This window comes from Crocuta crocuta, unplaced genomic scaffold (assembly GCF_008692635.1).
Source record: "Crocuta crocuta isolate KB4526 unplaced genomic scaffold, BGI_CrCroc_1.0 scaffold57, whole genome shotgun sequence".
NCBI lineage: Eukaryota > Metazoa > Chordata > Mammalia > Carnivora > Hyaenidae > Crocuta > Crocuta crocuta.
The window spans coordinates 386,830-458,918 of NW_027532163.1; positions in this window are offsets into that span (position 1 = coordinate 386,830).

Below are 72,089 nucleotides of genomic sequence, written 5' to 3' on the forward strand. Positions count from 1 at the left end.
CTGTTGTCCTGTAAGCTCCAGGTATTTCACATTTCTCTTCTATATGTTTCCAGTGACCTCTGGGATGATATTTAAACAATATAGCTGACCATGGCTTTTTTTCTTTTCTAGAACAACAACAACACTCTTATCCAGTATCCTTTTAGCTGGGTACCCATTTACAGAATTCCTCTCCTATGACAACGTGAGCAGAATCATTTCCTTTTTCCATTTTAATAACTATAAGTTTTCCTCTTTAATTTTAGTTTTTATTTTCCATAAAATGTTGGAAGACCAGGCATAACACTCTTAAGTATGTATTGTTCCTTGTTACTCCAACAGGCTTTTCATTAATTTCAAGAGACAAATTTTCTTTAGGTTGTACAGTATATTGGAAGTAAAAACCCAGATTTAATAATCTCAGATTTAAGTCAGATGTTCTACTGTCTTTATTCATTCATCCACGTATTTCTTTATTCACTCAGTGAATATTTATTGAGTATTTCTGTACCAGGCACCATGCCAAGTACTTGAAAACAGTCATAAACATAATGCACTCAACCCCTGTTCTCACAAGGTTTATAATTTAATACCATTATGCTTAAGAATCTCATGGTAAATATGAAAAAGGCTTTCCGTATTGGGGATGACCTTTAAAAGATATGGAAAGGCAATTTTAATATTGTCTGCAAGCTCTTAAGCATTTTCTTATGCAGATTTGCAGAGGAAGGTGTCCTCAGCTAGGAAAGCAGGTATTCTCCCTAGATAAAAACAGTAATTTGGTAACGGGTATTCCAAAACAATGTTTCCCTACCATTAACACTTTGGTTTTTCACTTGGCAAACACTGAAAAGGACTGAATCTGTACACTTGGAATACAACTGGAAATAACACGATGTTAATGCTTTTTATGAAACTTGATCACTTAATATTTCATCAAGCTCAGAACATCTTCATTTAAGCATTAGCATCGCTGTCTACTATGAGGAAATTCCAAGAGGTGCATTCAGGGGAAACTAAAATCAACCGATGGGGGAAAATCGACATGTTTAACATCAATAACTACAAATGAGAGACTTTTCCTTTATTTATGCAAATCCTGATATTGTTAATAAGCCAAACAGTTTTGCGAAAGCCATTTCAAATCATTTTGAAGCAAAAATTTCTGATAGATTTAGTACAATAATTCTGTAAGTGGAGACTGTACTCTAAGAGGTAAAGAAATAAATACATAAAATGTGAAAGCTTATTCCCTGGAGAACAAAATTATTAGAGTAGAGCACAACAAAAAGTTAGTAATAAACTATCTTAATCCATTAAAACATAAACTTGCAAATTTGGATGATGTAAAACCAAGTGACTACAAAGATACAATATAATAGTTAAATAATTTTCACAGTTTTTCAGGTTTGGATCATATTAAACTTTTGTGAAAGTTTACTTCTTGTTGCTTATTGCTGTCATAGTTCTACATGTAACTGAAGAAATAATCCTAAAAGCTACTTTATTTTACTAGAGTTGTCTGGAAATTTAGACTTTGGAAATTATAAGTCTCTGAATCAATAACTTTTCGAACTTATTCTTAGATGTATTTCTGCCTATATGCAAGTACCACTAAAATCATTTTACAGTGGTAACTTCATTATAAATATGATAGAAATGTAGAGAGAAGAATAAAGTGTGTGTGATTCCAAATTAATGTTGCAATTATAAATCTTTTCCTTTGGTCTTTATTAGTTTCCAAATAGCTGTATATTTCCTTTTAAAAATACTGAATACAGATTAATACTAAACTCTATCAAATGCACACATATGATATTAGTTCATGTAAATGCATATCTTTAGTAGATAAGAAATTAATGATTACCATCAGTTAAGAATGAGAAAGTTTTGAGTACAAAGGGGTAGCATCCTTCTATATTATTTATATCTTGACTGGAGGAGGGTGATGGGCAGTGATTGTAGGATTCTATGCATTTCTTAAAACTCCTAACACTGTATGCCCCTAAAAAGCAAATTTTGCTACTTTTGAATTTTAAAAAAGAAATAAAATGGATTTAGACAGCTTTATTCTTCAGGCCACTCAAATAATGTACAAGAACTTTCAGAGTATGCAAATTCCCTTTTCCACAATTTTCTGCTTAGATTTCATCAATACTTTTTGGTTATCCTAAATTAATGATCATATAGTCTTTATAAAATTCATTTTAAGAGTTTTATTTTGATATTTCAAATTTTCTTTAATTTGCAGGATTCTTTTTTTTTTTTAATAGTTTATTGTCAAATTAGTTTCCACATAACACTCAGTGCTCATCCCCACAAGTGTCCTCCTCCATGCCCATCCCCCCCTCCCNGCAGGATTCTTTTTATGTTTACTTACTTTTGAGAGTGAGAGAGACAGAACACAAGAGGGGGAGGGGCAGAGAGAGGGAGACACAGAATCCAAGGCAGGTTCCAGACTGAGCTGTCAGCACACAGCCAGACGCAGGGCTCCAACCCAAAGACTGCGAGATCATGACCTGAGCCAAAGTTGGACATTTAATTGACTGAGCCACCCAGGCTTCCCAATTTGCAGGAAAGTTTTAAAAACTAAGATTCTAAAATGGCTTTAAACTTTCTGAGAAGAGTAGTAACATTTTTAAAGCAACCTTTACACGAAGAACTTAAAAAGTTGCCTGATTTTCACATATCTGGTGACTCCAATAGCTTTCTATTTGTTGGTATTGATGAATAGTATTGATGAAACACTTTCCAGGGTTTTGTATTGTCTAGCACATTTTCTTCTTAAATTCTTAAGTTCTTAAATTCTCTGACTGCAATATATCCACTAGTTTCGGTAAGAATACTGACAAAGACTTCTTCATTCGAATAGTATAAGTCACATTCCAAGTTTCAACTCTCACATTTTATTCTAAGTTTTGTTTAACAATTACTCATCATTTTGATTTGCCAGTTATTTTGCTCGATTGATAAGAAAACTGGAAGATGAGAAAAAATGGTCTTCTCTCTTAAAGAACTTAAAAGTATTCTCAAAAATATTAAATTACCGAACCCTAATGCTTATGGGTCATAACAAATGCCTGAAGACAGTGGTTCACAGAGGTGGAATTAAGAATCTTAAGCTCATTTTTATAATTGGAAAAGGATCATAAAGGGGCCCCTGGGTGGCTCAGTTGGTTAAGTGCCAGCTTCAGCTCAGGTCATGATCTCACAGCTTGTGAGTTCAAGCCCCATGTTGGGCTCTGTGCTAAGAGCTCACAGCCTGGAGCCTGCTTCTGATTCTGTGTCTCCCTCTCTCTGCTCCTCCCCAGCTCATGCTCTGTCTCTCTGTCTCTAAATAAATAAATAAATAAATATTAAAAAGATAAAGAAAAAGGAGCATAAATATCAAAAGGCTTTAACCCCAATGGCATCACATTATTGTATGAAACCAAAAGTCTCAGATGTGTGTTAAGTTGAATTTCTCAAAACTATTACTCAGGTAAAGATGCTCTTGCTTCCCCAGCCCTTAGGAATAAAGTGTGGAAAGATGGCTTGGCTGTTTATCCCTCCTTCTGGAAGTGTTGCAGCCTGTGGCTACACCTTGTTAAGAAAATCTCCAACTCAACATGAACTCAAATGAGCACTAATGTTTAATTAAATAAGTAAATCCTATACTTTACTATGTCTGGTCTGTTATTACACCTATAAAAGGAATTAATTTTAAAAGTTACAATTTTTCTGTTCTAAGATGTTCATTTTATTCTTTTATGTTAACAAATTACAATCTCTATTGAATTCTTTTATGATTTTACCTTTTATTTCACTTCTGTTTCTATATTGTTTATTTTTATAATCATCGTAAGTGCTTTTGTGCTAACACCAATACCTAAATTATCAGTGTACCTCTTTCAATTTTTCTTATTCTTGACTTGATTATCATTTATCATTTAATACCAGTTTTTATGTCTTCTAATACTAGATTCTGTGCCATATATAGATCTTGCAGTTACCTCTTAGAAGGACTTTATACCTAAGCACTGTAAAGACAGATTTCACTTCCTTTCAGATGGAATGCTTCCTAGCGTTTGGTTTGTTCAAGCTTTTGATTGAGATCCTGGCAGACATTCCCTGCCCCCTTACTCTGAAAGTTTTGCTTTTCAAAGATTTTTAACTTAGCTCTTTTGTGTTTAACTGTCAAATAAGTTCAAAATCTGACAAAGGTCCTAAGAGAAAGAACTCTCCTTAGCATGACTTGTCTCCCAAGCATTGTGAGATAGGAAGAGATTTTCCTTTATCTTTCCATCTCAGTCCCATAGCCTACTGTGGTACCCAGGTAATCAGCAAATGTCATGGGAATACAAATTTGGCAGAAAATTAGAAAATATTCTGGAAATTATTATGTCATGCCAGCTCATGCAACCTCAAAAATTATGCTGATTCTTCTTTTTCCCAGTGCAGCTTTTCTGCTTATAACCAACCTGATTTTTAGCTCGGAATAAAACTTGAAAAATAGCCACTAACCACCTCAACTCAAGCTAGTACAGGTTCTTCCCTCTCTGCTAGTTTAACCTATTGTTCTGGCTTCTGCAGATTTCCAATGTGTTCACTTATGCGACCCTCAAATGCATCCCTTTATTTACAGTCTTTGTAGAAGAATTGATGATGTGCTGCTACATGCTGTGTCCTACTAAGAAATGGATTATACCAACTGTGCTCTGCATTGCTTTTGTGCTTGATTTTAACTTTTGCTGCTGGGGCATAGGTTTCTAGGATCCCAAACAGATGGATTTTTCCAGGTTAGGATGGTTTTGTTGCAAGTTAATAAACTGTACATTTCTTTGGAAGGATAGCTGTATATAGTATTTTCAACATCACTGAGTCTTTTTTTTAATTTAATTTTTTTTAAATTTTTATTTATTTCTAGAAAAGAGAGAGAGAGACAGAGTGAGCAGGGGAGGGTCAGAGAGAGAGGGAGACACAGACTCTGAAATAGGCTCCAGGCTCTGAGCTGGCAGTCAGCACAGAGCCCGTCGCGGGGCTCAAACCCACGAACCGCGAGATCATGACCTAAGCGAAAGTCGGACGCTTAACCAACTAAGCCACCCAGGTGCCCCCAACATCACTGAGTCTCAAAAAAGGTGGATGTTACAGTAGAATTAGGCAAGACTCCAAAGCCAATCTAGCCTAATAGCTGCACATAGTCTAGAGATACCTTGTCACTGAAATAGTGAAGCATAAATTATCTAATCAAACATGGTTGATAAAATTTTTTATTGGCATCTACTTTATATAAGTAAAATACATTTTTATGAACAAAATAATAATCAAAGGATGTACTTATAACAAAATTAATGTAGTACATTAAAAATGTATCTGAAAGATAATCTTAGATGTCTAAAACATTTAAAAATGGAAGCATTTCATATTTTAATATAATACATATTACCAGAAAATCACAAAACTATACAACAATGTAAAATGAGAAGCAAAAAAAACAGAAAACAAAAAACATAAAAATGTAAGTTGAAATTGAAATTAATAAAAGAGTGAAGAAACTATAGAAAAGTTTGGTAACATTAAAATTGATTATTTTATGACAGTATTGGAAGAAATAAGACCTTGAGTATCTGATGAAAGAAAATTAAAATTATATAACAAAGTTATGCAATGTTGGAAAGAGTAAATTGAGATATGCCAACTATTAAAACAAGATTAAAGGGATGCTTCACAAATTAATTTTAAGAATGTTGGATATTTAATGACTCTAAACATGTCTCAGAAAATTTCTACTGGGAAAATTTATCTAAAGAGTTACAAACCTCTAAAAAGCATTTACTCAGAGATGAATATTTAAATGAAAAAGATACTATATCCAGATTATTTTACATCTAAAATTTAATGTTTATATATACCCATGTTATTTCTGCGATTATATAGTATATACAAAGATACTAAAACTCTTTCCCAAATATTCTATACCTCTTAATTTCAAAATCTGTTTAACAAATTAATGATCAATACCATACCATTATATCAATATTTGGTTTAAAAAAAGATTTATGAAGAAACTTGCTACCAATCAGAAGCAATACATTGAAGAATTTATTTATTTTTTTAAAATGTTTTATTTATTTCTAGGAGAGAGAGAGAGACAGCGAGAGCAGGGGAGGGTCAGAGAGAGAGGGAGTCACAGACTGAAACAGGCTCCAGGCTCTGAGCTGGCAGTCAGCACAGAGCCCGATGCGGGGCTCAAACCCACGAACCGCGAGATCATGACCTAAGCGAAAGTCGGACACTTAACCGACTAAGCCACCCAGGCGCCCCAATACATTGAAGAATTTAAAATGAGGTAATGACAAACATGATGAATTATATTTACCAGTAGTTCCAACGATCAACAAATCGAAAAAATGAGTATATGAAACACTGTTTCCGTAAAGAATCCGTGGTATTCCAGTGACCAAAAATATTCAGCTTTTTTTCTGCAATTTAGATAACAAAATGAAAAAAGACCTTTGTTACATTTCTATTACATGCAAAGATATACAAATAAAGAGGAAATAGTATCTTTATTTGCAAATTATATATTCTATGTATAATCCCTAAGTATTATTGACAAGCAATCTTGACAATAAATAACTGAAATTTATAAGAAATTTGATAATTAGCAACATCCAGTTAAAATAAAATTAGAAAAATACAAGTGTTTAGGAATAAATATAACAGAAAAAAAGGGCCTATGTGAAGAAAACTCTACTTCATATAGAAAGATATAAAACTTCATGAAATATCATAATAAAACAAGATCTGACTTAATGTATAGACAATTATATTCTGGAAATAACTCACAGTTATAAAAATGTCACTTCTTCCTAAATTAATTATAAATGTAATAAAATTCCAATCATATATCAAGTGATATGTGATTTGCTTTTGTAATTCATAAATTCATTTTAGAGTTTATATGTAAGAAAAATATTTTTTTCTGAAAATTACTGTGAAAAATCACAAAAAAAAGAGAATTAGAAAACATTACAAAAGAATAGTGAGGAGTTCCTCTTTTTTCTCCAAATTAAAACTCATTTAAAAGAATGTTAAATTAGATGTTTTGAGAAATTTCTTTTTTTTTTTTTTACAAATAGTTTATTGTCAAGTTGGTTNTATGTGCTTTGAGAAATTTGTAATGCCAGTATTTACCCAAGGAGAGTTAGAAAATCTTAAGAACTTTCAATCAGATGAACACTTAAATTTAACAAACACATTTAATCCAGATTATTTTATATCTGAAGTTTAACAAACACTTCTATACAATACAATTCCTGTGTGATTTCTGTCATCACGGAACAAGGAACAGACTAAAACCTTTCTTCCAAATATTGTCTGAATCTTAATTCCAAAAGCTGTAAAACAAAGTAACAAAAATACTATATTCAATTATATTAATATGTGATAAGATGTAGAGTTGATAAAGAAGTTTGACACAAGTTATCAGCAATTGTTTTCAAGTTTTAACTTGAGAAATCTTGAAAACATTAGTAGAGTTTGAACACTACGTAGGAAGCAGAAGATAAGAGCAAGGACAGGCAACCATAGAGGGAAATATTCAGTGGATGTCTGAGGAAAATCTATGTCCTCACTCTCTCATATTGAGTTCTAGATGTCATTCCAGTAGTGAGAAAACTCCCAGAGTGTGAAAGTCATCCATCTCTTCCCCCTTGGAGGCAGCAAGTCCCATGGAGTTTCTTAGGCCCCCACGGAGTGACAGTGAAGTTCAGGAGTGCTCGGATTGATTTGCATATATCATCATAGAGGATCCATCACAGAGCTGCACACTTGCCAAAGACCCAGAACCCAATGTTTTCCCGATCCCCACCTCTTGCCATAGAAATCTAGAATTCAGAAGTGGAGAGCAGGACCAGGGGCCTGTAGCCCTGGTATGAGGAGGCTGCAAAGGCTCTGTGTGGAACTCAGAAATCTCCGAGGACAAAATTTTACTTCTCAATCTAGGTTTGATACTGAGTAAACTCAGAGCCACTTAAACTCATTAAGTTCCCCCTAGGGAACTGGATATTTGCAATTTAGGTCTCCTCAAATGTTTATGTCTCCTCACAATTCACGTGCTGAAATCCTTATGTTTAGCGTGACGGTGTTAGGAGGTGATTAGGTCATAACGGTGGGATTCTCATGAATATGATTCTCTTGTAAAAGAGACGCCATAGTACTCCGTAACCCCTTCTGCTAGTTGAGGACATGAGAAGTCTACAACTCGGAAGACAGGTCTCCCCAGAACTCGACCATGCTGGTACCCTAATGTCATACCTCTAACCTCCAAAACTGTGACAAACAAATTTGGGTTTCTTTTAAACCACCTCGTCTGTAGTATTTGTTATTACAACCCGAATGGATTAAGACAGCATCCAAAACAAACATTAAGTTCTGTGTATGAGAATAGAAAAAGTTCTATGCTGGCACTTTTGATTTTATATTTATAGATATAACTTATAAAACCAGCAAAACTAGAACAACATAAATGGCACGTGGTGTCCCTTCAATTTGTTTCCTAATTGGGACTTTTCTGCATTTTTCACAAGGTCCTGGTGTATCTATGATTTGGTATATATATATTTATTTTGCTAAATGTTTGTTTAAAAAGTAATATTTTTTAACATTTTGTGGGCCCCTAGGTGGCTCGGTAGGTTAAACGTCCAACTTCAGCTCAAGTCATGATCCCATAATCTGTGGGTCTGAGCCACACATCGGGCTCTGTGCTGACAGCTTGGAGCCTGGAACCTGCTTCTGATTCTGTATCTCCTTCTCTTTCCCTGCCGCGCCACTGCTCACACTCTGTGTGTGTCCCTCTCTCAAAAATAAATACACATTAAAAATTTTTAAATCCACTTTTATTTAGCAAAAAACTCATCGCATTTTGTACTAGGGATTGTATTTTTTCATCAAAAGTTTCCTAAGCGATGTAAATAAGTCATGGTTATTTTCACGAGCAATGTTCATTCTCACACACTAGAAAATTAAACACTAATAATAATAGTGGATCTATGAATTGATGAAAAACAGTGCTTCACAAGGTTTAATATCATCTGCAAATTGTGGTTTTGATTACCAAAAAAACATAAATTCTCTGACGATGTATAGGGTAAGATTTTAGATTTAAAAATGTTGGGGATCGAGATTTTTTTTTTTTTTTGCTTTTAATTTTTTTTACAAATAGTTTATTGTCAAGTTGGTTTCCATATAAACCCAGTGTTCATCCCCACAAGTGCCCTCCTCCATGCCCATCTCCTCCGTCCCTCCCCCCCACACACCCCCATCAGTCCTCAGGAGCATACATATTTTTAAATGAGCTATGTAAGATAGTGACATTTATTTAGAAACACATGTTTACGGGTATAGAGGGAAGGACTGTATGTCTCGTCACTTCACTGTTTCCCTTTTGATGGGCAAGTTAACCAGGGCACATGTGGAATGTGTACAAAACATACTATTATATCACTCAGCAAGATAGCTAATTTTCTCTTGCCCAACCCCAACCTCCAAACTAAAAGAGAAGTGCTGGGACGCCTGGGTAGCTCAGTCAGTTAAGTGTTCAGCTTCGGCTCAGGTCATGATCTCGTGGTTCTTGGGTTCGAGCCCCGTGTTGGGCTCTGTGCTGACAGCCAGCTCAGAGCCNGGCTCAGTCAGTTAAGTGTTCAGCTTCGGCTCAGGTCATGATCTCGCGGTTCTTGGGTTCGAGCCCCGTGCTGACAGCCAGCTCAGAGCCTGGAGCCTGCTTCAGATTCTGTGTCTCCCTCTCTCTCTGACCCTCCCCTGCTCATGCTGCCTCTCTCTCTCCCTCTCTCTCAGAAATAAATAAAACATTAAAAATTAAAAAAAGAAGTGCTGATTAATAAAATAGATATATTACCTTTTATATTCCAAACATTAATGCTTCTTATATGTTGGGGAGAAAACATCCTACACCACAAATAGGTGCTATACTTGGGTAGCTAGATATGACTTAAAATATGTGCATATAGATCAGGCCTTTTTTTATTTGACTCAGAAATATTTCTGCTTCTATTATTTATTATAAACCTTATGAATACAGCAAACAGTAAAGAAAACTGCATAACAACAATAGATACTTTGAATATTTTATTAATATTTTTCCAGATATAGGCTAAATGGAATTATTAAAAAGAAGTAGTCATGTGTGTATGTATGTATTCCAAAATTTAATCATTTATATGCATGTATTCATATATAGACTATATGTAAGGATATATAGTATATGTGTGTGTATCACAAATATTCTAAGCTCTAACTATAGTATACGTATTCTACTTTATAGCATTACTTTTCCTAATAATGCTTGTTATGTGCTAATTTTTAAATTAATGCATTTTTGTACCTACATATCTGCATCATCATCATTAGTAGAATCATCATCCTACTCTTTAACATCGTATAATGTGTCTTTTATAGGTAAAATCTGAATTTTGTAAATAATCTCTTGTTTGGGAGCACACATATGATCAATTTTTAACATTATAAATAATGCATAAGGAATATCTACCATTAAACATGTATTTCATTCAACAAAATGCACATAAAAAACTGTTGTGGCAAATGGCCACAACAGCACAATAGGAAAAAACACAGAAAATATACGTTTGAGTCATGCTCACACAAATATTTATTTCCAATTACTTCCTGGGAAAGTAATATTAAAAGTATCACTATTTGGTCAAAGAAAATAATAATTAAGGACTCTTTCCACATATTGTTAAATTATATTCCAAAAAGATGGAGCCAAAGTAGAAATCCACTTTAATGTATGAAAATCACCTATATTCCTATAGATATACCATCATTGGATATTGTCATTTAGAGACATAAATATGTCAGACATATCGTTGTCTTAATCTAAATAATTTAATTTGGATAATTTCCACTTTTACTTAGATTAAAAAAAATTTTTTAATATGCTTTTTGAAATTTGGTATTTCTTCTGAGAGGTACTGTTACCTAAAGGTTAGAAGCCTGTCAGATTGTGCTGGTTTAAATCCCAGGTCGGCAAACTCTTTGCTGTATGAGTGTATGCCTTACTTTCCCTATTTATGAGAAATAGGCTTAATAATGGTGAGAACTAAGTGTAATAATAATAATAACATTATTATTGTTATTATTATATTACATACAAACTAGAATCATCTCTGGCATTTAGGAATTATTATATAAATATTATTATTGTATGCTCATGGGCATTGCCTATATTTATTTGGGAATTTATCTGCTGTTTTTCTATTATAAGAGATATTGATTCCTTTCAGCCATACATACTCTAACCTCCCTTAATCTCCACAAGAAAGAGCAAGTCTTTCCCTTAGATGCTCCCAAACTCAATGTGTTTTCATTCAGAAAGCTATAATTTCAAGGCTCAATGCTCTAAATCAACAATGCCCTATTTTATTAACCGAGAGACTTGCTCCTGAGTGAACCTGATTGGTTAAAGGGAAGTTTTACTTGTGCTGATGACTAGCTGTTCTTATTAAATAAAACACTAGATTGTGTCTGTCTATATCTAGAGGCACCCACACTTTCTTGGGAGGTCTAGAAATAAATACATGGTGGCTGATGAAAACATAAGCTTACTTTGCCAGTGTTTTTAGATAGATGATCTGCTATAAGGAAATCCACAATAGTGGCATTAGAGGAAATTTCCAGCTGATAACGTTCACTGTGTTGTTTTTCTGTAAATAATGACAACATTTCAGAGGAGAATTGCTGCAGATTCATACTCACTGGAGGGGGAAAATCACCTCTGGCTCAGTGGCTCTCCCAGTTCTGACAACTAGCTCCATGTCCCCAGGAGGAAACAGACGTTGGAGGAGTGCTACCACTTCCAAACTCAGACGGCAGAAAGGACAAGTGGTAAGGCCAAATCCAAGCAAAGAATTTGACATAAAAAGTAATTTAGCAAAGTCCGAATCGCTCTGTATCCCTTGGCTTTTTGATGATGGGCGCAGAAGCTCTGTCTCCACGTGGCCTCATCTCGCAGCAAACTTCTGAATTTAGAGAAATTATCCTAAAAGTTTCTGAAAGACCTAGACCTGACCTCGTCCTCACCATGTGAATAGGAAATCATGCCAGCTTTGTGTCCTCTTGTTAGAGATCCGGCCGTGTAATTAAAAATGAGTCACACTTTGGGAACCACAGAAAGACACCTTTCCTTGAGATTCAGATATAGTGCTATTTCTGGTAGATTCCAGGGGTCTAATTTATTCAAATGTTCAATAATAACCCAGCAGGGACAGTGCCTGGGGTCCTATCAAAAAGTTTCTGTCTCTCAAACCTCTTGTTTGAAATAAAAGAGGCTATGGAAATTATCTTCCTGTGGCCTTCTTAGTCCTTCAAGACAACAGAGGGGGAAAAGCTTTCTTCCAGCAGTCTATGTATGGTGATATTGCTATTTCTTCACTGTAAAAATGTTACCTCCTCGTCAAGCACCAGTCTCTGTTTAATTTAAACTGGAAGTTGAGCATGGAAAAGCAAAAAAAGGTAAAATCAAACCTGTAGAAAAAAGAAGACTCTTCCTCAATCGGTGCATTTCATACCCATGCCTCTGTCCCATTTGTAAGTAATAAATACATAATTGTAATGCATTAGAGGCACATATTTTATCTTTTGCAAATGCGTCTCCCAAAATGTGTACCACTGATTCCTCTCTGAAAGGACTCAGCAAATAGTTAATACTGAGACTAATGGGCACTCCTTAAAATATAACGTGCTGACAAAACAAAACCCCAACATAAAGAGATTCTCAAGAACAAAAAGGAAGCAAGTGTATTGATGCTTGCATTCAATTACTCTACTATAAAGCATTCATTCCTTTGGAAGAACCTATTATTTTTCAAAATAATGCGAAGTCTCAGCAGGTGCCATTGTAGTTGGCTGTGCAAACTGTATCTCCGCCAAATTCCAGTAATTATTTAGACCAGTCACACTCTGTGTGCGCTCTGCAACAGTCAGCATTCACTACGTCACTTCAAATTGTTTGCTGGATCTTATTGTGAGGATCGTGACATTCATTACTGGGGACTAAACCCTTCATTACACAGTTTGTCAAAGTCTTTAAGCAATACAGTATTTGAAAAAGAACAAGCAGAATTAGTTTCCTGTTGGGAGCTCTTAGGAGCAAAAACATTAAATAAATTTAAAAAAAGAGAGAGAAAGAAAAGGATTTCCAACATGCATGTTACTTTGTCACCAAATAGTGACAGCTCTTTTTTCACTTACATGTCACTCAGATCAGCAAAAGTACATAATATTTGAGAACACCCAATAACTTCTTTTTAACGGGAGTGTAATTTTGGAAGTTCACTTTTTCAAAATACTATCTTTCCTATAAGTAAATAATACCTATTGCTTGCAGTGGTTTGTTTGTTTACAACAGATACATCGTTTGAGGAAGTATGTGGTGATATTGGAATGAGACATTGATTACCTTGTAAAGCCCCTGTATTAACTCATTTCAGTGTGTCTTTCAGCAAATACAATTTTATAATAACTCCACTGAAGTTCTGAGAGTAGAAAAAAATCAGATGTAATATGTTCTATTAAATTTTATTCATCGTATAATTTAACAGCTCCTCCCAATTTCATTTTTTGGTAATGATTATCAAAAAGCAAAATGGGAGGGGCCTAGGTGGCTCAGTTGGTTAAGCATCTCACTCTTAATTTGGGCTTAGCTCATGATCTTGGGAAGGTGAGGCCAGTCCCTACATTGGGCTCCACACTGAGCCACTGAACACAGAACTTGCTTAAGATTCTCTCTCTCCTTCTCCCACTTGCTCTCTTTTTCAACCAATCAATCAAATTAAGGAAAATAAAAATGTTCTTCCTGTTCACCAGTGGACAAATTAAATGTTTGAATTAGAGTAACTCAAATATAGAGTGATATTGAATACTGCAAACTACAGCACTCTCTTCCTCTTCTGCCTTTCTAATCCTTGGATCTTATCTATAATAGTTCCAAGGTGGAATTGTTCAGGTAAGAAATGATTATTTCCAATGTTGCATATTGTTTTTCCCCAGTGATATACAGTAACACCACGTGACCTGTTATCTCAAGGGAAGAGTAAGAAGGTGTGGTTGGGAAACAATGCTGCATATATTTCACATGGAGTATTTTATCACAAAGCATACAAATAAACAAACAAAAACTCTCTGTGGGCAGTCAGCTCTTTCATCACAAAAAGATGACCACCATTCAGTCAAATAACACTTGGAATTCTTTTTTGGTCTCTTCCCACCATTGCTCCCTCTTCCTGACTATTTCACTGCCAGGACACTACCAGAGGATATTTCTGGTTAGTATTTATATTATTTCCTCATGGAGTTCCTTTATTTTCTTTCATAGGCACTTAAGGGGAAGTTAATGCAACATTGTGTTTTCCAGCAATCTTTTTCATTCAGCTTAACATATAAGATCTATGTTATGGCAACTAGCTTTGCTTCTTAGGTAACTCCTTTGAAGATAAATACGTGGTAATGTCTTCACTGTTATTTCATGGATTACCATCTACAAGACTAGAAAAGGGATAAAGCTCCTACGTAGTGGTGTAAGATAGATGCTCCAACACTTACTGAAAACCAGAGTGACTAGATAAGATATTGTCCAAGATAAATAAATCAACATGATGAGTTAAAAAGAAAACAGGTCCATCCACATATGAAAGAATTCTCAAGAAACTGAGAAAAGACAAGGGGATTAAGAAAGATATTGGCACCAATTGGTGCCATGTTAGGCAGACAACATTCTAATAGGATTTTCTGACCTGAGGAAGTAGAGGAAAGGGTCAAAGATACAAAGACTAAGGGACAAATCTGAAAAGAAGAGAGCCAGAGACTAGGAATCTAAAAAACTATGTGTAAATTCTGCCCAAATCCTGACTGGCATCCAAACCAGGTAAGCATGAGAAAGACAGCATGCCTCCTAGTTAAGACTTAAAAGAACGGAACTGAGATTTGAGCCACCACCTGAGAGTGAGCCCAATCAACTTAATTTCCTTCCAAAACCAGTAATGAAAGAAACACACTCAAAAACAAAAACAAAACTACTCTTCAGAAGAATAGAACTTAGAGTCTCCACACAATAGCAATCACAATGTCTAGTAAATGCTAATAAAAATATAGTGAACATAAAAGAAATTGTTAAATTTTCCAAGAGAAAAGATATTCAAGGAGACCAACCTTGGAATGACCTAGACAAGAAAATATCAGACAAAGACTTTACTTAGCTATTAAAGAGATACTTGGTGACATAAAAAGGAATTAGGTATAGAGTGGATAAAAAGTATGTCTGAGTTATTCAACTGAGAGTAAGAACTAAGGAAACAATTTCAAAGTGACCATCAAAGGAGAATATGAAGCTAGTGTGGGAAATGGAGGGACTGGATAATGGGAAATGATTAGGTAGATAGATAGATAGAAAAATAGATAGATATGAATATTTAATATTCATGTGATATGACATTGATACATGACTTGAATAGGGAAAAATCAAGTAAGCTTTTGACAGGAGAGCTTATCATTCCTGAAAGTACAAATTAAAATTGGACTGTAAGACCACATAAATTAATATCCCAATGTTTCATAAAGCTATATGTGCAAACAGACAACCATAGCTAACTGCATAGGGATCTGTATATTTTGGGGTGAAGGAAACTAAAAGAAATATGGGGAACATTTATATAATTTCTTCCTAACTTTGTATCCTAGGTCTAGAATACGGGTGGCAGTAAGGAACTGTTCTATTGTTAGTTGAGAGACTTATGTAAAGTACCATAAAAATAGAATACCTATCTCAGGTACATCTAAGACTTTTAAATCCCTTAGCAGGCTGCCATATTTCTTCGTCTGAAGCAACGGTTTTTGTTGGAATTGTTTTCTAATTCTTGAAGATTAGAAAAGACCGGGACTATGATAGCCTCTCCAGAAACAATAACTCTTTTAATCAAAATGAATTCAAAAATATTTTTAGTCAGTGTGTATGTGTTAACTTATGAAACAAAATTATGAACAAATACATCGCTTTATACATTGACTTTTCAAAATATCGATAGATTGTCTTAACCGGTATTTCCTGGCAAGGCAGAGTCCACTATGGAAACTTACCATCATAACTTTATTAGGGCTATAATTCCAGAAGCAGGAGTAGGGGCGAAGGGCAGTGTGGTAGGAATAACAGCAAAAACATACAAATGTATGTTACTGAGGTAGCCACCCTATGGTATCAAACAAAAATAACTGCCCAAATTAACAGTCTCACCTTCCAAATGAAATTCGTTGACTTTTGTGTAAATAGGGTGTTTAAAAAATTATTTTAATAATAAAAATAATTTAATATATCTGAAAATATCTATTCTCCACAATATATAGTTTCTCTACTTAATGTCCGCAGGTCCTTAGGGAAGGATAGGGTGATAATTATGACATGCAATTGGCTGTAGAGTCATTCCCAGAATGAACTGGTCTATTCTTGAAAAAATTAGTTCTGGGTTTATGAGCTGTCTAAAGCCAGAAATTTGGGTTAGGGACAATAGTTTTCCATTGTATAATGTATTTTTCTTTTCATTGTTTAAATTGAGCTGCATCCTAACATACTTTCTATCCATCTCACTCTTAGGATTTTTACCATTTATTAGCCATAGATCCCTGCAGATCATTGCACACTGATAGCATCTCCAAGGTTTTTTTTTTCCCCTGATGCTTAAAGGCTGTCATCTGTTCTCTTCTGTTCTGTAACCCCCGAGTCCTCAATGATGTCCACAGGATTATCCCCTAGTATTAGCCTACACAAGACAAGTACCACCAAGCTTGTCACAGCTTCCAGTGTCACCATGAGAGCATGGTTTATGTTTTTAGTGCAGGGATTGCCTTTGGACCTCCCCATAAATATTTATCAGGTGCTGAGCTCTCAGATCTTACATAAGATCATAAGGCATTCCCACATCCTCAATGCTGTTTGATCATTTTCTCAATACTATGGCCACTAAAGATTTGGTATCTCAAACTAATTTGCTATAGATCACTCCAAGTCTAAGATTCAAAGATTCATTGTAGGAAATACTTGGAAGACTCCTCCCCAATCTTCATCAGTTCCCTTTAAAAAAGAGAAGTGAAGGGAAAAGGGATTGAGGCAAAAAAAAAAAAAAAAAAAAAAAAAAAAAAAGAAAAAAAAAAAAAAAAAAAAAGAAAAGAAAAGTAGGTGGGGAAAGCAAACACAAAGAGCAATACACAATTGAGCACCACTTGGTGTGAGGCATCAAATGATCATTCAAGATTACAGAACTTTCTTATAAATGGTTGTATGGTATACTGCATTCTAGGACATTCATTAGGAGAAGAGAAAGGAAAAATTTATTTTCTATATCCCATTAACTGCTGTCTAAATTTCCTTCCCATTGGCTTTTAATCCCTAATATTTCCTGGGGATTTTTCCTAAGTGAGTCCGAGGGCAAAGCACAGCTTAGTTAGCATCAGGAGTGAGTGAGACAGACACAGAATGGGAATTAAGTGAGCGAGGCACTGTTAGTTCATGACCTTCTGAAGTAAAGTCACAGCCCATACACAGTGGTCATGAATGTACTAGCTGAGGTAGAGTAAGTGGCCAAGAGCTATGAAGTGAATTGAAGAGAATGTACAGTGAAGCATCAGAAATATCTTGATTGACTGTACCCAAATTGACATCAAAATGCACATGAAAGCACAGAGAAGGATGCCAGGTTTCTACAATACTGGCCCTACCATTGTTAGCCTCCAAGTGATGTGAGTTATCTAAATCCCAGAAAGTCCAGGTAAGTGGTTCTATATCCAAGATGCTAATGAAAAAGACAAGCTTTACTGTGAGAAAGCTATCTTCCTATGTGCCCAGAGCATAACCGTTCCCATTAGTGATTTGAAAGGCAAACTGGGCAGAATCAAATGGAATAAAGAGAAAAATGAAAAAGAAAAAAAAAGAAGAATATCAGAGTAGTCAAATATATAATTCTTGCTGAGTTAAATTCCAGAATTGAAGATGTTCTCTAAATTGTAAACTAATTAGATGAAAAAAAAAACTGATATATTTCAATTTGTCTCTAAAAAGTTAAACTAACTTTAAAAATTCTATAAGATTCAGATTCAAAAGAGCAATATGTGACCTAAGGATAAACAGAAGTCTGATTGTCTGGATTTCTTAAATAGAATATCCAGAAGACAATGGATTGCACTCTAAAGAAAATGAATATGTAGGCAACAATCTCCATCACACACGCCAAGTGACTAGAGCAATGTCCGATGCATATCATATACCCAATAAGCACTTTTTCAAAGAATAAATAAATTTGTCTTAAAGAAAGAAACAAATAATATAAAATTATTGACTAAATACATGATGACAGTTTTAAAATTACTCTGGTATTTCTATAACATTGGGTATAAATTTTGAAGGGAGCTCACTGATTTTGCTTTAAAATATTCAGATTTGTAATAAAACAGATGTTATATTCTATATAATTATTACATGCTACTAAATAGCATTCCTTTGTGTTACATAGCTTAGGCAGTACTTTAAAGAGGATATGATCAAAAATATTGAGCCACTGCTAGTTAGAAAATACTAATCTTCAAAATGCAATAGAGTCTATCAAATTAATTCTTCGTTCAATCAGTACTGAGCCTTCCTTTTGAGTAGACAATGTGATAGGCATTGCTTTTGTGATGATGGACATATTAGACTTGGCCTCTTTCTGAAAGTTTCTGGTTTAGTAATAAATGTTAAGAATACTTAAAAAATAGTAAAAGTGTGATACATAACAAATTACTGTATTGAAATTTTCTATTAAACTCAAATAAATACCTATTGCATTGAATGAAAAAATATAAATCCTTATGCATCCTTTATAGAACTACCATTTTGTTACAATACCACTTTATAAAATCTCTTAATTTCATTTATAGAAACTTCAGTCAAATATATAACGCATATAAGTGAATATATATAATTTTTATATGATAAGGTAAATAGAAACTCCTTTGGCGTTTGAAACTCAAAATGGATAAAGCAATTAAAAAATGAATTTTTTATATAGTGTCTCAAGCTTCTATTAAAACTCACTGCCTTCATTAGTCAATTACAATAAATAGAATTTATCTAACATTAAAACACTGTTAATGGGATATTCCAGTCAAATTGCTCTATTTTATCCTTCATATTTCTCCATGTCATTTTCAGATTGTTCATGACATTTGGAACACCTGAACTTTCTGTTTATTAAAATGTAACTCTTATTTAAAAACTAGCTTAAAAATCACCCATCTTCGTTAAGTCTTTACTACCTACAAATATAAAAGTATCTAAGTTATTTTTAGTTTTAAAGAATCTAGTGCTAGAGGTTCCTAGGGGGCTCATTCAGTTAAGATTTCTACTCTTAATTTCAGCTCAGGTCATGATCTCATAGTTCATGAGATCGAGCGCTGCATCAGACTCTGTACTGCCTGAGCTGGGTCTGATTGGGATCCTTTCTCTCTGCCCCTCCCCTGCTTGTTCTTTCTTTCTCTTTCTCTTGAAATAAATAAACATGTGAAAAAAGTATAAATAATTTAATGCCATTTATTTTATAAGACATATTCTTCATCATCATCATCATAATCATTACCATTATCCTTATTTTCCATACTTATATCTTATATTCCAATTAATTATCTTTTTTATCTATTATTTATCAGAGACTTGCATATCCAGCGGTTTATGTTGCTAAAATTACAACCTTTGTGATCAAAATATGTCTTATATAATTAGCCCGCAAACCTGTGAGGATCTTCATTCACATAATATCCCAATATTTCATTTGAATTATAATAATTTGATCATGGTTGATAGACTCTATTTTCATTATCACTGTCATGTTTACTTGTCTTTATTCTGAAAGTGAAAATAACCAGATGAACTTTATATGGCATATTTTAAAAATAAATTTTCCTCTCTCTAGATTAGATTCACAATCATCCTGCAAAATTGAATACTATAAATAGATCTAACAATCATTCTGTTAGGCATCATTTATGTTATTTCATAAAATAAGTATGACTTCAAACAAAAATATGAAGAGTTTTCATTTTGAAAATATTTTCTTTTGATCTAACGTGAGGGCAATATCTAAGGACAAAATAACAAAGCAACATGCTAAGTCTACTGCAAAATATAATTTAAATGTGTTTATTGATTTACATGGTATTATAATAAAACTGTGGCTTGGTTTGAACATTTCTTGCTTTCAAATAAAAGTGATATTTCTCTTCTGTACACTTCTGATTATGTTTATTTAATATTTATTAGAAACCCATAACATTCCTGGAAAGATAAAGTCAATGACTGATATGATTGCAGTGTCTAAAGTGTTTACCAAATAAGGAGGAAAATGTCACAGAGAACAAGCATAGAGTAAAACCAGGTACATATAGTTGGATACTTTTTCTACATCCAGATTTATTTTTTTAATGTTTATTTATTTTTGAGAGATACAGAGCATGAGAGGGGAGGGACAGAGAGAGAGGGAGACAGAGAATCCAAAGCAGGCTCCAGGCTCTGAGCTGTCAGCACAGAGCCCGATGTAGGGCTCCAACTCACAGACCACGAAATCATGACCTGAGCCAAAGTCGGTGGGCTAACCAACTGAGTCACCCAGCACCCCTCTACATGGAGATTTCTACACTTCACATTCCATGGCAAGTAATGAACTGTGTTGATTTTGCACATTGTAGAATTATAGTTGTGCTGATGCCAGCTGAAGGACGCCTATTACCTGATAGCTAAGTTCTCTCCAGAGGGAATAAAAATCTTCTTTCAAGAGTCCCTTTCTTATTTCCTACACACACAAAAGGTTAAGTTGAGAGTCCGNTTGGGAAAGCTGTTTTTTGTTTTGTTTTTTTTTTTCTGGACCTAGGAACTGCATTTCACTTGCAAGAGACATTATAGTTCTCTATTCTAAAGGGTCTTGCAGAAGGGTTAAAAAAAAAAAGGATTGGGGAACTTGCCTTTTATAAGATACCAGCATTTCCATGTATTTGTGCGTTTTGTTCTTGAAATCTGATTGAGTTCCATGAGAGATTTGGCACCCTTTCAGAAAGTAATAAAAATCATTAATGAGCTAGACTATTGAGAAATGTATTTATTGAAAAACCAGTTTCCTGCTGAGCTGCTGAAGTGCACAAGACTTGTCTGAAAGATGTGTCTGCTGTGTGGTAGTTCAGCAAACAAAGGAATTCATCACACTTCTGATTTAAAAGTATACACAGGAGGGGCGCCTGGGTGGCTTAGTCGGTTAAGCGTCCGACTTTCGCTTAGGTCATGATCTCACGGTTCGTGGGTTCGAGCCCCGCGTCGGGCTCTGTGCTGACTGCCAGCTCAGAGCCTGGAGCCTGCTTCAGTCTGTGACTCCCTCTCTCTCTGACCCTCCCCTGCTCACGCTGTCTCTCTCTCTCCTAGAAATAAATAAAACATTATAAACTTAAAAAAATAATAAAAAAAATAAAAGTATACACAGGAATACAATAGGGCACACTTAAGCATACAGAGTGGAACAGAATGAGATTGCATTGTTTCTAGTAAGTATTAGTATTCCACATATTATTGCCAACTTATAATGGTTTTCCACAATCTGGGGGTTCTGTTAAATGAATTGTTATTACATCGATCATTGTGAGCCTCACATTTATTGAGAAATATTGGTCATGTAGTCTGGTTCTCGTCTTTTCAAACGACAACTCTAAGAAATGAGGACCATAAAACATTGAACATAAATGTCATATATTCAAGTGTGTAGAGTCATTAGGTGAGTTTCCATCGGATTTGTCTACTCTTCCAGGAAGATGGTTCATTGGTTGTATGGAACCTCTCTTGATGTTTTTGCTGACGTCCTTCCCAAACCATTTTATTGTGTCTCACTATTAGAGGACACCGGTTAAGTTGAGCAGATGGAGTTAGGCACACCTAGAGCCAGTAATAGCTGCAAACATTTGATTTTGTATGCATACAGCAGTGTTTTAATGCTGTCTTTTAGGCAAACCAGTGTTTGCCTTGACTGTTGAGCCTCCATAGCATGGGGTTTACATTTCTGGGTCCAGAGCAGCTGCTCTATATCACAGGAAAAAGAATTCAAAGTAGATGGCAATCTACAAATGGCATGTTTCATTTCTGCTCATGTTGTTTAAGCCAAAATATGGCTTTTTGAGGTTGCAAAAGAATGTGGAATATGTTTTTCTAGCTGAGTAGCCATGTGACCAACTAAATCTCAGGGGGAATCCGAAACTAAATGAAAGAGGGGGTGATGGATATTTATGAACATTTTTTTCTGCCACATTTTATGTTTCTTCTGTAAACTTTTCATTTTCTGCTCACCACAAATCATTGAAGCACTTTCCATTTACTTCTAAACTTGGTTATGGTCTCAAATCACTTTTGTTAGAACTCAAAATCTTCTGTATAATCCATGTGGAATATATTAACAAAGGTGATGCTCGTTTTCATATTTTATCCTTGTTAACCTAAATATTTGACACTGCATTATAAATTTCACATCCTAAATCACTTCTTATTTTGTTCTGAATTTATGTCATAATCTTCTACCCGAGACAAGAAAGTGTCACCAGTTCTCAGTCTTTACATTTGATCATGATTAACTTAAGACTATATTCAGCCTCTCAATCTTCACCATAAATGACTTTTCCTAAATAGTGATATTAGGTGAAATATCACCTTAGTATAATAACTTAAAATAATGCAACTTGTAAGCATTGAGAAAAACAGGTATCCATGTTAGACTACTTTTCTTGAAAGTCCAAAAATCCTGAAGGTTAATTATTGAAGTTGATAATTCAAATGTTTAACTCAAGGGTAACTTGGATGTGTAAATCCTGACTATGAGAACTCAGGCAGGACGTACACCTTATGCTTTGGAACTGCTTGCAGAGCTTAGCCAGTTGTTTAAGCCTTCTTTTTATTCTTTTCCAACTTATCAATAGTGATAGCCTCCCCACGACTATTCTCAACAAAGGAATCCAGCCCACTTCGTCCTTCACGATTGACTGGGCTGCAGATGGTGACCTAGTTCACATACTCAGGTATTTTAAAATGAAGAATTGTGAGTGGCGCCTGGTTGGCTCAGTCGGTTAAGCATCCAACTTCAGCTCAGGTCATAATCTCACGGTTCATGGGTTCAAGCCCCGTGTCCAGCTCTGTGCTGACAGCTAGCTCAGAGCCTGGAGCCTGTTTCAGATTCTGTATCTCCCTCTCTCTCTGACCCTCCCCTGTTCATGCTGTCTCTTTCTCTCTCAGAAATAATTTTTTTAAAAAACATAAAAAAATTTAAATGAAACATTGTGGAGAAAAATGTCAAAAGGAGTTGGGGAATGCGAGGGGTAGAGAGTCAGTGTGCAACAAAGGTGAGGGGGACTGTTCACAGAAACACAGAATGACCACACGGCAAGAAACACAGACAGAGAGAGAAAATAACATGTACTCCTTACCTGTTCAGGTCTTCTCTTAATCCTGACTAGACTTTCAGAACTCTGCATCTTTTAATAGCAAATTCTCATATTTATTTATTTATTTTATTTACTTATTTATTTATTTAGCTAAAGTTCATTTCTGTAGCCTGCAAGTAGAGATCCATATGAATCACCTAAAATCTGTTTAAAATTATTGCCATACATCTCTACAAATGAGCTAAACATAAAACAGACCTTTAAGTGGAAACTTCAATGTGCTGTCCTGGGTTGATTTCAGCACAAAAGATAAAGAAACTTTTCAAATTTTTCTGCAAAATGGGAGCAATTATTTTTTTCAAATTAGATAATTTATAGCAACCGAATATGTTAACAATGGAGGAAATTTATAGTTTTTTAGAGAGCTGATATTTTGAGGATGTAATTAAATATTATGTCATAGACAGATTATAATGTGTTAAAAACTACACTTCAAACTTACGACATAGATTTGTTCAATTCTGATTAAGAAGAAATACAGTGACCTTTTTTTCTTCTTTTTTGACACTTGTTTGGGGAACTTAAAACATAGATTCTGCCTTTTCACTTTATTACGTAAAAATATCTCTTTAACCGGGGTTTTACATTAGATTAGCCTTATTTCACCCTGGTGATCACCTCAGCTTTCCCCATGTACAGCCACAGGTACAGTCATATAATTTTATGTCTACCATAATTATACTGCATTTTTTGCATCAAAGATGACAAAGGAAAGAAATCATATTAAGATACAATAAACACATTACTTTTTCTTTTCTACTATTGCTTTTCAACAATAGACTTCTGTAATATCAGATACATGGTAAAATACCCAAGCTACAAAGGAATGGCAGAGACATGGTGAGAGCAGTAAAGTCTGTGTGTGTGTATTTCTGTGTGTGTGTGCTCACACGCACACGTATGTGTGTCAGAGACAGAGAGAGAGAGAGAGAGAGACATACAACAGTTAGAACTAAGAAAGGATACCAACCAAGAGGATAAGACCTTATATCGGAGGATGTAAATATTCTATGGCACCCTATGTAAAGATTTAGAAGACAGGCAACTAGCCTTGAATGGCAAGATATTCAAATAAATCTGTGCTGCTGAAAATGTAAGTTTTCTAAAAACACGAGTGAGATAAATACATTTAGCTAAGTTTAACCAGACATAAAGTTGAGACATTAGTATACTTTCAAATGATTAATGGAATCATTTATGTGAAATTGGAAATACAGTAATTGTAAAAACTGAAGTATGTAATTTAAAGGTTTGCACTGAATATGGACCCTTTGAGATAAAAAGAAGTCATTTTCTCCCCCTTTTAATATGCTAAATAAAAAGTAAACCACATATCTATTGCTCCTTGTAATTACATTATGGGGCTTTTATTGGTCATGTCAAATTCACCCTTTTACACTGATACTGTGTAATCATAGCTTCATCCTCATGCAACCCTTGACCTGTGACATTGATCTGAACTTTGGATAGCATATACAGTAAGTGTATATTTAAGAGTGCTTTTGCACTTACTGGGAATAATACGGTTAATAAACCACAAAGTCTAGAAATTAGTACCTGCATTGACCAGAAATGTAGTCTAAAGTTCATAAAGTTCAAATGTATAAAATTTACTGTTTAAATATAATAGTGTCTTTCAACTGAAGGCAAAATGATGAAGGTGTATTACTTAAAAATAACAAATGACATAAAATAAATTACGTTGTACTCTTAGCATGTTAAGCAAGTGGCAAAACGCCAACTGCCTAACCTCTGGTCTAGCAAAATATGGTATGCCTTCCAGTGGGGGTGCTGATTACACTTGCTAGAAAATTTAAAGGCACTCTGGAGCCCATAATCCCACAAATTACTCCCTTGACGACACTGTGGTAGAGTAAAAGCATGGAAAGTGAGGATCTTTCCTCCTCCTTAGATAAGAATGATGAATCTAGTGGGAAAAAGTAGGGAAATTAAAATGATGTGGGGGATGATCTCACACCCTCAAAGCTCTTTACTGTACCTATAAGGAGCTTTGGGGGCTATACTGGTGGAAGTGCCAAATCACTTTCCTGTTGTAATTCTATAGGGGGAAATGTCAGGTGATTCTAAGGGCTACAAATAAAAAGAAACTTTTCTCTCTTTGTTGCATTTAAGAAAAAGTTTGGAATCTCATCTTCCATTTTTTGAAGGAGACCATTGGTGTGGTTGCTACCTGAGATTTCAGAAACATGGGTGGTTTAATAAGAATCTGCCAAAAGTATATTAAAGAGGTAGGCAATAAAAAGGATCTATTAGAAGACAGACATTGAAAGATGTTGGAAGAAGAAAATATATAAACTTGATCTTTAGAAAAACAGTTGCTGAAAAAAATGTAGAATAAGTCAAGATATGAGAGAATTGGAAAAAAAGGAAGTGGGAGAGAAAAGAGGAGAAAAATGTTTTAAATGGTAGCAATACAGACTGTTAATTTTCTCCCTAAAATATCTTCAAAAAATTTTATACTGTCTATTAAATTTGTTTATATCTGTCAGATTTTATTGATGTATTAATGTAACTATTTTAGTTAAAATAGATTTTAAAAAGTCAATTATTTTCCAGTATTCAACAATCAATTTGGATAAAATTAAAATAACCATGATAAGTGGAAGTGTCTGAAAATGCAAAGTAGAAAAGTGAAGAAACTGGTTTGTGGGCCTGGAGGCAACTTATGGTAGAGTCACATAACCAAGGTCGTGTCCAATAGATGCATCAACACATGATCTAGAAAAGAACAATAGTGATGATTTCAACAATAATCCACTAGCATGTAGCCTAAATTGTCTTCCAATTATTTCAGTATATTTAAGTTTAGGTTCTTATAATATGGAAGAGATAGAATTAGGTAATGGAAATGCATTGTTTTACTTCTGTGCATTTGTTTATTCAGTTAATATTATTGACATCTTACCATGCAGCACACACTCTCCACAACAATGAGAGAGATCAGGATAAATAGAATAGGCAGAGTTCTTGCCTTTAAGAATTTATAGTCCAGGGAGAAAGGCACTCTTCTACTAATTACAAGTGTGATAATTGTTTAAAATGGGAAAATATAAAGGTATCTTTTAATGTATGACTTTCTGATTGAACTTGCAATTTTATAATAACATGTTTATTTGCTTGTGATTGATCAATTATCCACTATTTTATTTTTCCCCCATCTTGCTTTTTCTTTCTTCTTCATTTTCTCCTCCTCCTCCTCCTCTTCCCTCTCCTTCTTCTTCTCCTTCTTCTTTTTCTTCCTCTTCTTCATCGTCTTCATCTTCGTCTTCGTCTTCGTCTTCGTCTTCTTCATCTTCTTTTCTTTTCTTTTTTGTTTTGTTTTAAGTACTCTTTGCCTCTGAGGTGGGGCTAGAACTCACGATCCCAACATCAAAAATTGTGTACTCTACCAAAGGAGCCAGCTAGGTGCTCCAATTATTTGCTATTTTTATTGCGTTTCCCCACTGTCATATTGCAACAGCATTGTATCAGGTAAGGAGACCCTACAGTTTTCATTATATAGATGAGGTCAACAACCACAAGTTGCTAATAAGACCCATGTGAAATAATCTAAGGAAAGTCAGAGAACTACAGTTCCTGGAGCAAATCCAACCTGCTGTCTATTTTTGTACAGCTCACAACCTAGAAATGATTTTGACATTTTTAAATGGTTGAAACATATCAGTAGAAGAATAATGTTTGGTGACACATGAAGTTATATAAAACTCACATTTCTGTGTTCATAAGTAAAGTTTTATTTAAAACACTTATCTTTCACTTCAACATTTTCTATGGCTGTTTTCATGCTGCAATGGCAGAGTTGAACAGTTGGAAGAGAAATTACATGGCCTGAAAAGCTTGCAATATTGGAAATCTGGTCCTTTACAGAAAGAAAAAATTGGCCTTCCCTGACTATAAAGAAGACACTGTTTATAATTTTCATACTATCCCAATCTTATTGTGTGATCAGTGTATGTGAGTCAATGTTGTTTACTGTTTGCATGTATTAAATCAAGCAATAAAAATACATTTAAAAAGAGGGGACTTCCTCCATTTCACAAACGTACAAGTGAAAAATGAAGTGCTTTTTCAAGGTCAAAGAGTAAGGGTTTGAGCAAACATTTCGCTCTCATCAGATTGGGCTTGCAAAGCCCGCTTGTGTCCACTATTCTGTACTAATACCAGGAGTAGGCAGTGTTCTCAAAATTTTCAAGATCGTTTCAAAATAGAAGTTGCTACAATTCTTTGTTCTGAACCCCAAATAATTTTATGTCAGTGAGTCATTTCTGATACCTGGTTGGTATTTTATGCTAACAGTGAAAGAGCTCCTCTGTTTTTAATTATTACTCCGCTGTTTGCAACTAAAAATCAATATAGTATCATAAAAAGTCTGCTTTTTGGATCACTTATTTTTGCACCATGGTAATTATCTACAATGACTATGTCTATTCATTCTTCACTGACCATGGAACTGATTAAATTTAAGGATGTGTAGTAAACCCTTACCTTCTAAGAAGGCCAGATATATTATTTGTTGTTTTACTCTTTGTTATCTATGAAAGAGTTTGGAACAAAATGGGAACTTAATCCATATTTATGTTGGAATTTCAGTGGCACTATTCAAGATATTAGCTGTCATGTGCAAGACCCACACCCAAATTAAAGGTAAATGATTAAATACTGATAAGTTGGATTCATTATGATGCATAATTTATACTCTATATCAGCTCTCTTGTCAGGAAAATGAACTTTAAATAATCTCAGTGACTTTCACCCTGCATGAGGTTAAGCAAGTGTACCAAGATGGTAGATTCAGCTGGCTTACTTTCAGGTTTAAGTATGAGCTGGAAAGGGCTGTTCCACACTGCCCTCTATAACCTTTCAATAAGATGGACCAAAACTAATAGAAAAACGCTTCATCTAACCCCCACAGAAACTAATATAGATTTTCAGGTGAAAATCTTTAATCATGTACCCAATAATAAAGGACATTGAATGAACAAAGTTTAGCAACTCTCTGTTGAAAATATGTTTTATGTCAATTTCTAAGTGTTTCTCTTTGTATGACTAGAAACTTAGAGTGAGCATCAAGTCTCTAGTTGACAGAAGTATTGAAATTCACCTCAAAAGCCCCCTCTTTTAACTATTTCCTTGTTACTCAGTACCTTTTACTGGTTTCAAAAATGATTATTACTATTAACTGGCTTGTATTTCTAATGTTATTTGGTTGTGTGTGTGTGTGTGTGTATGTGTGTGTGTTCATGCATAAAATCCATTCATCACTAAATTACAACTTGTTGAAAGGCAAGAGTCAGTATTTATTTTTCAGTCATTTGACACTTCTTTTACTAGTATTGATTCTATAATTTTTATATAAGTTTTAAAATAATGAAGTCATAAAATAAACATTGATTTTTAAAATTTAATTTCATATTGAAATTTTAATAAAAGCATAATAAGTGAGGTATTTATGACCTTCATGAAGGAACTCAATACTAATATGTAATTGCTATCAGTAATAACTATAAACTATGTCCATAATCTTTCTATAATACTTACCCTAGGCGCAGCCGGGTGGCTCAGTCTGTTAAGAGTCCGACTTCTGCTCAGGTCATGATCTTGCAGTTTGTGGGTTTGAGTTCCAAGTTGGGCTCTGTGCTGATAGCTCAGAACATGGAGCCTACTTCGGAATCTGTCTCCCTCTCTCTCTCTGCTCCTCCTCCACTCTTTTTAAAAATAAACACTAGGGGCGCCTGGGTGGCTTAGTCGGTTAAGCGTCCGACTTTCGCTTAGGTCATGATCTCGCGGTTCCTGGGTTCGAGCCTCGCGTCGGGCTCTGTGCTGACTGCCAGCTCAGAGCCTGGAGCCTGTTTCAGTCTGTGACTCCCTCTCTCTCTGACCCTCCCCTGCTCACTCTGTCTCTCTCTCTCTCTCTCTCTCTCCTAGAAATAAAAAAATAAAATAAAATAAAATAAACACTAAAAATAAAATAGAGAATACTTATCCTAAAAGGAAATCAAACGTTGCTGAACATGTACTATTTTATTTACTCGTCAGAGGATCCTGGTGAGGCAGGTACTATTTTAATTATTGTTTTAAAGGAAACTGAAACTTCCAAAGTCAAAGATAGGAACCCAGGATTGCATTAAGATATCAGTGAATAAGAGACCCAATTTGTTACCTAAGGACTATACTGACTGTGTACACACACACACACACACACACACACACACAGAGGATTATTTTACACTGAAGGCATATATGAAATATTAAAATTTAAATTTAAACGCAGGTAATGAAGGTAGATATGCATTGATCATGCTATTTTTTACTTTTCTCATTTTCAAGCTGGATGAATAAAAGAGGGGCAATCTGGAAAGATTTTCTTGCAATCGAATTGCAGATTGCTGGGAAAGTAAAGGAAAAACGGGAAATGATGAATGGAAATAAGCAAAGGCCCATATTTTGGGCAAATTTATCAGTGTAGGTCCTTGTATCACCAACAGTGTTAATATACCACCACTACTTGGAGAAATATGTACAGAGAAGTTACATTTCAGACTGGGAAAGTTCTGCGGCTCTTTCTTTTACCCAGGTGGGTATCTCTACAATCCTCAATGGCAATCATATCCACAGGAGGAAACAGATAATCAAAAGAAGGTGCTGAAACTCATAGGAATTGGGAACTGATTCATCTTTCTCCTTTCACTGACCCCTGGTGTCACTCTCCTCATTTAATGTATCGGAATTTGAGTGCTTGTTACAATGAGTTTACCAAAGCGTTAGTGATAACTTACAAGTTATCTGTATGAAAACAGAACAAATGGTACATGAATTGGTAGTAAGATTTAAGTTCTGGTTCTAACAGGGATGGTTAAGTCTCGTATGGAGTAATTTTTAACATATTACACATAATTTAGCCAAAGAGGGAACACTGGCATTAGTATACTTTATTTTTCTGTTTTTATTTGAAACTTTACATTTTCATGCAAAGCAAGATGCATTTTGCAGAACTGCTTATGCTCTGTTACTGTGAAAGTAAACAAACTATGCATCAAGGTAAGGCTGTAACGCGTTGAACCTTCAACTGTTGGGCTCAGAAACAAGTGTGATTCCATGTGACAAAGGGGATTATCAGTATTAGCTGAGCTCCTCACAAATCTAATTAGCTCACAGATTGTTCAGTTGTTACTTCCTATTCTATCAGGCAGCCATTAGATAGATTCAGGTACGGATAGTCCAGCACGCCGCTGGTGAAGTTGTAAAACAGAAGTCAGAAGAAAAGGTTACTATTTCTTACGAGAATGGCAATAATGACTTGGGAATTCACTGTTTAGAGAGTCTTCTTGCTATCATTATACAAACAGCAAAAATAAATTGACAGGCTTATTTGTAGTTCTACAGTGAGGTATGAAATGACAGACAACCAATTATAAAGTTTGAATTGTTTATTCTGAGTTGAAATCTCAGTTTGTACTTAATAAAATGTCTTCTTGTGTCCACTCTTGTTAAATGGTACATGCTCTATAGATAAAAAGAGTCTCAGACAACAGGTTTTGTTACTGCCATGGTCATCATAAATATGTCTGTAACTCTCCAGTCACTTCCATTTGACTAGTTAATCCCTGGCTACACAGAAGAAAACCAAGATGAATTAGGTTAACACAGTCTTCTTAAATTCAATAGCTAATGGATAAAAACAGTAAAAAAAAAAAAAAAAAAAAAAAAAAANAAAAAAAAAAAAAAACTGGACAAGTTGATGAGATATAATACTATTCAAATAAAATCACTTTGGAGACATAAGGAAAAAGAATGTAATGTTCTAGTCTGGATCTTCTCCAGGAAACTGGGTTTAGCTTCGCTAATCCCAATACAAATTGTCACCATATTTTCAAAATCATGCAATTTGCTTCTGGTGAAGGGCAGATATCAACATTAACTCACTTCCTTTATAGTCTTAATAGTACATTTAATCTGCCTTCCTGGCTTTACTTAATGGTTCTGAATAACTTCATTGCCGTTAAAAAACTGCAAAGTTAAGTAAGTATTTTATAACATGTGCAGTCTTTGGAGTATGTTTTTACAAATCCTACAGTGAAGAAATAGACTGACTTTAGTTCTTAGCATCATCATAGCATAGGAATTATTCCTTACCTGTATAGAGAAGATGATTTTCATTTATTTTTAATGTTTATTTATTTATTTAATTAGAGAGGGAGAGAGCATGAGCAGGGAAGAGAGAGAGACAGTCTCAAGCAGGCTTTGCACTGTCAGCACAGAGCCCCATGTGGGGGTCACAAATCATGAAATCATGACCTGAGCTGAAGTCAAGAATTGGACACTTAACTAACTGAGCCACCCAGGAGCCCCAAGAAGATAATTTTGAAGAAGATTCTTCAATATTCAATTTTAGAGAATATTTTTTTAGTTTATTAGGTTTAGAAGCTTAAGAATAGTATATTATAATCACATTTTAAATTAAAGAATATATATTTTCCTGTAGGTTTTACTGTTAAAAGTAAACCTTAGTATCACATTCTTATTTCATTATTATGATAATATAAATATGTGTAAGATACAAGACATTCTTTGGTACAATTAAATCAGAATGTTAGGTACAAACCGTAACAAATAACATAACAATTTGGAGTCATCCAACAGGTTGTCAAAGTAATTGATGTTGCTGGAGCTCCAGTAGAATAATCAAAACCCATGACCCACAGAACTTATGTTCTCAGAACTCTGATTCTTTCTCCATTATATTTTCTTTTCCCTTATCACCCCAAAAGATGCTCACAATGTCCTTTCCTGGCCCCAACTCTATCCTGAATGTCCAAGTTCATCAGAAAATGTTTAGACTAGAATTGCCTATTAGTGACTATATCACTAATCTGTCTTAATAGTTTTTAGGAACAATAAATAATATTAAGAGAAGTGATTATGAGTTGCATTTAAAAGCTGACCTAGAGGGCCTGGGTGGCTCAGTTGGTTAACCATCTGATTCTTGATTTCCGCTCAGGTCATGATCTCACAGTTTGTGAGATGGGGCTTGGCATCAGGCTTTGTGCAGACACAGCGAGCCTGCCTGGGACCCTCTTTCTCCCTCTCTCTTTGCCCTTCCTTAGCTTGTGCCTTCTCTTTCCTTCACTCTCTCTCTTGAAATAATAAAGACAAACTTAAAAAAATAAAATAAAAGCTGATTTGGTACTTTTAAGACCTTGGAGATACAAGTAAGATCTGGGCAAAATTAAAGGGACGGTGATTTTGAGTAATGTTTCTAGATCCAGTGACTCAACAAGATGAGGATTTTATTTTACTTAACTTTGTCTTATTTTATTGTATTTATTTTTAATTTAGAGAACCAGTATGTGAATAGGGGAGATGGGCAGAGGGAAAGAGAGAGAGAGACAGAGAGGGAGAATCTTAAGCAGGCTCCCCCACTCAGTGCAGAGCTGGACACAGGGCTCAATCCCACAACCCTGAGACCATGACCTGATCTAAAATCAAGAGTGGCATGCTCAACCGCCTAAGCTCCCCAGGCACCCCAAGATGAGGATTTTGATGACATTGTGCAAAGAAGGATCTCAGAATACAAAAAAATTTTCCTGTGGCTTCCAGTCCATTCTCCACTGGGTAGGGAGTGATTGTGTGTCTTCTGGATACAGAGCACCCGGGCCTCTGGGAAGCTCAGGACCCAGAGTTGCCTGGGCACGTGGCCCTTTAGACGTGAATGACTCTCACATTGGTTATCGGGGAAGCCCGAAGCTCTCCCGATGTGTGCTACAGTTCTTCGGAGCTACACTTCAGAGACGGAGGCAAAAACAGGTCTCTGTAGTTTCAGTTGAAACAAACAAACACAAATCTTAGCTATTAAAATGCATAATTTATGACAGCTTGGAGGAGACAGATGTCAGTAACAAGTTTAGGCAAGAAGTAAATGTGGTTTCTCAACAAGTGTCCAAAACTACCGATTTGTTTTTCATTTATTTATTTAATGAACATAAAAATGACTTTCTATCATCAAAAACTTTCATAAGTACTTGATACATATGAACTTACTTAATAAGGAACACAAGAAATAAAGATGTTAAGCAAAAGACACACCTCCAGTGGGTGGCAAAGCTGGGGAACCCAGAGAGCCCAACTTTGGAATGAGTCTGTAATTCACTGTGCTATGCTGTCTCTATCCTAAATAGAATAAGAACTCCAACAAATATTTTTTAACATTTCATTTTCTTATAAGTAAGCAAAAATTAAAAAATATAAAAAAGCTCTACCTCTCTCTCTAAGTTGAAATAATGCATGTAAAAGCATATCTTAACATCTTAAAGTACATGCAATTACTCATAATAGCAATTAATTATAATGGTAAACATGAACTAATCTCTCATGGTATACCAGGTACACTGAAAATTATTATATAGTAATTTCATTCAATAAAACAACACTACTGGGGCACTGGGTGGCTCAGTCTGTTAAGTGTCCATTTCGGCCAAGGTCATGATCTCATGGTTTGTGGGTTCAAGCCCTGCATCAGTCTCTGTGCTGACAGCTCAGAGCCTGGAGCCTGCTTCAGATTCTGTGTCTCCCTCTCTCTCTGCCCTTCCCCTGCTTGTACTCTGTCTCTGTCTCTCAAAACTAAACATTAAAAAATAAAAACAAAACATTATGACATTGAAATAATCTGTTAAATCACCTTTTTTAGATATAACATTTTTCTCTAATTACAATTAGTGTGTATAAGACTCATAGTTCTTCCAGAGTTAAACAGAAATTGCACTAACAGAGTTTTTCAAAAATGGTGTTATTTACTTGTGTGTCACTATTAGTGTTACAATGTTGTAATTAATTTGTTACTACTAATTATTAAAGGTCTAAATTTCTCTAGTGATTTGATGTTAACAATATAAATTAGAACAGAAATAGCTTTATTCCTGTAATAACCTCAAACTTTCTTACTTGCATTCTGATATGCTGTTTTCAAAGGAAGAAAAATAATGAAGTCACAGCTGGAATGCCAGAAATTACATATATTTCTATATCAGATCAGAGAAATATTTGCTGATGGACACACCCATGCACAAATCTGCATAAAATATACAGACATCTTTCTTACATTTTTCTTTTAGATGTTAATACCTATAGAGGGTATTGCATAGTTACTTCAGTCCTGTTTCTGATATTTATGTGCCAATCACCTACCTGGTACTTTTATCAATTCTATATATATTTTTATGTTTGTTTATTTTTGAGAGCAAGAGAGACAGAGCATGAACAGGGAAGGGGCAGAGAGAGAAAGACACAGAATCCGAGGCAGGCTCCAGGCTCTGAGCTGTCAGCACAGAACCGGATGCAGCGCTCAAACTCACAGACCATGAGATCATGTACTGAGCTGAAGTCGGATGCCTAACTGACTGAGCCACCCAGGCGCCCCTTTTATCAATTCTTAATAAACTTCAGTATATTTAATCAAGTTAAATGTCAGACACCTTGTAATCAAACAAAAACTATAATTAAATATCAAAAAGCCTTCCTGGANATATATATATAAATGATATAACTTAAATATTTATAAGACATAATTATAATTTCCAACTATATTTTAAGGGTCAACTTTTTTAACGTGTTATGAGAGGGTCTGAAACTGTGCTCACATTTTCATATTCTAATTGGGAAGATAGTTTCTATTTAAGTACACTGTAAAAGGTAGAATAGAAGGAAACCTGTAAATAGAGGTAACCCAGCAAAGAGAATGATTAACCCCGTTTGGAGAGATCACAACAATGAATTTGGGATGCATTTTCATGAGGAAACAGTAATTTCATATACAGTTATAAACTATAATAGCAGCAGTACTAAACAGATTTATGGTTTGTTGTATTTTGTAATGAAAGTACTATTATGTGATGACTTTTACTAATTATCCTGTAGGTCACTAAATCTTTGGGTAATCTTAAAAGCTAAGAATTTTCCCCCTGAAAATTCCACAAACAGACATGAATTTGAAATTGCACACTCATGTTGAAGGAGTTTATGGACTGGACGATGCCCACCCAGGACACCCTCCCCAATTCTAGAAATATTGGCATATAAAGTGGGGTTGGGGTGAGTGGATGCCTTGGTTGGTTGAATGACTAACTTTGGCTCAGGTCATGATCTCACCATTAGTGAGTTTAAGCCCCACATCTGGCTTTGCTCTGACAACACAGAGCCTGATTTGGATTCTCTGTACCCCTCTCTCTCTCTGTTCCTCCCCTGCTCATGCTCTCTCTCTGTCTCTTTGAAAAATAAACAAACATTTAAAAAATTAAAGTGGGGTTATGGGAAGAGAGTAAATGAAATAAAAAACAGTAAGTACCTCTGTATACATCTTTCATACATGTTGATCCCTCCTCCTCCCCAAGGAACTAAATGAAATTCATTTTAAAAAATTATGTTCAGATTATTCTATTTTATACCATAGGTCAGCTGCTTTCAAAGTTTATTTCAAAACAGCCTCTCCATTTATGTTGCTTCTCTGCATTAAGACCAGTACTAACTCCATAATACCTCCGGAGTTAAGTCTAAACTTAAGAACATGAGGTAGGAACTATTTACAACAAGAATCTTATTATCATTTTCTGCTCTTTCCAAGTGTCTTGTTATGGTCACATTAAACTTTCAGCTCCTCCACATGTGTGTCAGACCTTCTAATGCCTAATCCCAGCCCTAATTCCATACTTTATTGCATGTATGCTGATCACTCTGTCTAGAACGTTTCATTTTTCCCCTGCCTGGTACGTTCTGACCACATTATTTTTTGTATATTACTTTACTAATTTTATTTTAAGGACCAGTTCAAAGTTGCATTTAACACATTTTCATAATGCTGCACAATAGTTGCATGTTCTGTTCTTCTCCATTTCTTTCTTCTTTTTTTCTTCTTTTCCTTTTTTTTAAAAACTTCTGTTTTGGATATTACTATTGACCCATCGTCAAGTTAACTGATGCTTTCCCTGGACCTGCTGCACCTATTGCTGCATCCATTAAGGGATCCTTTATTTTTCTTATTACAGTTTTGATTTCTAGCATTTCCTTTTGACTCTTGGAATTTCCATCTCTCTGCTTTGGCATGTTGTCTACTTTTTCCGTTTGAGAATTTAACGTAGTAACCATAGTTATTGCACAATCCCTGTCTGATCACCCACACCTTATCTGAGTCTGGTTTTGACTACTGCTTTGTCTCTTCTGACTGTATTTGTCTTGCCTTTTGTGATACCTTATAAACATTTGTTGAAAGCTACCTATGTCATGTCAGAAAATAGGAACTGAGATAAGCAGATCTTTAGCATGAGAATCACTGTTGATCTGGCTACATGCCTCGGCTAGATTAAGAGATTTAGCTACAAGAACCACAGGCTTTATGTTTCCCTAGCGTCCTTAATTGCGTCTACCTGCCTGCCTCTGGGCCTTCCTATGCAATGCCATCTAGATAGTTTATGTCTTGCATCTCTTTTTTGCTATAATCCAGTTATGACCTAGGAGCCATTTTGTTGTAGTGTTAAGGTGTGGTGTAATGAATGGTTCTATAATATTCTGATTCTCAGTGTTTAGGACTCCTTTGTCTTGAGATGGTGACCTTCACAAGTGTCACTGCCTCTCCCTGTGTCTTGTAGCTGTTTCTCCATGTCCCTACACTGTTTCTTTGCTACAGCATTTCTGTTTCTTGAAAGTCTTATTCTTGGTTGACTATGTTTCTTTTTTTCTCTCTCTTTTCCTTTGGTGAGACAGGAAGCCTGGGGGGAGAGGAGGTGAGGAGAAATGCCCTTTCCGCTATCTAGGATAAAGTTCTCCTGTCCTTTTGCTCTGTGGTAAAACCCTTTCATTGGAGAGTAGACAATACGAAGACTCTGAGCATGTTTTATAATGATCATTTTTCCTTCCCCTTCCTCGATCACAGGGTATTCTTCAAATCCCAACCAGATCAGATTCTGAGACCATGGGTCTCCAAGAGTTTCTGTCTCTAAAGTAGGCCCACACACAGTCCCAGTAACTTACCAAAATGGCCATTCAAGTCTTCCTTCCACCTAGAGTATCCAGTGGCTTATGGTCCTGGTAAGTTGATTTTGGATGCCAAATCTTTCTCCATGTATCAGACTCTCCAGATTTGGGGTTGCTAGTTTTGCTGCAACATCAGTTCTCTGATGGGTCCAAGAAGAGTTATTAATTTTTAATTTCTCCAGTTCTTTTTCACATTTTAATGATAAGAGTGATGACTAGTAAGCTCTTTATACGTTTGGTTTTAAACTAGAAGTCCACATTACCTTTAAGCTTCCTCAGTTCCCTAGTAAACGTCACTATCCAGTATGGGCTCCCTTGCCATTAATATACGCAAATTCCTCCTTAACAGAATACATTGCACTTCTAGTTTATTGATAATAATATGTGCCTTTTTATGCAATATGGTAACAGACAAAGACCTCACACATGAGAATAAGCAGCAGCTATGTATTCAGAACTCACAAGGGAGTTAAGTCCCATCACTTCCATTTGCCAGCCTCAGAAGCAGGGAGGGGGTGTGAAATCTGCATGATGAAAATGAAAAGCTTTCAGCTGAGCCCCTATTAGAGGTGGTTAGTATGAGGAAGCTGGAGACAGGATAATACGTGGGGCATCCTACGTGACTAGTTTGAGAAACAGAAACATATCTGTTTGCTCTTGGATTAGAAGTGGGGTCAAAAATGGGCCAAATCATTAGTTTGGCTTCCTAAGCTGGTTGCTGCAAAGGTTATAGGGCAGAGTTCCATTTATACAAATATTCTAGTCTCTGTCCATTTGTATATTTTATATCTTATTAAACATCACCCACCCCTTTGGTGGCAAGGTTTTATTATTTCCTTAATAACTAGTTTATAATCATAACAAAGTTCATACATGTCCAATACAAATTAGGTGAAGGTATGCATTTAGTAATAAGTTAATTCTTAACTTTATTGTTACAATAACTTTGAAAGGTTGCCAAGGTTTATACTAACATCCCAGCTTCTTTTAGATTAAGAAACTAGGACCCAGAAAATTGTGTGCTTTGTATTGTTATACAAGTTATTAATGGAAAAACAGAACTGTAAGCAATTTCTTTCCTGGTTCGTATTGAACATTGTTTCCTTTTTCATATCTTATCTTTAATTTTTATTCCTGAAGTGTTCACTTCACAATTATTGCATACCTACTGTGTGCCAGTACCAGTGCTATGTATATTTACTTTCCTGATTTAACTTAATGTCTTAAAATCTTAATGATGTTTATATTTAAACATTATTTATATGTTAACCAAAGACCTTTTAGTTTCAACAGATATTATGTCAATTTTAATTATGAAAAGTAATCGATTATTTGCATTTAAATATTTTAAACATTAATACAAAGCAGCATTATATATTATTCTTGACCACATTTTTAGGTCAAATTTTTCTTTAGACTTTTATTATGAGAAATGCTGTGTGCTACATAGTGAAATTCCATAAGGTAATCTACTTCTTATCTGAAATGTATCTTTCTTTTTTTAGTATATGTATCACACCTTCTCTTCCTCCATTTTTCTTTCTTCTTGTCGTTTTATATCCCCTCAAATGCATCCTCCCAGATTACTCCACTAATGCAAAGATGTGACAGATTGAGAAAATTTTCTGACCATGACAAACTTAGCAACATTAGTAACAATCACACACACACACACACACACACACACACATCACACTACACACTGGTTAAGACTATGTGACTTTACTATGAGCTCTTTAGGTTCCACTGTTCATTCCTACGCTTTATTAAAACAAGACTGATGTAAGGTTGTTGAGTATATTTATTTGTCTGTAGTATAGCCATGACTTAAAATACTGCAAGGCCTTCTCTTTTATTAACTGGATTTGTAGAAGATGTCCCAGGAGAGAAGAGATTGTAATACTAATAGCAAATACAAACCAACAAATTCTCATATCGATTGATTTATTTTTCAGATCTGTAAAAATCACCTATTCTGCAGAGCCCCTGGGACAAGCAAGTGATATAAAACTCAAACATTTTGAGCCAAAACAAATAAAAACCAGCCTTGCAGCTCCATCTCATTCAAAAGGCTTCCTTTATGAATTAGAGACACCCTATCTAGAAGAAAGCTTCTGTTCCGCTCCCAGAGGTTAAATGACATTAAATTTCAACAAATAGAAGAAACTATAAAGCCTGAGGACTGTCCTTGATCAAATACCCAGTATCCATTCCATTTACTGTAAATAGGTAAATTCTGGTTAACCCTAGATGGATCGAACTCAGCAGGAAACTTGAATATGCAGCTCATGCTGAAAAGACCACTCCCGCAGGCACACTCAGAAAAAAACAAATCTATTTCTTTTCAGTTAGGTTCAATATGGGTTAGTGGAAAGAAGAAAAATATACATGTGGATGAGTAGCAGAATATCTGAGAATACCTTTCTTTCCCCAAAAGTTTGAAATTTTAAAAGTAACAAATTCTCATAGTGATTTAGGGGGGTTTTAAGGAAGTATTTGTACCTAGATAATCATAAAACCCAGTAGTGATTAAGTTCATTATCCCTGACAGAAGAATCTGATTACCTTCCCCCCATTTGCCTTCCTTTCAGATTGAACCAAGGGGAAGATGTGACACTTGCAATCTTATAACAAATCTTAGGAGCTGTTAAAAAAAAGTTCATAAAATAAAGAGCAGAAATCAAAAATAGATGAGAGATTTCAAACTCAAAATAATAAATTTGGGGCACCGGAGTGGCTCAGTTGATTAAGCATCCAACTCTTCATTTCAGCTCAGGTCATGATTTCAAGGTTTGTGGGCTCAAGACCCGCTTTGGGCTTTGAACTGACAGCCCAAAGCCTGCTTGAGATTCTCTCTCTCTCTCTCTCTCTCTTTCAAAACAAACTAAAAAATAAAAACAAATACAAAATAACAAATCTAAGACTCCACATAGTAACAAAAATGATACAAACTATTTGAAAATTATTATTTTCAATAATATCTTCAAATATAGAAATATCTTCAAAAAAGATATTATTTCAAATAATCAAGCATTATTCTGAGCATATAAATTATTATCATTCTCTCCATTTTATAGATGAAGAAATGGAAATTACTGAGGCTCACTCGTGTTATGTTATAATGATGCAAGAGACCAAGACTGAGCAATATTAAAGAGAGAAAAGAGTTCTCAAGTGAGGCAATTATATAATGGAAGCAGAGGAACATGAGATGAGATTGCAGCAACTCTGGAAATAGAAGGTATAAACTTAGAAGGCTATTAGCAACTAGAGAAAGAAAACAATAGTAAAAAAATATATTGTTCAATAACAGGTTTTTTTCTCTGCCATCATTTTGCATATATCATCATCTGAAGATATTTTTTTCTATATATGATGAATCAGGGTCACAGATGAAACAGTCTATTCCATTTGTAGGAGTTTCTTAAATATATAAAAATAATTACACTGGCATGTGGAAGTCAGAATACCTGTCCTTTTTTATTTTCATGGGCACAACAATAAAATATTTTGGCTAATTTAATCTAGTAGTGGAATGGTCCTAAGATCAGCAGACATTCTAAATTTCCTTTTCTCCAGTGTGAAATGATTCCAAGTACTTGTTACATAGCCTACTTGAATTTATCAATATTTGAATCCAAGGAGACTAGATGAAGATGTCATGTAAGTTTTCAAATAATCATTTCTAAGGGGCATTTGAAAAGATAGTGTTTTATAGTTCCTGTTCCATGCCTAGACTTATTAGCTCTTTGAATTTGAGCAAGATATGTGATCTGTTGGAGACTCGTTTTCTTTATTTATATATGGGAGATGAGGATGCTTCCTATTATATGAGGTTGCTGTTAGTATTAAGTGATGTAAAGCAAGTCAAAGACATGTATATATTTTAAATAATAGATGTATAGAAGTTAGTATCATATTGGAAATCCTCACTGATTTTATTAGCCAGACTTCAGTGGCTTCTAGAAGCCTCTAAAAAACAATGTCATCATTTAAAGAAAGAAAGAATGGAAAAAAAAAAAGAAGACACTTAAAAGAAGAAAGCCCTGTTGATATTCTTATATAGCCAAAGATTCTATACATAAAATAACCCAATTATCTGCTTTATCTGAACTGAAATACAGGTGGTCATGTGCAGATTTTTCAAGACTGTACAGTTATGAAGTCCTCTGACAGGTGTGCTGAACCACAAGTGAAAAATTCTTTCTGGAGAACAAAACTGACTAAATAAGAGGCTGGAAATTTACCAAGAGAAAGCATGAAAAAATTGGTAACCAGTAAGGTAAATATTGACACAGTATTTATATAGAAAGAAAGAGAAATGCAGGAGTTCATCCAAAGTCTCATAATGATTATCGCTCTAATTCTGAAAGACATTTTATTCTATTAAAGGCCATAAGTAGGATGAATTTGAAATATTAGGCAGCTGATTCTCTGGAACTAAAATCCAATTTTAGCTCAAGGTCTAGTCTTCTATTCAGTCACTGGTGAATAGAGAAGCAGAAATTGTTCCTTCAGTTACAAAGAAGCAAACATCCTTCTCCACCTCATAGATTTTTTTAGTTACATTTGATGCTCAATGATTATGATTTGTAGAAGAGTTAGCTAGAAGTTGAAAAAGTTATTGAAGAAGTTAGGGATTTTTCCCCCCTTCTGGAAACTGTAATCAGCCAGAAAAAAATTAAAATGTTGACTTAGAATTAGAGCAAAAGTCGATGTTGATATTAAATTAGTGTTTTCAAGATGAGTGAATTTTTTTTGGCTAAAACTTGAGCAATGAAATTATGTTGACCTTCATTGAGAAGAAATATTGAGTCCAAACTCTCTAAATGTTAACTTTTGAACCAAATTAGTGTTTGGAATGATTATAATAATTTGATGTTTCTGCTAATAGTTTTTGTATAACAGCAGCATATTTGACCTTTTTAAAATGTCAGAAATAATATTTAATATTAATATGCTCCTCAGCCACTTTAAACACTCAGGTAATATTTAATTTTAAAAATAATAATCTTGATATTTGTGCTCAAAATGTCATCATATATTGCTTGAAGGATGATTCAATATCTCTCTAAAATTGATGAATTCAAATATTTCTTCCACAGACTAGTTTAGGAATTGGCATGAATAAAAGTAACTTATTTTGCAGAAATCAAGTAGACTTTACTCAACATAACATGAAGTCCAATGAAGCCTAGTTACATTAAGGCCATTTTTACTGTGGGGCTAACAACTGTTTAGATAATGAATGCTTCCAAAGAGAAATCTATATCTTCATGTTGGCATCAGAACTTCTGAGTAAAATTACAGGGGGACATTGTAATAATGAAACTCAGAGAACACTAATAGGCTGAAATGTCATGATGTTTTTTAATGTTAATTTTTGAGAGGGGTGGCAGGGTCAGAGAGGAGGGAGACTCAGAATCCAAAACATGTTTCTGTCTCTGAACTGTCAGCACAGGGCCCAACATGGGACTCGAACCCACAAACTGTGAGATCATGACCTGAGCTGAAGTCGGCCGCATCATGGACTGGGCCACCCAGGTGTTCCTGATGTCATGATTTTGTCTTTGTATAAACAATATATTTTCTTAGCCTGATTTCCTAGGTTAGGGTCTCTTCTTTACTAGTTATTATTGGAAATTGAAGTTATACATCTATATCTGAAATAGATGAGAATATTTCTTACAATAAGGGACATTTGAACATCCAGCTTGATTTTTAAATTTTATTATGTATGTATGTATGTATGTATGTACTGGTGATAGTAATTCTAAAGATTTACTGTTTTAACAATTTTCTGTATACATAGAGTAATTTTAACTATAACCATCATGTTGTACATTATATCCTAATATTTATGTGTATCTTATAACTGAAAGCCTTTACTTTTGACCACCTTCCTTCAATTTTCCCTCTCAACACCTCTGGTAATAATCACATAAATTTGTTCTCTTTTCCTTCTAGTGTTTTGTTTTGGTTTTGGTTTTGGTTTTAGATCTTACATATAAATAACATCATATAGCATTTATCTTTCTCTGACTTATTTCACATAGCATAATGCCTTCAATTTGTATCCTTGTTGTCACAAATGGTAGAATTTCCTGATTATTTTGTGGCTGAATAATATTCTATATATACATATGGTGCCAGACTCTAACGGTTTGACTTATAATATGTTACTTCATGATGGTGTGAAAGTGACATACATACAGGAAAAACCATAGTTCAAATTTTGAATTGTGATCTTTTCTCTGGCTGGTGACATGAGGTATAATACTCTCGATAATCTTTCATAATGCTGAGCAGTGGCAGTCTACCACAGTGACCACAAAAGCAAACGATCAGGGCACCTGATTGGCTCAGTTGGTTAGGCGTCCAAACCTAGATCTTGGTTCGGGGTCATGATCTCACTGTTCATGAGTTTGAGCCCCACATCAGGCTCTTTGCTGATGGCATGGAGTCTGCTTAGGATTCTGTCTTTCCTTCTCTCTGCCTCTCCTTCACTTGTGCACTCTCTCCAGATAGATAGATAGATAGATAGATAGATGATAGATAAAATTAAAAAAATAAAATAAACAACCAATACGTTTAACAACCATTCTGTTCACCTTCATGCAGTATTCAATACATGACATATTCAATACTTTAGTATAAAATGGGTTCTGTGTTAGACGATTTTGCCCACAGTAGGCTGATGTAAGTATTCTGAGTATGTTTAAGGTAGGCTAGTCTAACTATGATGTATGGTAGGTTAGATGTATTAAATAAATATTCTACTGGTGATATTTTTGACTTACTATGAGTTCATCATGACATAAGCTTATTGTAATTTGAGAAAAAAATTGTACCTGTTTTTACAACAACTTTATGCATTCACCCATCATAAAAATTTTAGGTTGTTTCCATGTCTTGTCTATTGTAAGTGATGCTGCTATGAGCATGGGGATGCAGATATCTTTTCCAGCTCAGATTTTCATTACCTTAGGATCTATTCCTAGAGGTGAAATTGCTGGAATGTGAGGTATTTCTACTTTTAATTTGTTGAGGATCCTTCACCTGTTTTCCATAGTGGCTGTACCAATTTTCAATCGTGTCAGTGGTGCACACATGTTCCCTTTCCTCCACATCCATGCCAGCATTTGTTAGCCCTTATTGTTTTGATGATGGTTATTCTAATACACCATATCTTTGTGCATCTCCTTTGAAAAAAATGTCCATTCAGGCTCTTTGCAACCTTTCAAAGTGTGTGTGTGTGTGCGTGTGTGTATGTGTGTGTGCGTGTGTGTTTTGCTGCTTTTCTGTTTGATTTGGTTTGGTTTGATTTGGTTTGGTTTTTTTGTTTTGTTTTGTTTTGTTTGTTTTTGTTTTTGTTTTTGCTATTGTGTTGTAGTTCCTTATAGGTTTGGGTATGACTTGCAAATATTTTTTTCCATTTCATATTCTGTCCTTTTATTCTCTCTCTCTCTCTCTCTTTGGTATGCAGATGCTTTTTAGTTTGATGTAGTCTCACTTGTGTATAATTTTGTTGGCTTGTGCCTTAGGTGTCATATCCAAAAATTAGTACAGGAGCCCTGTCAAGAAGCTTTGTTTCTCTGTTTTCTAGGGGTTTTATGGTTTCATGTCTTACATTTAACTCTTTAATTCACTATGAGTTAATTTTTGCAAGTGGTGTAGGATATGGGTTTCATTTCATTCTTGTATATATAAAAATTCAATTATCCCAGCATCATTTGCTCAAGGGATGGTCTTTTCTGCATTGAGTATTCTTGGATCCCTTGTTAAATATTAGTTGACAATATGTGTTTGGGTTTATTTTGCAGATTTCCCTGCAATCCCCATGGTATGAGATCAGAATACGGGTTACAAAATGACCCACTCATTGTCTTTCTTGGCTTGTCTTTCTCCTCTAGAGAAACCAGAGGCAATGGTGCATGGGTGGCTCAGTTGCTTAAGCCTCCAACTTTGGCTCACCCATGGGTTTGAGCCCAGGTTTGGGGTCTGCGCTGACAGCTCAGAGCCTGGAGCCTGCTTCAGATTCTGTGTCTCCGTCGCTCTCTGCGCTTCCCCTTCTTACACTGTTTCTGTCTCTTATTTATTCAAAAATAAATAAACATTTTTTTTTAAAAAATGAGAAATCAGAGACTGGTGGGGTGCACGGAGGGGTCTTCATGGAGTGCTGCCCTGGCCTTGTGGGAGGGGCAATTCAGTCAATATGTAGCCACTGTTTTTCCTTCTAATGCTGCCTGTCTTGTATTCTGAGGTGCCCAGTGGAGACGGTGGTGGTGGTGATTCAACCTCACCTCCATGTTCTATTTTCTCAGTAGTGTGTTGTACCTGACTAGCTGTTAATTGTTTTTCTCATGAGGGAAGGCAAAGTAGGAACTCTCTATATCACTATCTTGGTGGCATCTCTTCCTGATCTCATTTGAAGACAAGCTTGGGAATCAAGCAGAAACATACAACATTTTTCAGCAAAGGCTACAGGAAAGCTGTGGGTCTAACTAAGATGTAGGATTACCTGAAATAAGGTAACTTGTTGGACATGGGGAGCAAAAGAATGGAATCAAATGTAATATCTATATTTATGGTTGAGGAATGGGGTGAATGTTGAAATTGTCTATAGAGAAAAAGTGACATAGGAGACCCAAGACATGATGAGGCAGTGGGGAGAAATAAGAGATTTATATATGTGTAAACTTAGCCATGAAGGAGAAATACAGAGTAGTGTGAAAAACACCCATATTTAAATAATAGCTAGAATAAAAAGGCACTCACAAAAATGCTGTAGAGCAGACTGAGTGGTAGAGAAAAATATATAAGATTTTGTTCTACAGAACTTAAAGAAGAGAGTATTTGAGAAAAACAGGGGAGGCCAACAGAATCAGGTGTTTCCAGAGGTTAAGCAATGTAAGATTAAACGGACCTAGGGACGTCTGGGTGGCTCAGTCGGTTAAGCGTCTGACTTCAGCTCAGGTCATGATCTCATGGTTTGTGGGTTCTGGCCCCATATCAGGCTCTGTGCTGACAGCTAGCTCAGAGCCTGGAGCCTGCTTCAAATTCTATGTCTCCCTCTCTCTATGACCCTCCCCTGCTCACACTGTCTCTTTCTCTCTCAGCAAAAAAAACCACAACACATTAAACAGACCTTGGATTTAACCTTACAGAGATCATGAGTGTTCTGTATAGAGTGATATTAATAGAGTGATATTGGTGACCATCATCTTGAACTTGGCTAAAGAGAAAAAGTGAGATGACAAACTAGCAACAATAGGTGTAGACAACCCTTTTGAACAGTGTGAGCATTAAAACAGGCCAGGGGTGGCATTAGGTAGAATGAGAAACAGATGGGAGGGTGAGATTTTTGTTTGTATTTATTTTTATCCTATATAGAAAGATAGTCTTAAACACATTTAAATGACGAGATGAAGAGATTGAATGGAAGATAGAAGGAATGGAAGACAAATTCTGGAAGAGAGAAGACTCAGAGCCCTGGTAAAATGGTATTTCTGCAATAGTAGGAAGATTCTATCTTTCCTCCATATAAATGGGGAAGAAAAAAAGATGAGCACAGATGTTATTCTATGCCTGGGTCAGGAGAAAATAAGTTCAGAGATTATTTTCAGGTAGTTTCTATTTTCTCTGTGAAGTAAAAGGCAAGGCCATTGGCTCAGATTGAGTGGGCATGTTTGGATTGAAGTACAATTGGTTTTAAATAAGGAGTAGGGAATAGAAAAGATGCCCAAGCTGTAGTGGGGGTTAGGTAGCAGGAGGACATATCATGATATTGGGCCAAGACTGCATGATTTGAGATTTTCCCTCAAAGTACTCAGATTCCTGAGTGTTAATGAAAAGAATGCAGACAGTTCAATTGTGCTAAAATTGTGGCTGTGCTAGACAGGATAGAAGGCCAACAGGACAGGAGACTCAATTATGTCAGAAAGTGATGAATCAAGGTACAGGTAGCTAAAGTGGGTTCTTTATGTTTAAGATTTTTAGATATACAATTGTGTGTAGATTATGATTGTGTGTAGATTCAGAACATTTTATTTAGAATTTTAAATGAAATACAATGGAAGAAGATTTAGAAACAGAAACTGAAGAAATTAGCAAAAGATGTTTGTGATTTGCCAGTAAAGAAACTGGATTTGGAGTGAAGACTAGGATTTTAATCCACTATTTGCCACTTTCTACCTGTAAGTTTATGTAGGTTCGGGTGAAGAACTGTTCCCAATAATATATTTATGAAATAATGGCAAGGTGTACTGGAGAAGAAGCAAGTATACATATAAAAAAGTTTACCAATATAAATCATAGGAAATAAACTGGAATTTTGAAGGATGGTTTTAACCTTAGAAAGAAGACAGCAGTGGGCACCTGAGTGGTTTGGTCGGCTGAGTATCAGACTCTTGATTTTGGTTCAGGTCATGATCCCACGGTCATGAGATTGAGCCTCATGTTGGCTCCAGGCTGAGGGTAGAGCCCTGCTAGTGATTCTCTCTCCTCTCTCTCTCTCTCTGCTCCTCTCCTGTGCTTATGTGCTCTCTCTCTAAAACAAGCAAACAAATAAATAGAATAGAATGGAATGGAATGGAACGGAACGGAACAGGACAGGATAGAATAGAATAGACTAGAATAGAATAGAATAGGATAGAAAGAATAGAATAGAATAGAATAGAATAGAATAGAATAGAAATGAAAGAAAACAAAACGAAACACAGGTGCTTAGGGAATTGTAAGCAATTAACATAGTTTGAGAACCTATCTTCTTAGTTACTTTAATACGTGTATCTTTTTATTAATTCTTACTTTATTTTTTTCCCAAATTTGTTTGGCTTCATTTATGTTTTTCCTTCAGATTATGGATACACTTCTTCCTTATTCCCTGGGGAAAACATCAGAATCTGTATAGAGATGGAATTGAAAGATTGGCATTTTATTTATTTTTTAAGACATTATTTTTTTATATTTTTTAATGTGTATTTATTTTTGAAAGAGAGAGAGACAGACAGACTGTGAGTGGGGGAGGGGCAGAGACAGAAGGAGACACAGAATCTGAAGCAGTCTCCAGGCTCTGACCTATCAACACAGAGCCCAAAGTAGGGCTTGAATTCATGAACTGTGAGATCATGAGCTGAGCTGAAGTCAGATGCCTAACCGACTGAGCCACCCAGGTGCCGCAAGACATTAATTTGGGGGGAGGGGGGGCAGTTTCAAAGTCACAGTAAAACTGAGAGGAATATACATGGATTTCCCATCTGACCCCTGCCCCAAACATGCATGGCCTTCCCATGCCCATGGTCATCACCCCCCCCCACCCCCGCCATCAGAGTGGTACATTTGTTACAATTGATTAACAACCTACATTGTTACATCATTATCACCCATGGTCTATAGTTTCCTTTAGAATTCACTCTTTGTATTGTACGTTGTATGAGTTTAGACAAATGTATAATGACATGTCTCTATCACACAGTGGCATTTTATTTTTCATTTTAAGTAAATTTGAGCTTTGATAAGTTTTAAAAATCACTCAGAATATTGCCTAGTTTTGAATAGCACATATATTAGCAATGACCACTTTTACCAGAACACATGAATCATGCACTTGTCTATGTAAAATAAAACATTAGAGTTTAAGGACAGACATGAATAATAGTTTGGGCACGTGGGTGGCTCAGTCAGTTGAGGGTTTGACATCAGCTCAGGCCATGATCTCACAGTTTGTGGGTGCAAGCCCCACATCGGGCTCTGTGCTGACAGCTCATAGGCTGGATCCTGCTTTGGATTTTGTCTCCCTCTCTCTCTGCCCTTCCACCACTTACACTCATTCTCTTTCTGTCTCTCAAAAATAAATAAAAATGTTAAAAAATATTTTAGTATAGTTCAAACCTAAAGTGTTTTGCAATACCCCTGTATCAATATTAGACTAGCAATGATCTAATGTTTCATGTTCTTGCTAGTATATGAATAGTTAATATGAAAAGAATCAAGCTTTTTCTTTCCACTCTGTGAATCCAATCCACTCTGTGAATTACTAAAAAAAAATTAGAGAAATTCATATTTTCTACAATGTTTTGCATCCTCTTGATAGTCACGAATAAAAGTTTTTAGTCAGGGTTAATAACGCAATGAGAAAAAGTACCCATGATCCCCTTAAAATACATTGTATTACCTGGATAGCTAATTTGGTACAAAAATAGTCCATCATAGATATTATTCAAGGTTTTATTTTGTAAGCCATTATAAATTTATTGCTATCACCTTGCATCCTTTTGGAACATTTTAGCTGAGCTGTGGGGTATGTTTTCAACTTTATAAATGCAAGGTGATTATCAACAGTGCACAAACACAATCCCAGTGCATTCTAGACCATAAGTCATACCACTTCTTATTACATAAATACATAAAAATCATAGGTTTTCACTTCTAATTATTGCCAATGAAAAGGAATTTATTCTCCTGTCACACAACTAGAGATTTCATTCAATTTATTTTCATCAAAAAGATTTAAAAGGACAGATGACGGTGAACATTAGGGGGCAAATTGCATAAAATTATTAGATGTGAAGTGTCAGAAAAGGTAGAGTGCAAATACAGAGAGACCTATCTATTTAGCCTAGTGAGCCTAGGGCAAGAAGACTTCTGTCCAAACTTAAAAAGGCACACTGTGAAGAGAACACTCACCCGGAAATTTCCTGACAGCAAAGGTTGTGCATAAACTTCACAATGCAAACAACTTGCAGAAACTAAACTTTGTTAAATAGTGTGCTACTTGAAAACTTAGAAGACATTGGGGTGCCTGGGTGGCTCAGTCTGTTAAGTATCTAACTTCAGCTTGGGTCATGATCTTACAGTTCATGGGTTCAAGCCCAGCAACTTCTGTATCTCCCTCTCTGTTCCTCTCCTGCTCACACTGTATCTCTCTGTCTCAAAACACATAAATTTAAAAAAAGAAAAAAAACTTAGAAGACATAACCCAAATCATGGCCAAAGATGAACGTGTTTGATGCTCTCAGCAAGCACATAGTAGCGTATTATAGAAAGTGTTGTCATATTTACTGAATGGTGTCTTTCTTGGAGACTACTCGTTCCATGTGCATAGGGATGTATCTTCTTCTGAAGCCTTATTTCATATCGTCTTTGCCCCACTGTATCCAAGTTCCTTGGGACTTGATCCAGTGCCAACTGCAACCTATTCTGTGTGGCCGCCACCCAACTTCCTTTGCCTACAACCGGATAGTGATGCACTTTGTCCATCCTATACTCTTGTTAGGTTCTCCCCCAGCTACATTTCCAAAATGGTTGGTTGCCTGTAAGTGTAGGACTGTACAGGGTGGTACAGTGAAATGAGGGGCAGGGGAGGGAATCTGGTTCTAAAGGTAGAAGGGGTCTTCCTTTCTAATGCAGCAGGAAAGTACTGGGAAACAGTTGTTTGCATAGTGCTCAGATGCTTGATACAACATGAGGATCATTTTCACATTGGCTCCTTTGCTTCTCTGTCCTGTTTTTCCTAAGATTACATTTTTAAGTGTTTATTTATTTTGAGAGAATGTGTGCAAGTGGGGGGAAGAGGCAGAGAGAAAGGGAAGAAAGGAATCTCAAGCAAGCACTGTGCTGGTCAGCCCAGAGTCCAATGTGCATCACAGACTCTCAAACTGTGCAATCATGACCTGAGTCGAGACCGAGAGTCGGACTCTTAACCGACTGAGCCAGCCCGGCGCCCCTGAGATTACATTCTTCAAAAGACTTGACATTTCTTCTGGCTCTGCTCTCCGGAAAACCAGGCTAAAATATTTAATGATGTTTAAAGCCTACAAGAGTGCAAAGAACATAGTAGGCACTCATTAAACATTTGCTGAGTGACCCCGTGAGATCTTAAATGATACTACAGTGGGTGGTGCTAGTGTTGGTACTTAACATCCATTTCAATACCTTCTCATACGTTCCAGAGGGTCTAAGCAGGAACATGCCTTCCAGTCTTTCAGGGAAAGAGCTTTGAGTGGGGCTATCCTCACATATGGTCAGTGAAGAATTAACTACTTAGTCCAAACCAATGAATATACCTCTTGACCTCCAGGAATATCATATTTTCTCTTAACATTTATAAGTGTGGGGCACAATGTTTAAATGTTATTACATTTGTTAGGGTGATTTCTCATCAGTGATCATGACGGTGAAAGTTCAGAGGACAGTTATTATTTTTTAGCAGTAAAGTCTTTTTTAATAAAGGCATGCATATTGTGTTTTTTAGACATAATGTTATTGCACACTTAATAGACTGCTGCTTATACATCCATTGAAAATCCACAATTAAAAAAGTCATTTGACTCATTTTATTGCAGTATTTGCTTCCTTTTGGTGGTCTGGAATGGATCCCACAATATCTCCAAAGTATGCCTGTATTTCTCTTTCACTGTCTCACAGTTAGTTTTCTGTATCGGTCTAGCTAGCTATCTGTCTAATTTATCCTATTTTTAATATGCTTTATACAAACAGAATACATAAGTATTTTCAGGATTTTGTAGATTATTTGCAAATAAAAAATTACAAAGAAATAATGCATCTAAAATAGAACATTAAAGGCAATAAGTATGTACCATAATAAAGGCATAAATTATGTACCAATACACATAATGCTTGAAAAATGTTATTAAAATGTCTCTAGGGGCACCAGCGTGGCTCAGTCAGCTGAGCATCAGACTCTTGACTTGGCTCAGGTCATGATCTCATGGTCATGGACCCAGCCTCACCTCGAGCAAGGAACCTGCTTGGAATTCTCTCTTCCTCTTTCCCCTTCTCTACCCATTGCTTACTCATGTGTTTGCATGCATTCTCTCTCTCTCTTTCAAAAATCAATAAATAAGCCTCAAGTCTCTAAGTAAAATCTGCTTCAGAAAACAGGGCTTGTAAAGTATGATAAAACAAATTGTAATTTAAAAGAAATAATATCTGGCCATGTGTAGCAACATGGATGGACCTTGAGGGTGTTATGCTTAGTGAAATAAGTCAGGCAGAGAAGGACAGATACCATATGTTTGCATGTATAGGAGGATTAGGAGGAACTTAACGGAGGACCGTGGGGGAGAAGAAGGGGGGAAATGGTGGGGGAAAGGGAGAAAGGCAAGCCATGAGAGACTCTTGAATGCTGAGAACAAACTGAGGACTGATGGGTGTGGGGGGGAGGGGGGAGATGGGCATGAAGGAGGACACTTGTGGGGATGAGCACTGGGTGTTATATGGAAACCAACTTGACAATAAACTATTTGTAAAAAAGTAAAAATTAAAAAAAGGCTATATCAAAAAAATTTTTTTAATTAAAAAAATAAAAGAAATAAACAAACATGGGTTTGGAATGAGACAAAAGGGTCTGAAATCTATTGTTCCACTTTGTATCTCTGTGTGCTCTGTCACGTTACACCTACCTCAAAGGGTATTCAGGACTTCATAAGTCAATGAATGTAAAGTATATCTTATTAATATATTTTTGGTTCTTAGCCATTAAAACTAGGGTGGGATTATGAAAATTATGCTTTAGTGCTGTGTCTGCACTATTAAAGGATACCTCCATCTAGCATCACTTTGATGTGTTTTGTCCTTAATTTTCTTATCTGTGGTTATGAAAATTCAGCTATTCTCAAAATTATTTTAGAATTTTAAAACCACTGCCTCTCCTTTCTACAGTATATCATAAGAGTAAGGAATGTTGCCCATGTGACCCTGCATGAACTTGATACTATTGGTGATATTGTAACAACACAAAATGTTTCTCATATTACTTGTATCAAGTTATTTGTTTGCATGTTCAAGGGCAAAGGAAGGAACTGATAATTGCCTCCATGAAATGTCCTATATGTGGGACACTGAAAGGATATTTTGTCTTACTTATTTCTCTGCTTGGTTTCTCAGTAAATAGGTAACTAGTTTCTTCTCATGCCAATTTCCTATGTATTTCTTTAATGACCTCTGATTTGGAAATTGTATTCTTTACAGAAAAAGTGGCTCGTGAATAGTGCCTAAGATGATAGTCATTTGTCAGTTGAATCAAGAAATATTTAAAAAATCATTAAAAATATATGTCAATATTCAGGAAAAGGGCTTATAGCTACAGGAAATTAGCAGCTTCTAGACGTAGAGTGAAAGAAATATGTTAGATGCTGAAGATGATTGAATCAAAGTTCACATCAATAAAATGTGGGCAACACAACAAACATGTGGCAATAGTTTCAGAATACAAAGTAAAAATTGTATTGAAAAAACAGACTAAAGAATGCTACATTAAACATACTGAATCTATTTTCACAGTTTGCATGTTTTTATTCTCATATTTGTAAAACAAAGTTTTGAAAAGCTTTAGTTTGAATATCATCTATGGAGGTTTTTTTATGTTGCTGAAAATAAAGGTTGAATAACAGCCATAACTTTCCATATTCTCTACATTAAATTTAGGAAAAAATTTTGCATTTTTAACAGCAGATAAGAAAATGTTCCATTCCTAATTAATGACTCTTATCAGTGAACAGTCTTCCCCCAAGAATATTTTATGGAAATGGAAGGGCAACTTAGAGACACCAATATAATTACATATTACTTAAAAATATAAGTAAATAAAAGAAGAAAGAGAGAAAGAGAAAAAGAAAGAACGAAAGAAAGAGAGAGAGAGAGCAAGAGATTAGGAATCAAACGGCCCAAATTAAAGATTGAAAATTAGAAAGCATTTTATATCAATCTAATAAAAATAATATATAATCATTATTAATTTAATATACACACTCTAAGCATAATTTATTGTGGAAGGCAATATCTTACTGATTTATTCATTTTTTCCCAAAGATACCAATATCTTCTTAAGGAAACTACTCTTATATACTAAAAAGATAAATTGCCAATTAAATATCAAAAAGAGACAATTATTGTATTTCAAATGAGTACTTCCTCTCATAAATTCATTTTTAAGGTGGAAAGTCACTTAACAGAACATAATGTAGCTCATTATGGAGAAACACTATTTAATTATAGTGATTCAGTATCTGGAAAAAGTGAAGATTTTCCTTAGAGAAAAGGCATGTATAATGAGTTATCTGAACAATCACTCTGGGTCTATCAGGATGAGAATTTCAGATGGTCCACAGGATTAATAAAACTTTGAACAAATCGAGTAATTTGGTGAAAATGAATACATTAGTCTATTTTCTGTACTGCAGAGGAATTTTTAATAACTCTATCATTAAATATAATGCATTGCATTGTCAATGTTATATTCACAGCCTTATCTCCTATTAAACTTCAAGGGCAGAGACAACATTCTCTGGCCTTCCCTAATTCGTACCAGATGTGATTCTCAAATTATTGCATGTGTATCTCTTTGCTGGAGTCCCTGCTAGTAAAAGCAGCTTCTTCTTTAGTGGTCAACTGAAACCCGAAATCATTTCTTTTGTTACCCAGGATCTGGGAGGTCTGGCAGTGAGCACAGCCAGGAGTTTCCACTTGAGTTAAAGCCCCTTCTTACCCTTTTTTTTTTGCTGCCCAGACTAATTATTCAAATTAGCCTCTAATCCTCATCCCTATTACCTTCTGGCTTTTTATCATCTAGGAGAGGGTCCTGCTTCAGGAATCTTTGCCTGTAAGACTGAATCTCTAAGCAACTTTGAAGCATACGATACAGCGTTCTCGCTGCAAAAAAAGCATAATGAAGATGTTAGCTAACACTACCGGGGTAATGACATTGAAACACATAAATGTATTAACCAATCTAAACTTACACAATATCACAATGTATACACTGTCAATTATTTTTCAATGACAAATAGGCCAAAGAAGGGACAAAAGTCCTTCCTTTGATACTGCTGATCTTTTCTGGTTTAGATCATTTTAACTACCACAATCTTTTTCTCATCATACGTATTCCCTGGAAAGCCCTAGATGAGGTCTGTTCTTTGAACATTTTAGTTTAATCTGCTGGCCTTTCCTTTTGGGGATAACTAGCCAGTTGTTTCTCCAACCAGCTTCTAAAATGTTTCTGCCTTAGTTATTTTCCTTTCCTAAATGTCTTGGCATGCTCTGGGTAATACCAGTCTTTGTGAATAAATGAGCTAAAATAGTAAATGAATAGTCTTTACTAATATGTTTCAGAAATTAACTGGTTATATCTACTCTTGATTTCTCAAAAGGGCCTTCTCTAGGAAATCAACGTAATATATACCCTGAGTTCCTATTAATATATAATATTAATTTCCACCATATAAATGAAGATTGGTGATAGTAAAAGTACACAAAGCATGCAAATATGAAATTGTGTCAATTCTGACTGCATGTCTACATGAGAAAAGTATAGAATTATAAAGTTGTAAAATTTAATAAAAATATATAAGTACAAAACATCCTTCCTGAAATCAGTGAATGTGATGTGGTTGACAACAGTGTTATAAAATAAATACAATATTTCACATATTATGATGGTAATGGATGGTGGATGAAAGACACTAAACTCTGGGTGGAGGGGACCATGTCATCTGATATAATAGCATAAAATATAATGATATATGTTGATATAATGGCATATAACAAATATTCCTAAAGGGTATTCTTACCTACTTAGGTTTCTCTCAGTCCTCCTCAGCAGACTGCATCACCACAAAGCCCTCAAACACCTGGTTTTCTGGTTGTTCCTTAAACTATTGAATGGATGTCAGATTTGAGTGACAAAAACCACTCTGAAAGTCATGCAATCAAGGTAGTGGGTAAAAATGAAAACAGTGTGTGAACTAAATAGCTAATATAATGATCTAAGAATGGATGTTTCAAGAAAAACCATAGCAGTAGATATAGAGACTACATAAGACATATAAGTGGGCATATTTGATGTGATGCAGTGGCGGAGTGTAGAGAATGAGAAAGAAAGAATATAGGCTGTCTCATTGGTTCTGAATTGGCCAACTTCATGGCTCTGATACCATCTACAGTACAGTTGTTGTTATTGAGGATATGGACATTTGGAAGCCTTTTTAACTCATAAAACACAATCTTTTTAAAAAAGAATTTATTTGAGAGAGAGAGAGCACACAAGCAGTGGAGAGGGGAAGAAGGAGAGAGAAAGAGAGAGAAAGAGAGAGAGAATCTTAAGCAGGCTCTATGTTCAGTGTGGAGCCCAGCGTGGGGCTTGACCTCTTGATCCTGAGATAATGGCATAGTCAAAATCAAGAATCCGACGCTCACCTGACTGAGCCCCCCATGTGCCCCAGGTGCCGTCATAAAAGCACATTCTTAATGATGTTATTTTTCTTAAGAGTCAATTTCAGGGTTAACCATGATGGTGGATTACTGAGCCTATAGCTTCATATGCTTATGTTAACCGCAAAATCTAGTATTTCATTTAAACTAACCATTTAAACTAACCGATTGCCTTACTTAAACAAAAGATTACGTTATGTAAACCCTCAGCATAGGAAGCAATATATAGCATTTGGTTAAAATTACTATTCCTTCCTCTCTGACTGTTGTTCTATTTTTCAACTTCTTATTCTGTTCCACTGACCTATTTGCTTATCTTGAAGCTAACACTACAGTGTAATGATTTCTGTTGATTTTTTTCCCAATTTTAAGTCTTAAAATAAGGTAGTTCAAATAGTCCTCAAACTATGTTTCTTTCTCAAAGTTGATTAAGCTATTCTAGGTCATTGGCCATTTCCATATAAATTTTAGAATTCATTTAGAATAAATTTCAAATAGTGTATGTAGATATGATGCCATTAAAAAAGGGGTAGATAAGTCTCCACACTTTGAGTGCGAGCTGTGCATAGGGACTTCCAAAGTGGATAGGTTGGAAAGGGGAAAAAGAGTCACTCTGCATTGCAGAAATTTGGCAAACAATACTTCGGCCAGTGACTAAGATAAACATCAAGGGAGATAAGTCACGTTGATAGGATGTGCTAGTTCAAAAATTTCTACAAAGGTGAAAAATCTGCTGACGTTTTGATTGGAAGTTTGTTGGCTCTGTAGATCAATTTGTAAAGAACTAATACCACAACAATGGTTAGGTGTTCTCAGAAATGGCCTGTAGATTTTAGTGTATGTATCTTTCATAACTATTGTCCGAACAATCCCAAAGTATTTCATATTTATAAGATGTTGTAATGGTACTCTAAGTATTAACGAGCATTTCATTTTAGAAGAATTTTACATTCACAGAATAATTAGGAAAATAACACAGAGTTACCAAACACCTCACAAGCAGTTTCGCTATTATTCACATTTTACATTAGCATATCTGCCACAGTAAGGAGGTCAGTACTGAAACTTTATTATTAACTAAAGTTCATACTTAACACCATATTCCTGAGTGCTCATTAAATGCACTTCTATTCTAGAATCTCACCCAAGAAACCACATTATATTTGGTTGTCTTGTCTACTTAGCCCACTCCTACTCTTGACTGAAATCATTTATCAGACTTCCATATATATGTATATATATATATATATATAAATGTAAAAATAGTGCTTATTAGATGTTTATTCTCAGGATTAATTCACACTTATGGGTTTTTACCAAGAAGATCATAGTGGTAAAGTATGATTCCTATGAACATATTACACGTACATGCTATCAACATGACTTACCTTTTTTGATGTTTATTAGTCACCAACTGAAGCAATGTTTGTCAAACTTCTGCACTGCAGTTACTCTTTTTCCCCTTTTTCCAAGCGATCCCCTTTGGAAGTCCCTATGCACAACTCAGAACTAAAGTATGGGGACTTATCTCCCCCTTTCTTAATAGCAAAATATCTCGATACACCATTTAAAATTCTTTCACATAGGAGACTTCTCTTTTCTGTCATATTTATTTGTTAGTTTGTCTATTTATTCAATTATTTATATGTCTATGGACATTTATTTTATGTTTTGAGTTAATATCCAATATTATTTGCTTTATTTATCTGTTCAAACTGTTCCAGCTTTGAGCATTGGGAATTATTTGGCATATATACATCATCATGGGGTTTTTTTTCTAATTTTTAAATTTTCAGGATATAATCGGTTCCAGGCTTATCTTATATATTCTCTGTCTCATTACTAGACTTAGCCATTACTCTAAGGATTCCCAGTTTCTTTTATTGGTGAGTAGAATTTTATTGTCACTGAGATGTCATTGCTACTAGAGCAAAGAAATATTTCTTTGTATTCTATAAATAGGTACACTAACCTACTTATATAGATGTGTCTATAAATATTTCTACAAGTAATGTATGTATACTATATGTATATTAAGTATGTACACTAAGCTACATGTGTTTATACTGATGTTGCCAACTGTATTAGCACTTGGCTCATTGTCATCTTCTCCCCTGGCTTATTTCTTCCAGCTCAACACAGAAAGCCTGACTCCTGCCCTTTGCTATCCTCTTATTTAATTGTTCACTTCTAGTAACATCCTAATATGGTTGGGTCCCACATGGGAAATGACAATCAACAATTACAGATGTTAGGCACAATGTCCTTTGCTCTTAGCTTTAAAAACACCAGTTTTTCCCCCCAAAATTTTCTTTGGTCAGTACGTTTTGCTTCACTTCTTTCAGTAAATGGTTTCATATGTGTCATAGTGTTAGCTTTTTTGTCATAGTCTGAGTCATTCTCTCCTGGAATTCTTCAACCTTTCTCTCTTGTTTTTAATTTTCAATTTGCTTATGTTGTTTCATCCCTTAAGCTTGAAAGTCTAATGATTTCAATAAATACATAGCATCAGGGCATCACCATTACATTATTCTACAGAACAGATTTACTGACCTTAAAAATACTGTTGTTCATCCTTTCAAGCTGCCCATCCTCAAATCCCTAGAAACCACTGATTTTATTTTTTACTGTCTCTAGTTCTTTTTTCCTGACAGACGCTCTATACATGGAATCACATACTTTGTACCTTTTTTGAACGGTATCTTTCATATGCCATTTCAATCTATCTAATGTATTAAAGATTCATTCATGTCTTTGTATGCCCTTATAGCTCATTCCTTCTAGTAGCAGAATAATGTTCCATTATATGAAAGTAACATCATCTGTTCAAATATTCACTTTTTTAAGGATTTTCTATTTGCTTCCAATTTTTGGTAATTATGAATAATCTACAGTAAGTATTCTTTTAAAAAGTTTTAAATGTTTATTTACTTTTGAGAGGGAGAGAGTGACAGAGCATGAATGTGGGAGGGACAGAGAGAAAGACAGAAGAAGACACAGAATCCAAAGCAAGTTCCAGGCTGTGAGCTGTCAGCACAGATCTGGACGCAGGGCTTGAGCTAATGAACCATGAGATCACGACCTGAGCTGAGGTTGGATGCTGAGCTGACTGAGCCACCCAGATGTTCTCTACTATAAATATTCTTAAACAGATATGAGTCTTATTGGAGTAAGACCCTCACCCTTAATTATTTAATTAAAACCTTTTAATGATTTTATCTCCAAGTCTACACATAAAAACATACCCTAAGATACTGGGGGTTTGTCTTCAACATATGAATTTTGTGGAGGGACACATTTATTTCTATAACAAGTATTTTTTAAGCTGATATTAGGATTTTTGAAGATATTTCAGAATTCAAAAAGTTGTTCCAAATCCATTTTTAAAATTTTCCCTTGCTGCTTCTCCTCAGCTATTAAAACAAGCAAACAAACCAACAAACAAAAAAACCCTTTAATGTTGGAAATAGCATTTACTGTTTAACATAATTCTCTTGTTGTTGGGTATTTTATTATGAGACTTCTAATTATTTCTCAGATTATATGAGTCATGAAACCTAACCTGAGGAAAATCATGAAGAGAAACTCAGGAGATTAGGTCTGTCTGTGATCACAACTATTTATCCTGATTTATCCTGTGTGTCTAAAATACATACCAGATGACAAAGGCATTATATTTTATTATTTTGTTCCTCTTATCGTTCTGTATATTAGCCACCATGAGCTACTCTGAGGTGGTAGCAATAAGGCTTTCCTGGCGGTCTAAAAACTTTTGCCTGAGCTTAAAAAAGCAAACAAAACATTGATCCCCATTTGAAAAAATAAATTTTGGCAATGTAGTTATTAACAGACAATGAAAAATCCTCTTTTGCATGCTCTTGGTGAACAGTGGAATAGAATATTTAATAGAACAGTCAATAGAATATTGACTGCGTTTTGTTATACAGACACAGAAGGATATTAGTTAAGTGTATTTCTTAGAAGCAAATATGGAATATTTTCATGCTCACTTTAATCCCAAAAATAAAGGAACTTGGATAGAATTATAATGTATCACAAGTCAATTATAAGTTCTAAAGCTTTTCCATAATAATGTTATCAGTACCAGTATTTTGCCTAATACTTACATATGCTTTTTGTGGAATTGTTAAATATCTTATTGCCAGGAGAAGAACAGGCTTTGTGGGTTTTTGTGTTGTTGTTTGTTTAATTTTAATCCTTAAGTTTAATAATTAGAATCATTTTCCTACAGAGGAAAAGGTCTTATAGTATAGAACTCCTCTGTCTCTCTTGGGTCCTGGGTAGGAAAAATAATTGACCCATTGACAGTAATAGTTATTTACATTCGTTTTTCTAGGGCTCTCTGACAATCATTCACACCAACTGTCATAGTCGGTTCTGACTTTGGGCCAAGAAAATATATTTCCTTTGGCTTCTTAAGACACAGCCTGACTATCTGAGACTTCAGGGGAAATCCAAGGATGGGCAAGCATTTTAAAGTCATAGTCACATGAAAATAAGAAAGAATCCAGGTCATAAAGAGGAATATCAGGTGGGTATAGATTGCATTAACATTATGAATTCCACTGATGAAAAAAAAATTTTAAACAGCAAGCAACAATAATAACAACACATATTTCATAAAGGAGTGCAAATTGGCAACCACAAATCCAAACATAGTCAGTCTTTAAAGATCCACCCAAACAGATTGGTAGCATGAACCAAGTAAGTTTGCTTACAGATATAATGGCTTCTCTCACCTGACTATAGTTTGGCAGTAAGACCTAATTGTTGTAGGAGGATAACTAGGCCAAATGAGGCAAATCCTAGGATGTAGAAACCCAGTGTTTGTTTTAACGAAAAGTCCCTAAATGAGACGCTATCCGCCAAAAGGTGATAAGAACTGTATTTGCATAATTTAGCAATATAAAGAGTATTATGCTAAGTCATAAATCATTTGGTTACATATTTTAGTGGCTCAAGACTGAGCATTGAACTAGAAAGAGTGTAGATAGAGAATTGGAGAGGTCGGACTTGGGCAGGTATGAAGGGAAAAAAAGAAATGGTGAGGAAAATATAAGAATTTTCCGAATCTTAACATTGCATATGCCATTGGGGAGTTTTCCAACTTGCATCATAACATTTTCTTGTAGAATACCCTCCCAATCTCATCTCCTGATGAAAGCAAGCATTATACTGATAGGCGTTTAGTTCAAGTAGAAGCTCTTTTGTGAAAACATCTGTCTTTCATCATGAAAATAAAGATATGTTCTAATGGGAATGCTGTTCATATTGTTTTGGCTGAGAATTGTTTTTTTTCCCAATGGGACCAGGAGAATGGAGAAAATACCAGATTACTGCAGAGTTTTTCATTCATAGAACTTCTGCCCCTAGCATGGTTTATATAGGTCTCTGACTACACGGACATGGGGCACAAATGTTTCAAAGGGAAGTATGGCCTTGAGAGCACACACTGTTCAAAGGACTTCAATGAGCAGTTCAGAGATGCTTTTAACAGTTTACATCATAGGACTTGAGACTATGAAGATTACAAAAATCCTAGTGAAGCTGAACTGTGGTATTCAGAAGTTGGGAGCAAGCCATGCCAGAGGGAGTCTTTGAATGTACAATAGATCTTCCCCAGCTTGGTGAGACTAAGATGAAATTCAACCATGAATGCAGCAAACAAACATTATCACAAAAAGTCTCTTTCATACTTTGTTCCATTGTGACTGCAACCTACAGAGCCTGAGCATTCCTACCTCTTCGTAAAGTTACTCGGACTTTTTCTAATTTTTATTCTCTTTGATTGTAGAAACCTGACAATTCATTTCTACCTGGAACCTAGAATAACTATTAGAAAGAAAATTAGATTGTGTAATTCTACAGTGAGAAACAATTTAATTCTTCCCATTGGGTTAAGAATAAATGCCTACTTCATACAATGGCCTAGGTAATAGAGTGAGAGCCCTTTATAGGAGGGAGGGCATGGCCTACAAACCTTATATTATGATTGATCTTTATTAGTCATGGTAATTTCTTTTCCTTGGCCACATGACCAAGTTCTGACCAGTACCATTGTTTCAAAAAGAGAAAGTCCTTCACCTTTATGTCCCTTACAACTGACCAAAATGTGGCAGCCATCTTCATCATGGGGAGAAAGGCCAACTTTCCAAGAGTGACAGAACACAAAGATGGAAGATCATGGTTTATTAATGACACTGTTGAGCTGCTGAGCCAATGTTGGACATATTTTCTCTGAATACATTTGAAATGTATATGACAATTGTACACTTCATTGTGTTTTCTGTGGCAGCCCGGTTAACTGATTCCAAACTGCCATTTATCTTCTGGTGTAATTGTGAGGATAAAACATGTTATTATTTCACCCACTGCTTTCCACATGGCATCAAGCTCAGCCACACATGATCGATTAAAATCTGTGGAATGGATGTAAATGAGTAACATAGGCTTAATTACAAATGATATACTACTTTATGGTTTTATATGATTTTTGTCAGTCATTACTTTTTACAAATTACAGATTCTTCCACCTTTCCAGAGGTTATTTCAGAAAGAATGTCAAAGACCTCAGGTCTCCTCGTGGTTTCTTCATTTCTACCTCTGAAGAACATTATTGGTCCTTGTATGCAATTATAACTAACTGATAAAAGAGCTATTCTGAAGATAGTTCACCGCAGAGGACATATTTTAATATTTCATATGTTTATTAACTTCAGTATATATTAATACATGACAAGAAGCATCAACCATTTTTTACTTCACAGTTAATGATTAATTGCATTATGTAAGTATCATGTTTAGATGCATTGTGGCAAATAATTCTGATGATTCAATTAAGTGATATTGGATGATACCATAGTCTGGTGAACATAATTTTACATGAGTTGATGATGATACATTATTACCAATTGAAAACTTTCACAATTACTTCTGCAATCACGCTCTCACACTTTCAATTTCTGTCTTCTGTTTAGAGATTCTCTGCATCCTCATCTGTAAGCTTGGGAAAGCAAATTTATGAGCTTATTCCTCTAGCTGTCTATTACTATAGTGTCCAGGTTTTGTTTTGCCATCTATGTCAGTAAACTTACTAAATTGTGATGCATGCATTTTGCTCATGAAAGAGGAAAATGCATTAGAAAATAGCCTGATTATTATGTGTGAGCATTTTCCCAAATAAATTATTAAAAGGGGGGATGGTACAATGCTTACAGGAATTCTTAAAACCCTCGTCAATCTATTTCACACATTTTTTTTTCTATTTTTTACACTGTTCATGCTGTGTGCATCCTCAATGAAGGAGAATATTCTGTAATGACGAGAACAAAGTCAAATGACAGACAGATAATAGCATAAGTTAAATCTATGCAGAAGTGGATGTAAGTGTCATCTGAAATCAAGTCCTTTCTGATTTGGTTTCAGATTCTGCCTTTTGTTTCTGGATTATTCCTGCCGACTCTAACTATTATTCATTCCTTTCTTCCTTGACTTACTGTGGCAGTACATTTATATCATATTATCATACCTCCAGTTTCATATGTACCGCATTTGTGTTTTCAAATACCATATTAAATTTGAAACACACAGTTAGGCCCTGATTTCTCTACTTCCATCACTATCTCAGTCATCATCAGTAATTAATAAATGTTCAGTAAAAACAATTGTATTCAGTTATACACTTTGTAAATTAATAATGATTTCATTATTTATGTCTTCCTAAATTTTCTGTTTCTCCTTTACAATGCTGTAAAGTGTTTTTTTGTTTCTAAAGCTTTAGAAGCAGTAGCTTTTTCTGCTAGCTATTGAGACAGGTAGACACAAATTTTTTTCATGTCCTTGCTGGAAATTGAGTTTAGATTCATTTCTAAAATGTTTTTTATTTCTCTGTACCACAGAAATGCTTTTTTATGTGGATAAGGTCCCATTTTTCCTAGTGTAGAAAAAGATAAAGATATCCTAAAAACTTATAATGCTTTCAATATCTATGGGCATAAGAAAGATATTTCACCAAATAATTCAGTTACTGGATCAAAAACTTGAAATTACTGAATATCTAAAGAAAAAAGGGGCATCTGGGTGGCTCAGTCAGTTAAGCCTCCAACTCTTGACTTCAGCTCAGATCATGCTCTCACGGTTTGTGAGTTTGAGCCCCGAGTTAGGCTCTGCTCTGACAGCATGGAGCCTGCTTGAGATTCTGTCTCCCTCTCTCTCTGCCCCTCCCCTGCTCACTTGCTCTCTCACTCACAAAATAAATGAAAATAAAAATGTAAAATTTTAAATAAAAAAATAAACTGATTTAATGAGTGACTTAAAATCTATGTAAAACAGCCATTTGATATATTGTTTCAGAAAAACATTTACTAGCTAAAAAGTTGTATTCCACTATTTATTATGTAAAAAATCAGTGACACAAAGAGACTGTCATGCACAGTCATATTTTTTTTCTAGAAATACATATGTAAGTATGTATAAGACTAGAAAAACGATGATAATTACATGTAGTAAAATTATCAACATTGGTGAACCGACTGGAAGCTATCTGATTTTTTCTATTCATTTCCATTTTTATTATTTTCATTTTCTAAACTTTTTTGCAATAAACATTAATTGTTTTTATAATAAGAAAATAGAGGGTTTTTATTTTCCCTCCTGGGTTTCTCAGTCGGTTGGAAGACCAACTCTTGATTTCAGCTCAGATCATAATCCCTGGGTATTTGGAATGAGCCCAGTATTGGGTTCCGTGCTATGAATGGAGCCTGCTTAAGATTCTCTCTCTTCCTCTGCCCCTCTCCCTAGCTGGTGCATGCTCTCTTTCTCTAAAATAAACATTAAAAAAAAGAAGAAAAAAATAGAAAAGAACAGCTTTACTATCAAATATGAGAGAGGTCAAAATGAAACAATCCAGAAACAATTCCATTGAGATGCAATTGTGAAGATTACATATACTTGTTGACAATCGACTTTGTTCCCTAAAATAGCAGGTTTTATTGTATTTTAACTTATGCCCCTGTCTTTGTCTTCAGCACTATGTCTTTGTAATATCATATTATGTAACATAATTTTGAACTGTGCTCTTCAGGGAACATATGTTAGAGGAAGATAATTTTTCGGCACTAAGACAATATTTGAGAAATTCAAGGGTTTTCTGCCTTTGCCGTGAATAGAAAATTTTCTTGAGTGTACTCATGTTGAATTAAAATTCACCTCAGGCTGCTTCAGTCTATGGCTGCAATTTGATACAGTTGTATAGGACTCTCCTTATTGATTTATCTTGCTTGAAGCTACTAAAAACTATAGGTTGCCAAGTGTTTAGGGAGAAATCATTTCGGAGAGGTGGAGTCTTAGTTCAGAAGGTAAAAAGCAGTTTTGACTAGTAACTTTTGTTTCCTTTTTTTTTCCCTGAAAACAAACACTGTCAAATCTGCTAATGGATGTCATCTATTGACAGGAGGGATAGAAATAGTCATTTAGTGGTTTATTTGTAGGTTTTGGTAGTGATTTCTTTTAACTTCAGTTTTCATCAGTTTCCTTTCAAAATATCAGCTACCAGGGCTGATGTTAGCTCTTTGATTCTTCTTTTACTTCAATATTTATTTATTTGGGGGATAGCACAAGTCGGAGAGGGGCAGAGAGAGGAGGAGAGAGGATCCATATTAGGCTCTCCACCGACAGGCTGATTGCAAGGAGCCCAATGTGGGGGCTCAAACTCATGAACTGTGCAACCGTGACCTGTGCTGAAGTCTGACTTTCAGCCAAGTGTGCTACCCAGATGCACCCAGCTGTTCAGTTCTTCTAACTAGCAGTGGAACAGAATTGTTCTAACAGAAATTAGGCTGGTTTCTAGTGCAAAGAATTATTGACTAAGATACTGTATCAGCTGGATATACCACACACGCTTTTGCATATCTTTTTTTTATTTTTCTGAGAGAGAGAGGGAGAGACAGCATGAGGAGGGGAGGGTCAGAGAGAGAGGGAGACATAGAATCTGAAACAGGCTCCAGGCTCTGAGCTAACTGTCAGCACAGAGCCCGGCACAGGGCTCGAACCCACCACAAACCGTGAGATCATGACCTAAGCCTAAGTCAGACACTGAAATGCCTGAGCCACCCAGGCGCCCCGCATATCTTATTTCATGAAGTATCATTATTTTTGCCAGAAATCTCTCTCTCTCTATCTATCATCTATTTAGTGGTTGAGTTTTCCTGTAATAAGAAAATAATGTACACCTTATTTTCAAAAAGAATCTAGAAGAATTTTAGGTAAAGTATGTATTAGGCATAATCTGTTATATTACAGTGTGTTAATGTAATGTTTTGTCTACATAACTGAACTTTCATTTATTGTACATTGGCTATGACAGAATTACAGAGGTGAATATGATTGTGTTAATTTTTACCACAGTTCTATGGCTAGGTCTGCATACTCACTTCTGTGTGACTACTAAAGCCATTCAATATTAATAACCACCACAGCATTCTGTTTCAGCAAATAAAACTCATTTCTACAATTATGTTTACATTAAAAATGGCATATATAAATTAGTGTATATATTTTCTATTACTGTTATTCTTCCAATTAATTGGATAATTAAATATGTTTTTTTATACCAACAGTTGTTTTTAAGTGGCTACTTGTGAAGCGATGCTCATCGACGATTCTGTAATGATCATATTTTAAATACAAAGAAAATAATTCGGAGCACCTAAGGGACTCAGTTGGTTAAGTGTCTGACTCTTGATTTCAGCTCAGGGTATGATCTCACAGTTCCTGAGTTCAAGCCCTGCAGCAGTCTCTGGGCTGACAGCACGGAGCGTGCTTGGGATTCTCTCTCTCCCTCTGTCTCTGCCTCACCGCCCAAATTGTGTGCTCTTCCTCTGTCTCTCTCAAACTGAATTAACTTTTAAAAAAGAATTTTAAAAAATTAAATGAATACATAAATAGAAAATAATTCAACAATTCTAAGACAGGCACTGAGTAAAAGTATCCAGGAGATTCCCCCCAATCTGTCCTTTTTCCTATATCTTTGACACTTACCAAATTACAAAATATTCTATGTACACAGAGTGAGTAGCTACATTATATAGGAATCTTAAATATGGAGTGGAAAGGGCACCTGAGTGACTCAATCAGTTAAGCATTGGACTTTGGCTCAGGTCATGATCTTACGGTTCCTAGGTTCTAGCCCAATGCCAGGCTCTGTGCTGACAGCTAGCTCAGAGCCTGTTTCAGATTCTGTATTTCCCTCTCTTTCTGACCCTCCCTGCTCACGCTGTCTCTCTCTCTTTCTCAGAAATAAATATAACATTAAAAAAAATTTTTTAAATGTGGAGTGGAGACTAAACGGGCCCTTGAGAAAATACACTGAATATAAAATGTTTGTAACACTCCATTGTTTACTCTTCACCTTTGATATAATGCAAAGATAGGTCATAGATAACAAAAGCCCACTTTGCTTCTCATAAAACATGACGGATGCATTTATCACTAATATTTCAAGACTGGATGAGATACAATCCTGCTCAAAGGTTTAGTGACTGCAGCAATGTCAACGTGGCTGCCGGCTATGAGATAGATTTACTATTAATTCATATGTACTATATTGTGAGTGTGTACTGAGGGGTAAGTCAAACTGGGTAATTAAAACTTTACACTGTGTAAAACTTTTTAAAAAATGAGAACCACTCTTCAACTTTTATGTTATTTTTTGACAGCGTAAAGATAACTTCAGACAGTAGTTCGAGCTGCCAAAAGAATATATATTTTCTTTCAGTACAACCCAAGAGAAAGATAAAAATTTGCTTTGAGTATGACATGTATATGCCAGTCCTTGATTTGGATGTGCAGAGGTAGCAAGAGATGTTAGCTAAAAGTAGCAATCCAGCATATTTCCAAACATGATGTCCCATTTATGTTCAAAATGATGTGGATGGAATCAATTAGGAGAAACAAGTGAGTTTCAAGACATACTTTAAAAAGCTGCAGAGTTGCTTAGTAACCTGATGTTATACTTCATTTCCCAACAGAGCTGTAAGGGCTGTCAGGATTGGTAATGGAGCACTCAGAAACTAATCAAATCTCGTGCTCTGACAAGAACATGCCCATATTAAATACATTAGACCCTCCCTGTCAGAAGATGAACATACGTGGTCAGTAAAACATGTAGCATGACAGCGATCAGAGAATATGATATCAAGTGGTGCTTTGACATAAAAACTTTGTTTATTTCCTTTACATTCACTGTGTTGCCATAAATCAATGGGCTACGTTATTTACCATTTCTTGGGAGAAACGTTCACTCAAGTGAACATCACTTACCATTTACAGAATCTTCTTGGGCAGAACTGACTACCATCTACACCTCGAATGCTTTGCATTTTAGGATTTCACGCGTGAAGTCATAAGCAATGTTGCTTTCCCTTCACCTTCTCCAAGCAGCCAGCCATCTACTCACATAAATGATATCGTTATAGAGAAATTATACTTATTGAACATTTGACATAATTTTAATATATCCGCTGCAAATAAAACAAGGCCCATGCACATAAACTACACTGTAAGTATAATAGTATTTTTTAAAGTATTATTTATGAACATTTGGCCCTCGGACCTAGAACAGCCTATATATTTATGCTTTAAATTTATAAACTCTTAGTCCTTTATTCTAATTTGCTAGAATAGAAAAACAATTCTTGATTTCAATTGAGATTTGCATGTTTGGAGGCAATGGAAGAAAAGGAAGGTAGAGATGCATTAACTGACTACCTTTATTCGTAAAAACTCATATGACAAGTTTTGATTTTCAAGCTAAAGATCTAAAGAGAAGAAAAACCCCTATTATCTCCTCCTCAGAGTTATTTGACACATAAGCATTAAATTATTAATTCTTGTATCATCTTCATGAGATATATTGGGAGGAATCATTATTCTCATTTTTATTAGTAAGAGATTTTACAAATTTCTGGTTAATTGGCAGGCATGTCGATGCAAATCTTGGGAAAACCATAAAGGATTACATGTAATATTATATTTGAAGATTTCATAAATAGATCCTACCATCAATTATATGGTAATGACCATGACTACATTTAGTAAAAAAAAAAAATAATACAACTTTATTTATTTATGCTCAACCTCCCTGACTGTGCTTGGGCCCATATCCAACAGTTCTCAAACTTCGACTTTAAGACTAGAAATGTGCCAGTAATAGAGCTTTCATTAAGACACATGGAATGAACATATAAGGACATTCTTCCTACAGGTAATCCTTTGAAAAAGGAAGAAATCAAGAGACAGTCTCAAATCCCAGGTTTATCTAGGGCTGTTGCTTCACACTATGATCATCCTTGAAAACAAAGGAAAAGCACCCTTCAAGTCAATGGATAAAAACAATGCTTGACAATGATTTTGTTTTTGTTGTCCTTTGAACTTCAAAAAATGCAAAAGCTATTGAAAGATTAATTGCCACATAAAAAGGTCAAGGTCATGGCAGCCCAACAATCTAGAAATTATTGATTCTGACATAATTACAGTCTCATTCTCACTGGGATGGAAAAACATGTTGTCATGTTATACAGTCTATCAATAAACCCTGCCTCTCACTAGCAATTCTTGTATGTTGGCCATTGCAAGTATTCGGTTTGACCCATCTGGCTTCAGAGTATATTCATTCAACCTGCAAGACCAAAATGAGTGGAAACTCCTCCCTTCATTGCTCTTATAAAAAAGCACCAAAAAGAAAACAACATTTATCCCTCTGTAAATACATAATAAGTGCCCTCTCATGAAATATGGACACATGTTTTTTGAATCATGAGTTAAAGAATTAAACTACTTTGTTACAGTTTGACTCAAAATATGAATATGAAAGTCTTGGAATTAATTGTTAAGTTTGAAGATTGAACAGTTGTTAGCCAACTGGTGAAGGAAAGCAAACTGATAATCTGTTGTCTTCTCCAGTTTACAGATTGATTTGCACTCAGCCCAATAAAAAAGAGAGGCACAACCAGACTCTTTTTTATTTCCTCAAGAAATCCAAACATGCTGGCCTTTTAGTGTGTAACAACTGATAGAGATGATAGAGTGTTTAATCCCACAATCCTAGGGCATGAATTTCCCTTTCTTGTAGATTTTTTCTCCTCCATTTTTTTCTAAGAAAATGGCCTTTTTCCCTCCCTTGATTCTTCTATCATAAACTGAAACATCGGTAAAAATTTCCAATAGAAGTGGGATTTGTTCTGGACTGCTTTCACATGTAGATAAGATGATACGTATTCATGAAAGTAATATCTGTTGCATTTTTAGTGCACCATATACCAGTATATTGATTATTTTCAACTTTATATAAAGTATACAGAATTGCCTCTTTTAAATCCCACTTTACAAATTAGGGCCCATAGTTTTGTGAGTTTAGCTAACATTTCTAAGTTCTCAGAGTTAGTAACCATGAAGGCAGAATTGTTACTCTCATCTGTCTGACAGCAAAAGTGTATGCCTTTTCTTGGTATCAGGATGCCCCTCTGGAGGTGGGGTGGGGGAATGGAAAGAAAAGGGCATTGGGGCGCCTGGGTGGCTTAGTCGGTTAAGCATCCGACTTTCGCTTAGGTCATGATCTCGAGGTTCGTGGGTTCGAGCCCCTCGTCGGGCTCTGTGCTGACTGCCAGCTCAGAACCTGGAGCCTGTTTCAGAGTCTGTGACTCCCTCTCTCTCTGACCCTCCCCTGCTCACGCTGTCTCTCTCTCTCTCTCTCCTAGAAATAAATAAAACATTAAAAAAATTAAAAAAAAAAAGAAAGAAAAGGGCATTGTTGTTTTCTTTTTCTAAAGGACTTTATTTTTTTAAAGTTTTATTTATTGTCTTTTGAGAGAGAGAGAGAGAGAGAGAGAGAGAGAAAGAGAGTATCTTAAGCAGGCTCCATTCTCAGGACAAAGCCTATCTCGGGGCTCCATCTCATAAGCTTGGAGTCATGACCTGAGCCAAAATCAAGAGTTAGTTGGGGCGCCTGGGTGGCTTAGTCAGTTAAGCGTCCGACTTTCGCTTAGGTCATGATCTCGCAGTTCGTGGGTTCGAGCCCCGCGTCGGGCTCTGTGCTGACTGCCAGCCTGGAGCCTGTTTCAGTCTGTGACTCCCACTCTCTCTGACCCTCCCCTGCTCACGCTGTCTCTCTCTCTCTCTCCTAGAAATAAATAAAACATTAAAAAAAAAATTTTTTTTTAAAAATCAAGAGTTAGCTTCTCAACTGACTGAACTACCCA